This window comes from Triticum aestivum, chromosome 5D (assembly GCF_018294505.1).
Source record: "Triticum aestivum cultivar Chinese Spring chromosome 5D, IWGSC CS RefSeq v2.1, whole genome shotgun sequence".
NCBI classification, from domain to species: Eukaryota; Viridiplantae; Streptophyta; class Magnoliopsida; order Poales; family Poaceae; genus Triticum; species Triticum aestivum.
Genome location: NC_057808.1, coordinates 517,923,015 through 517,995,103, shown reverse-complemented (window position 1 = coordinate 517,995,103; position 72,089 = coordinate 517,923,015). Strand labels below are relative to the sequence as shown.

At 45.4% G+C, this 72,089-nt stretch overlaps 1 long non-coding RNA gene across 1 annotated transcript in view; it reads left to right on the top strand.

Annotated features, from left to right (window-relative positions):
• Positions 1 to 71,170: 71,170 nt before the first annotated feature.
• The window catches only part of LOC123125900 (uncharacterized), a 2,056-nt gene continuing 1,137 nt past the window's right edge, over positions 71,171 to 72,089 (top strand). Inside the window, exon 1 of the long non-coding RNA XR_006461514.1 lies at positions 71,171 to 71,659. This is a non-coding gene — a long non-coding RNA (uncharacterized lncRNA). The remainder of the gene's footprint in view (positions 71,660 to 72,089) is intronic.

The window sequence follows — 72,089 nt, the reverse complement described above, 5'->3', positions numbered from 1 at the left end:
AGGCACCTACGTGGCGACGAGCGACCTCTACACCGACCCAGCAAGAACCTGCGTGGTGGCATGCAGATCTTCATGAAGGCTCCACCACCGCGCCAGCCCAGCAGCCAGCCAACATGGCACTGATGACACACAAGTATAGGGGATCCATCGTAGTCCTTTCGATAAGTAAGAGTGTCGAACCCAACAAGGAGCATAAGGAAATGATAAGCGGTTTTCAGCAAGGTATTCTCTGCAAGCACTGAAATTATCGGTAACAGATAGATTTGTGATAAGGTAATTTGTAACGGGTAACGAATAACAAGTGTAAATAAAGTGCAGCAAGATGGCCCAATCCTTTTTGTAGCAAAGGACAAGCCTGGACAAATTCTTATATAGAGAAAAGCGCTCCCGAGGACACATGGGAATTATCGTCAAGCTAGTTTTCATCACGTTCATATGATTCGCGTTCGGTACTTTGATAATTTGATATGTGGGTGGACCGGTGCTTGGGTGCTGTCCTTACTTGGACAAGCATCCCACTTATGATTAACTCCTATTGCAAGCATCCGCAACTACAAAAGAAGTATTAAGGTAAACCTAGCCATAGCATGAAACATATGGATCCAAATCAGCCCCTTTCGAAGCAACGCATAAACTAGGGTTTAAGATTCTGTCATTCTAGCAACCCATCATCTACTTACTACTTCCCAATGCCTTCCTCTAGGCCCAAACAATGGTGAAGTGTCATGTAGTCGACGTTCACATGACACCACTAGAGAAGAGACAACATACATCTCATCAAAATATCGAACGAATACCAAATTCACATGACTACTAATAGCAAGACTTCTCCCATGTCCTCAGGAACAAACGTAACTACTCACAAATCATATTCATGTTCATAATCAGAGGGGTATTGATATGCATATAGGATCTGAACATATGATCTTCCACCAAATAAACCAACTAGCATCAACTACAAGGAGTAATCAACACTACTAGCAACCCGCAGGTACCAATCTGAGGCTTTGGGACAAAGATTGGATACAAGAGATGAACTAGGGTTTCAGAGGAGATGGTGCTGGTGAAGATGTTGATGGAGATTGGCCCCCTCCCGATGAGAGGAGCGTTGGCGATGACGATGGCGACAGTTTCCCCCTCCCGGAGGGAAGTTTCCCCGACAGAACAGCTCTGCCGGAGCCCTAGATTGGTTCCGCCAAGGTTCCGCCTCGTGGTGGCGGATTTTCTTCCCGAAAGCTTGCTTATGATTTTTTCTCGGACGAAAGACTTCATATAGCAGAAGATGGGCACCGGAGGGCCACCAGGGGGCCCACGAGGCAGGGGGCGCGCCCAGGGGGTAGGGCGCGCCTCCCACCCTCGTGGTCAGGGTGTGGCCCCCCTCTGGTATTTTCTTCGTCCAATATTTTTTATTAATTCCAAAAATGACTTCCGTGAAGTTTCAGGACATTTGGAGTTGTGCAGAATAGGTCTCTAATATTTGCTCCTTTTCCAGCCGAGAATTCCAGCTGCCGGCATTCTCCCTCTTCATGTAAACCTTGTAAAATAAGAGAGAATAGGCATAAGTATTGTGACATAAGGTGTAATAACAGCCCATAATGCAATAAATATCAATATAAAAGCATGATGCAAAATGGACGTATCAATTCCCCCAAGCTTATACCTCGCTTGTCCTCAAGCGGAAGCCGATAACGATAAATATGTCCACATGCTTAGAGGTAGAGGTGTCGATAAAATAAAATACAGACATGAGGGCATCATGATCATTTTTATAACAACAACATATATGGATGTTATCATATGATTTCTTATGCTTAAGTAATAATCTATTCACAATGTCAAGTATGAATCAGAAACTTCATTAAGAACCAACAAACTATAATCTCAGTCATTGAAGCAATTGCGATTTATCATAACATCGGAAAGAGTCTATGTAAGAGCTTTTCAGCAAGCTCACATACTCAACTGTCATTTAGTCTTTCACAATTGCTAACACTCACGCAATACTTATGGGTACGGAGTTTTAATTGGACAAAGAGAAAGATAGGGGCTTATAGTTTCGCCTGCCAACCTTTTACCTCAAGGGTAATGTCAACAATAATAGCTCATGCTAACTTACATCCAATTGGATATATGTATCAGGATCTTTCCAACACAATGTGCTTGCCAAAGGATAAAATGTAAAAGGAAAGGTGAAGATCACCGTGACTCTTGCATAAGGTAAAAGTAAAGGATAGGCCCTTCGCAGAGGGAAGCAGAGGTTGTCATGTGCTTTCATGGTTGGATGCACGAAATCTTAATGCAAAAGAACGTCACTTTACATTGCCACTTGTGATATGGACCTTTATTATGCAGTCCGTCGCTTTTATTTCTTCCATATCACAAGATCGTGTAAAGCTTATTTCCTCCACACTAATAAGTCATACATATTTAGAGAGCAATTTTTATTGCATGCACCGATGACAACTTACTTGAAGGATCTTACTCAATCCATAGGTAGATATGGTGGACTCTCATGGCAAAACTGGGTTTAAGGGTATTTGGAAGCACAAGTAGTATCTCTACTTGGTGCAAAGAATTTGGCTAGCATGAGGGTGAAAGGCAAGCTCAATATGTTGGATGATCCATGACAATATACTTTATTTCAGATATAAGAAAACATAACCCATTACGTTGTCTTCCTTGTCCAACATCAACTCTTTAGCATGTCATATTTTAATGAGTGCTCACAATCATAAAAGATGTCCAAGATAGTATATTTATATGTGAAACCTCTCTTTCTTTATTACTTCCTATTAATTGCAACGATGACCAAAGCTATGTTTGTCAACTCTCAACAACTTTTAATCATCATACTCTTTCTATGTGAAGTCATTACTCTCCATAAGATCAATATGATCTCTTTATTCTTTTTATTCTTTCTTTTTCTTTTATTTTATTCCCTCAAGATCATAGCAAAATAATCAAGCCCTTGACTCAACACTAATCTTTATTATATAGCTCACAGACTCGATTACATAGAGGGATCATAAGGCAAAACTCAAAACTAAAAGCTAAATCATACTAAAACTTTATTCTACTAGATCAAGATATTACTAAAAGGATCGAACTAAGAAAAAAAGGTAAAGATAGGAGTGTGATGGTGATACGATACCGGGGCACCTCCCCCAAGCTTGGCAGTTGCCAAGGGGAGTGCCCATACCCATGTGATTATATCTCCTTTTTCGGAGGTGATGATAATGGAGTTGTTGATGATGTAAATTGTGCTTTCAGCTTCTTCATGTAGTAATTGAGAAGAGCAATTTCCTCCTTTAAATCATCAACCTCCAACTCCAGCTTCAAGATCTTGTCACATAAATCTCCTTTGCTTTTCTGTCGAAAACGAGAAGGGATAGATCGATTGTTAGATAGTTTACCCCTCTTAGGAAGACTACACTTCTTGAACTTCACGTGCATATCCCCAGGTTGAGGTAGAGGGACATCCTCCTCCTCTGAGTTTGAATCATTGTTCCTCATCAAATGAGCATCCTCCTCCTCATCCGTAGTTCGACCACGAGGAGATAGATCCCCATAGGTCTTTGGGTCAGCAATGAGGTGTGAGACATAGCTCTCTCCGTCGGAATCCTGAGATGGCATCTTGCTCCCAATCTGTTACAGAAACTGCTCGAAACAAAAACATAGGATAATTGCGTGATACGGTGGTCAAAACCTTCGGGAGATTATATAATGAATTTTTACCGACCGAAAGAAGTAACGTGCAAGAAAACGGAGTCTCGAGCGCACACGAGGTGCCCACGAGTTAGGGGGGCACGCCCAGGGGGGTAGGGCGTGCCTCCCACCCTCGTGGAAGCCTCGGGTCCTTCCCGGACTACTTCTTATTTTCCTATTTTCTTAACTATTCCAAAACGAAGAAAAATTGACATTAGAACTGTTTTGGAGTCGGTTTACTTACCGTACCACATACCTATTCCTTTTCGGAGTCTGAAACATTCTGGAAAGTGTCTCTTATGTATTCCTCCGGTGTTACGGTTTCAATAACATTAGTTTCAACATTTATAGGATTACCTGAGATATAATGTTTGATTCTTTGACCATTCACCACCTTTGGATTTGTGCCTTCGAAGTTGTTGATTTTTATGGCACCGAAACGATAGACCTCCTCGATAACGTAAGGACCTTCCCATTTAGAGAGAAGTTTTCCTGCAAAAAATCTTAAACGAGAGTTGTATAGCAATACATAATCACCCACATTAAACTCACGCTTTTGTATCCTTTTGTCATGCCATCTTTTAACTTTTTCTTTAAACAGTTTGGCATTCTCATAGGCTTGGGTTCTCCATTCATCAAGTGAGGTTATGTCAAATAGCCTCTTCTCACCGGCAAGTTTGAAATCATAGTTGAGCTCTTCAATGGCCCAATATGCCTTATGTTCTAGTTCGAGAGGTAAGTGACATGCTTTTCCATAAACCATTTTATATGGAGACATACCCATAGGATTTTTATATGCAGTTCTATAAGCCCATAATGCATCATCAAGTTTCTTGGACCAATTCTTTCTAGATCTATTAACAGTCTTTTGCAAAATTAATTTGAGCTCTCTATTACTCAATTCTACTCTACCACTAGACTGTGGGTGATAAGGAGATGCAATTCTATGATTAACATCATACTTAGCTAGCATTTTACGGAAAGCACCATGAATAAAATGTGAACCACCATCAGTCATTAGATATATAGGGACTCCAAACCTCGGAAAAATAACTTCTTTAAGCATCTTAATAGAAGTGTTATGATCAGCACTACTAGTTGGTGGCCCACTTAGTAACGTAATCAACGGCAACTAAAATATGTGTTACCCATTAGAGGAAGGAAAAGGTCCCATATGATCAAAGCCCCAAGCATCGAATGGTTCGATAACGAGTGAATAATTCATAGGCATTTCTTGATGTCTACTAATATTACCAATTCTTTGACATTCATCACAATATAAGACAAACTTACGAGCATCCTTGAAGAGAGCAGGCCAATAAAAACCGGATTGCAATACCTTATGTGCAGTTCTATCTCCAGCGTGGTGTCCTCCATAAGCTTCGGAGTGACACTTGCCTAGGATATGTTCCTATTCATGCTCAGGTACACAACGTCTAATAACACCATCTACTCCTTCTTTATAAAGATGTGGGTCATCCCAAAAGTAATGTCTCAAATCGTAGAAAAACTTTTTCTTTTGCTGGTATGTGAAACTAGGTGGTATAAATTTAGCAACAATGTAATTAGCATAATCAGCATACCATGGAGCAGTACGAGAAGCATTTATGACATTTAGTTGTTCATCAGGAAAGCTATCATCAATAGATAGTGGGTCGTCAAGAACATTTTCTAACCTAGACAAGTTGTCTGCAACGGGGTTCTCAGCTCCCTTTCTATCAATAATATGCAAATCAAATTCTTGTAGTAGGAGAACCCATCTAATAAGTCTAGGTTTAGATCTTTCTTTTCCATAAGATATTTAATAGCAGCATGATCAGTGTGAATAGTTACTTTAGAATCAACAATATACGGTCTGAACTTAACACAAGCAAATACAACCGCTAAAAATTCTTTTTCAGTAGTAGCATAATTTCTCTGGGCACTGTCTAGAGTTTTACTAGCATATTGAATAACATTTAATTTCTTATCATCTCTTTGTCCTAGAACAGCACCTACGGCATAATCACTCGCATCGCACATAATTTCAAAGGTTAAATTCCAATAAGGAGGCTGAAGGTGCAGAAATCAATGCTTTCTTAAGTATTTCAAATGCTTCTACACAATCATCATCAAAAAAAAATGAATATCTTTTTGTAATAGATTGGTCAGAGGCCGAGAAATTTTTGAGAAGTCCTTAATGAACCTCCTATAAAAACCGGCATGACCAAGGAAACTTCTTATACCTTTGATGTCCTTGGGACACGGCATCTTTTCAATAGCATCAACTTTAGCTTTATCAACTTAAATACCTCTTTCAGAAATTTTATGCCCCAAGACAATTCCTTCATTAACCATAAAGTGGCACTTCTCCCAATTCAAGACAAGGTTAGTTTCTTCACATCTCTGCAAAACTTGATCAAGGTTGCTCAAGCAATCATCAAAAGAGGATCCATAAACGTTGAAATCGTCCATGAAAACCTCACAAATCTTTTCACAAAAATCATAGAATATATCCATCATGCATCTTTGAAAGGTAGCAGGTGCGTTACATAAACCAAAAGGCATACGTCTATAAGCAAAAGTACCGAAAGGGCAAGTAAAAGTGGTCTTTGCTTGATCATTAGCTGACACAGGTATTTGAGAGAAACCAGAGTAACCATCTAGAAAACAAAAATGTGTATGTTTGGATAATCTTTCTAGCATTTGATCAATGAAAGGCAAAGGGTATTGATCCATTTTAGTAGCTTTATTTAATTTGCGGAAATCAATTACCATCCTATAACCTGTAATAATTCTTTGCGGAATCAATTCATCTTTATCATTAGGAACGACGGTAATACCTCCCTTCTTAGGGACACAATGGACATGACTTACCCACTGACTATCAGAACGGGATAAATTATACCTGCCTCAAGGAGCTTTAATATTTCCTTTCTTACCACTTCTTTCATCTTAGGATTTAACCGTCGTAGATGATCAATAACTGGTTTGGCGTCTTTCTCCAAGTTTATTTTGTGTTGACATAGAGTGGGACTAATGCCCTTAAGATCATAAAGAGTATATCCAATAACAGCACGGTGCTTCTTCAGAGTTTTCAATAATTTCTCTTCTTCATGCTCTGAAAGGTTAGCACTAATAATAACAGGGTATATCTTCTTTTCATCAAGATAAGCATATTTAAGAGTATCAGGTAATGGTTTAAGCTCAAACACGGGATCACCCTTGGGTGGAGGAGGATCCCCTAGGATTTCAATAGGCAAATTGTGTTTCAGAATGGGTCCCTGTTTAAAGAATACTTCATCTATTTCCCTTCTTTCATTCATAAACATATCATTTTCATGGTTTAGCAAATATTGTTCTAAGGGATCACTAGGAGGTACGGCAATAGAAGCAAGACCAATGATTTCATCTTTACTAGGCAATTCCTCATCACGGGGTTGTCTACGAAATTTAGAAAATTTAAACTCATGAGACATATCATCCAAACCAATAGTAACAATATCCTTTTCGCAGTCTATCTTAGCATTGACAGTATTCAAGAAGGGTCTACCAAATATAATGGGACAAAAGCTATCTTGTGGGGAACCAAGAACAAGAAAATCAGCAGGATATTTAGCCTTCCCACACAAGACTTCAACATCTCTAACAATCCCAATCGGTGATATAGTGTCTCTATTGGCAAGCTTAATGGTAACATCAATATCTTCTAACTCAGCGGATGCAATATCATGCATAATTTCTTTGTATAAGGAAATAGGTATTGCACTAGCACTAGCACCCATATCACACAAGCCATGATAACAATGATCTCCTATTTTAACAGAAATAACAGGCATGCCTACCACAGGTCTATGTTTATCTTTAGCACCAAGTTTAGCAATTCTAGCAGTCTCATCACAAAAGTAAATAACATGCCCATCAATATTATCAGCCAAGAGATCTTTAACAATAGCAATATTAGGTTCAACTTTAACTTGCTCAGGAGGTGTATAAGTTCTAATATTGCTTTTACGAACCACAGTTGAAGCTTTAGCATGGTCCTTTATCCTAACAGGGAAAGGTGGTTTCTCAACATAAGCAGTAGGAACAATAGGATCATTATAAGTGATAGTCTTTTCTTCAACATTAATAGGTTCAACTACTTTTACTTCTATGGGAGGATGATATTTAAACCACTTCTCCTTAGGGAGATCAACATGAGCAGCGAAAGATTCACAAAAAGAAGCTACTATCTCAGAGTCAAGTCCATATTTAGTGCTAAATTTACGGAAAACATCGGTATCCATAAAAGATTTAACACAATCAAACTTAGGTGTTATACATGACTCCTTACCTTCATTGAGATCCCAATCTTCAGAGTTGCATTTAATTCTTTCCAATAAATCCCATCTGAATTCAATAGTCTTCATCATAAAAGAACTAGTACAAGAAGTATCGAGCATGGAGCGATTGTTGTCAGAAAGCCGAGCATAAAAATTTTGAATAATCATTTCTCTTGAGAGCTCATGATTGGGGCATGAATATAACATTGACTTAAGCCTCCCCCAAGCTTGAGCGATGCTTTCTCCTTCACGAGGCCAAAAATTATATATATAATTACGATCACGATGAACAAGATGCATAGGATAAAACTTCTGATGAAATTCTAGTTTCAATCGCTTGTAGTCCCATGATCCCATATCATCACATAGCTTGTACCATGTCAATGCATCTCCCTTCAAAGATAAAGGGAAGACCTTCTTCTTGATAACATCATCGGGCATACTTGCAAGCTTAAATAATCCACAAACTTCATCCACATATATTAAGTGTAAACCGGGATGCAATGTTCCGTCTCCTACAAAAGGATTAGCTAGCAGTTTCTCTATCATACCCGAAGGAATTTCAAAGTAAACATTTTCAATAGGTTCAGTAGGTTGAGGAGCAACTCTTTGCTCTACTGGTCGGGGTGAAGATACCCTGAACAAGCCCCTCAGAGGATTACTTTCCATAGTAACAAGTGACAGTAAATTTCAGCACACTATATAAATTTTTCCTTACCAAATTCCACCTACCAAAGGCGCTTCACTCCCCGGCGACGGCTCCAGAAAAGAGTCTTGATGACCCACAAGTATAGGGGATCTATCGTAGTCCTTTCAATAAGTAAGAGTGTCGAACCCAACGAGGAGCAGAAGGAAATGATAAGCGGTTTTCAGCAAGGTATTCTCTGCAAGCACTGAAATTATTGGTAACAGATAGTTTTGTGATAAGGTAATTTGTAACGGGTAACGAATAACAAGTGTAAATAAAGTGCAGAAAGATGGCCCAATCCTTTTTGTAGCAAAGGACAAGCCTGGACAAATTCTTATATAGAGAAAAGTGCTCTCGAGGACACATGGGAATTATCGTCAAGCTAGTTTTCATCACGTTCATATATGATTCGCGTTCGGTACTTTGATAATTTGATATGTGGGTGGACCGGTGGTTGGGTGCTGTCCTTACTTGGACAAGCATCCCACTTATGATTAACTCCTATTGCAAGCATCCGCAACTACAAAAGAAGTATTAAGGTAAACCTAACTAAAGCATGAAACATATGGATCCAAATCAGCCCCTTTCGAAGCAACGCATAAACTAGGGTTTAAGCTTCTGTCACTCTAGCAACCCATCATCTACTTAATACTTCCCAATGCCTTCCTCTAGGCCCAAACAATGGTGAAGTGTCATGTAGTCGACGTTCACATGACACCACTAGAGGAGAGACAACATACATCTCATCAAAATATCGAACGAATACCAAATTCACATGACTACTAATAGCAAGACTTCTCCCATGTCCTCAGGAACAAACGTAACTACTCACAAATCATATTCATGTTCATCATCAGAGGGGTATTGATATGCATATAGGATCTGAACATATGATCTTCCACCAAATAAACGAACTAGCATCAACTACAAGGAGTAATCAACACTACTAGCAACCCACAGGTACCAATCTGAGGCTTTGGGACAAAGATTGGATACAAGAGATGAACTAGGGTTTCAGAGGAAATGGTGCTGGTGAAGATGTTGATGGAGATTGGGCCCCTCCCGATGAGAGGAGCGTTGGTGATGACGATGGCGACGATTTCCCCCTCCCGAAGGGAAGTTTCCCCGGCAGAACAGCTCTGCCGGAGCCCTAGATTGGTTGCGCCAAGGTTCCGCCTCATGGCGGCGGAGCTTCTTCCCGTAATCTTGCTTATGATTTTTTCTCGGACTAAAGACTTCATATAGGAGAAGATGGGCACAGGAGGGCCACCAGGGAGCCCATGAGGCAGGGGGCGTGCCCAGGGGGGTAGGGCGCGCCTCCCACCCTTGTGGCCAGGGTGTGGCCCCCCTCTGGTATTTTCTTCATCCAGTATTTTTTATTAATTCCAAAAATGACTTCCGTGAAGTTTCAGGACTTTTGGAGTTGTGCAGAATAGGTCTCTAATATTTTCTCCTTTTCCAGCCCAGAATTCCAGCTGCCGGCATTCTCCCTCTTCATGTAAACCTTGTAAAATAAGAGAGAATAGGCATAAGTATTATGATATAACGTGTAATAACAGCCTATAATGCAATAAATATCGATATAAAAGCATGATGCAAAATGGACGTATCAGGCGCCACGACGCCTCGTCAGCTTGGACGCGTGTTGAAGCCAGGCAAAGCGGCGACAGCTGAGACGTGCTTCCTTGCCGTCCCCGATAAAGCAAGAGGGCACGTCGGCAGCGCATTAAATGCGTCTGTCCGACGGTGCCATAGGATAGACTCATCCACTGTTCACCTTTTCACCTCCTATGTGCCACTGTGTCAACCCCTTTTTGTCTATAAAAGGAGGCCCGAGGCGACCAGGAGAAGGATTCGGATCTTTTGGGCAAATTACACCCCGTAGCTAGCTCAAGAACACAAGAACACTCAAATACATCCACCAAAGCAGGACTAGGGTATTACGCATCTCCGCGGCCCGAACCTGGGTAAACGATCCGTGTCCTTCCTGTCAGACCCGCTCTTTGCACAACCCCGTGCCGCCAACCGTAGAAGGGATCCCAGTGATTCCATAGGTGTCGATTTCCCCCGACACTCAAATACCAACAACAATGATTTTATTGGCACTCCGATTTCTCCTCCCGCCACTAGTGCGGAGTCTTGTGATATTAATATTGCTTTGCTGAATCTTGTTATGAAAGATCAATTTTCCGGTACTCCTAATAAGGATGTCGCATCACATCTTAATACCTTCGTGGAATTATGCGATATGCAAAAGAAAAAAGATGTGGACAATGATGTTCTGAAGATGAAATTATTTCTGTTTTCTTTGCGTGATTCTGCAAAAATTTGGTTCTCTACTTTGCCTCGCAATAGTATCGATTCTTGGAATAAGTGCAAAGATGCTTTTATCACTAAGTATTTTCCGCCCGTAAAAATTATTTCCCTTAGAACCCAGATCATGAATTTCAAGCAACATGAACATGAGCATGTTGCACAATCTTGGGAAAGGATGAAAATGATGCTAAGGAATTGGCCAACTCACGGGTTAAATCTTTGGATGATCATACAAAAATTTTATGCGGGATTGAATTTTGTTTCTCGTAATCTTTTAGATTCCACCGCGGGTGGTACTTTTATGTAAATTACTTTGGGTGAAGCCACCAAATTGCTTGATAATATCATGGCAAATTATTCAGAATGGCATACCGAAAGAGCTCCTACTAGTAAAAAAGTTAATTCGATTGAAGATATTTCTTCTTTGAGTGAAAAAGTTGATGCTCTTATGAAATTGGTTGCTAGTAGAAGTGCTCCTATTGATTTCAATGATATGCCTTTGTCTACTTTGATTGAGCAAAATAGTGATGCCATAGATGTTAATTTTATCTCTCGAAATAATTTCAACAACAATGCTTATAGAGGTAATTTTAATCCTAGGCCTTTTCCTAGTAATTCCTGTAATAATTATGGTAATTCCTATGGAAATCAATCTTATAATAATAATAGGAACACCTCTAATCTTGAGAATATTATTAAAGAATTTATCAACACGCAAAAAGTTTTCAACACTACCATAGAAGAAAAGTTGAGTAAGATTGATGATTTGTCTAGAAGTGTTGATAGAATTTCTCATGATGTGGAAAATCTCAAGATGAAAATTTTTGTGCCTAAGGTTGATGAATCAATTAAAACTCTTTATGTTTCGATGGATGAAAGTAAGAAAAGAACCTCTATGCTTAGAGCTAAAAGAGAATTTTTATAAAAAGCGTTTTCTAGTGATTACTTTCGCAAAAGTGATGAAGATCTTAAAATGGTAGGTGTTTCTTCTATTGATTCCTTGTTTAGTAAAGTTAAGATTGATGAAAAATGGACTAGAGAAGAGTCAACTTTAGCTAGAAGGCGTCCCGATAATTCGGAGGGTGAAAATCTTATTGAGAAAATTGATCAAGTGGGTTTGAAGAGGTCAAAACTTTAGCTAGTGATGCACCCACTCTTTTGGATTACAAAGACTTTAATTATGATAGTTGCTCTTTTATTGATTGCATTTCTTTGTTGCAATCCATGATAAATTTACCCCATGCTTATGAACAAAATAAAGCTTTTGTAAACATATTGTTGATGCTATGATGAAAGCTTTTGAAGAAAAATTGGAATTAGAAGTATCAATTCCTAGAAAATTGCATGATGAATGGGAACCTACTATCAAAGTCAAGATTAAAAATTATGAGTGTTTTGCTTTCTGTGACTCTGGTGCTAGTGTTTCTACAATTCCGAAATCTTTATGTGATGTGCTTGGTCTTACCGATCTTGAAGAATGTTCTTGTAATTTGCACTTGGCGGATTCTACTATTAAAAACCTATGGGAAGAATTAATGATGTTCTTATTCTTGCAAATAGGAATTATGTGCCCATAGATTTTATTGTTCTTGATATTGATTGCAATCCGTCTTGTCCAATTATTCTTGGTAGACCGTTTTTACGCACTATCGGTGCCGTGATTGATATGAAAGAAGGCAATATTAAGTTCCAATTTCCCTTGAGGAAGGGTATGGAACACTTTCCTAGAACAAGAATTAGGCCACCATATGAATCAATCATGAGGGCATCTTATGGATCTCGAACCAAAGATGACAAAACTTAGATCCTTGCTCTATGCCTAGCTAAGGGCGTAAAACTATAGCGCTTGTTGGGAGGCAACCCAATGAATAAAATTTATTTTTGCTTTTTTCTGTTCTTGAGTGTTTGCAAAATTATTCTACTTTTATGATTTTTTTTTGTATTTTAGTTAGTGTTTGTGCCAAGTAGAACCGATAGGATCTTCTTGGGTGATAGTTGTTTGATCTTGCTGAAAAACAGAAACTTTTGCACTCACGAAAAAAATTCTTATTTTTACCAGAGCGTGATAAAATGCCAATTTTTTTGCAGAAGTTTAATATACAAATTACCCAGGTCGTCCTAGTTTTTCAAAAAAAATTGGAGTTCCATAAGTATTCGAACAAATCAGATTGCTACAGACTGTTCTGTTTTGACAGATTCTGTTTTCTTTGCGTTGTGTGCTTATTTTGATGGCTCTATGGTTTTCTTTGATGAGTTTTTGCCATAGAAAAGTTGGCATACAGTAGATATAATGCAAAAATAAAATATGAATTGGTTTGATATAGCACTTATAGTAGTGATTTATTTTTCTTACACTAACGGATCTCACGAAGGTTTTGTTGAGTTTTGTGTGATTGAAGTTTTCAAGTTTTGAGTTATTTTACGATGGATGATGGAATAAGGAGTAGAAGAGCCTAAGCTTGGGGATGCCCCGGCATCCCAAGCTATTATCCAAAAATGAGCAAACAACTAAGCTTGAGGATGCCCCCGAGTGGCATCCCCTCTTTCTTCTAACGACCATCGGTATTTTACTCGAAGCTATATTTTTACTCGTCACATAATATGTGTTTGGCTTGGAGCGTCTTGTATGATATGAGTCTTTGTTTGTCTTATTTTGTGTTTTATGTCTTGATTCCTTGCTGGACACACCTATTTGAGAGAGCCAAAACTATGTCATGACTTGTTAGAATCGCTCTCTATGCTTCACTTAAATCTTTTATGAGCTATGGACTTGCTCTAGTGCTTCACTTATATCTTTTTTAGCACGGTGTGCTTTAGTATTTTTGAAGAAATTCTCTCTTGCTTCACTTAGATTTATTTGAGAGTTAGTAAAATTTTCAAGAAATTCTCCCTTGCTTCACTTAAATTAATTTGAGAGAAAGAAATATTATGCTCATGATCTTCACTTATATTTGTTTGAGCTTGTCAAAAGCAACACATGAAAATTAATCCCAAAGTGATAGATATCCAAGAAGGATATAATAAAAAATTCATGAAGATCATTGGACAAAATAAACTTGATTCTTAGTAATAGTTTTGAGATATGATGATGTGATATGTGAGTTATGTTGATGAGTAATTATGCTTTAGTAAGAATATTGGTGTTAAGGTTTGTGATTCCCTATGCAAGCACGAAAGTCAATAGTCATGCAATGAAATTAGATCCTACTTGTGGTGCATTATTCGGTGTTAATTATTCTTAATGCTTGCTTATGAGATTATCCGTTTCTTGGTTGGTCTGTCGGGTGGTAGGTGCGACATATGCCAACGGGTGGCTTATCATTGTGGGAGCCAGTAAGACGTCGCCGGTGCCTGGAAAAGGGATGAGGCGAAGACATGCACGCCGGCGAATCTTACCCAGGTTCGGGGCTCTCCGTGGAGATAACACCCCTAGTCCTGCTCTGCGGGGTCTCCGCATGATCACTAGATCAAAACAAGTTGCTACAAACGCTCCTTGAGCTGTCAGGTTAGAGGGAGAAGAAGGGCAAGGCTAGCTCTCCTTTTCTCTCTATATGGTGTGTGTAACTCTATGAGTCCAACCCTTTGCATGGGTGCCCCAGGGGGTTTATATAGGCCTACCCCCCGGGGTACAATAGTAATCCGGCTGGGCGCGGGTCCCAGCCGTCAGTGTCTGTGTTCGCCGGCTTCTCCGCCGGCCATTGGGCCCGCCGACTGGTGGGTCCCGCTGGCTGCCGGCTTCTTGGTCGACATGCCGGCCCCACCGCTTGGGGGTCTTGTCGGCGGCTGGTTACTGTTGCTTCGCCCCTGATGACGAAGGCTTTGTCGAGGTAAGCGTGGTTACAGTGCAGCCGCCTTGCGGGCTCTCACTGTAGCCTTACCCCGTCTTGTCTCCTTAATGGGGCACATGTTTCGAGGGAGGGAGGTAGCCGGCTCCTGGGGGCCGGCTACGTCCCTGGCCGACTAGGGGAGGCCGGGCCGTCTTCGAGCGTCTCTCTGGCTAAAGGGGCCCGCCGCCCGCGGGCCGTACTGGCGTCTGTCGTGGATGACGTCGAGGCCAACATGGCTACAGTGCCATGCCGGACGGGAGATGGCTGACCCGTACGGCGTCCTGTGGCCATGCCTGCTTTGGGATTCGGGGGTAGTGGGATGTACTGCGGCCACGCCCCGTCTCGTCGCCGTTATGTGGATGCAATATTGGTGGGTGTAGTCTTGGCCGGCTTCTGGGAGTCGGCTCTCTCCATGGCCGGCTTCTAGGAGTCGGTCCTCTTGAGGCCGGCTTCTTGGAGTCGGCCATCTCGTAGCTTTCGTGGGGAAGGTTTCTGAGGCCGGGTCGCCCTCTGGTAGTCGGCCCTGGGGATAGCCGGCTAGCCGAAGGCGGCCCTATGCTTTGTATGCTTGAAGGCTTAAATGGCCCGGTAATTTTTGAAGAGCCAGGGGAGTCGGTTAGGCTACCCGTGGCTATTTAGTCCGATAGTAGTCCCCGAAGCTGATTTGTCTTCGAGGTTGGGTGGAAGTCGAGAAGCTCGGTCAGCTTCCTATCTTGACGAGCTGGCACCTGGGAGCCGGCTTCGGTTGGGCGCGCCGCTTTGGCGAAATTTTTTGAAGTCGGAGGGTGGGAGTCGGCCGGCTCGCGCACTGGGCTGCGGGCCGGTCACTCGCCGCCTGCGAACCACGTGGCATCCCTTGGCTAAAAAGCCTGCCAGCCCACGCGCGCGACGAGACATCGCCGCAGGTCGGGGGCCCACCACTCCTATGCCTAGGCCCAGGCGCGGATTCTCTGCGGCCCAAAGCCGCCCGCACGTCTTCCTGCGGCGGTTTTGGCACGTCTTATGGCGCAGTAATCGCGGGGCGTGGGGGGAGTGGGTGCAGTTAATCCCACGTCCCACCCCACGTCTCGCCTCCTCGGCTTCGCCGCACGAGGCTATAAGTAGGGGGAGGAGGGGAAGCGGCAGGCGCTCGCACGCTCCCCTCCTCTCCGCCATCTTCTTCCTCCTGCTCTCCCTCACAGCAGCGCCTCGCCGCCGCGCCATCCCATCATCCTTTTCTCCGCCGCCGCGCTCATTCTCGCCGGCCTCACGCTGCCATGCAGTACGGCGGGGACTGGGACGGCTCAAACGTTCATGAGGACCACGTCGAGTTCCTCCGCAAGACGCAGCGGCTGCCCGGCGCGGACAAGGTGCGGGTCCGTCTCGCGCCGGAGAAGGAGATCACGCCAGAGCCGGAGGAGGGCGAGCGGGTGGTCTTCCGCTCGCATTTCTTGCGCGGCATCGGCTTGCCCGCGAGCGCCTTCTTCCGCTCCTTTCTAGAATTCTACCAACTCCAGCCGCACCACCTTACCCCGAACACGGTGGTGTTGCTGTCTGCCTTCGTCACCTTGTGCGAAGGCTACCTCGGCGTCCTCCCCACCCTCGAGCTCTGGGGGAAGTTCTTCCAGTCCAAGCTGGGCACGCGTATGCAGGGCGTGCCCGCTCAGAGTGGCGCATTCATCGCGATGCGGAGGGTGACAGCCGACAACCCCTTCCCCGTCATCACGCTGATCCAGTCGGTGAAGCTCTGGCAGAAGTCGTATTTCTATGTGAAGAACGTTGCCCCGCAAGGCGACTACGTCAATTTGCCGGCTTACGAAGCCGGCCCGCCGGCGGGTAGGCGGCCCCAGTGGTCCTATCGGGCCGTGACGCTGACGCCGGCTGGAGCCGCGGCCGTCGCCCGACTGCGGGTGATGATCCAGTCGGAGGGCCTATCTGGGCCCGACCTGCTGGCCGCCTTCGTTACGTGCTGGGTGCTTCCGCTCCAAAGCCGCCCTCATCTGATCTGTCAGATGAGCGGCCAGCTCGATCCGAGTCAGATGTGCACCAAAGACATGCCGCACGGCGAAGTGGCTCATATGGTGAACTACCTTGCAAACTGCAAGCTCTCCGCAGAGTGGCAGTTTGGCAAGGAGCCATATTGTCAAGCTCACCCGCCGCCCACGGTATGTTTTCTTTTTCCCTTTCTTCTCTCAGCTTTGTCGCCGAGTTCCTTTTGGCCGACTCTGACTAGTCGGCTTGTCTCGACAGAGCCCTCTTCTTCGGCCTGCAGGCGGGTCAGACGCGGAGCGCCGATTCGTCCCCGACCGGACGGAACACGATCTGGAGGACCCCGACTTGGGGGCGGCCGCCATGGAAGACAACACCGAGGCGGGCGGCGGCCAAGCCGGCGGCGAGGCAGGCGGCTCCGGGCTTGGAGTCAGCTTCAACGACTGGCCGGACGACGACGAAGCCGAAGTCGTCCCACGCCGCCAGCCAGCGTCTGGCCGCGCCGCGGGTTCCTCCGCCGCGCCCGCTCGAGGCGGCGGGCAAAAGCGTCGTGCCGCGCCGGGCTTGTTCGGCAGTCGGCCAAAGAAGCCCAGAGGCGGGGCAGCGGCGACCAGGCGGGAAGAGGCGGCCGCGAAGGCGGCCCGCTTCCGCAAGGCGGTGAAGCAGCCGCAGACGGTGTCGGCATAAGTATATACTCCTTCATGTATTTTTTCTTCTTTTCTCTGGTAGTTCCTGAATCCTTGTCCTTTCTCAAAAAACCAGGGCTGCATTGTCGCTCGAGCGGGTTGCTGCCGCCTCCGTCGTTGGGTCGCCGGGAGGATCCGGGAGCACCACTCGCCGCGTGGACCCCCGTGCCGATCTTCAAGGGGCGACGGAGCGGAACGCGCGGGAGGCGCGGGAGGAGCGGAAGGCGCGGGAGGCGGAGGCATTGAGGGCGGCCGCCGCCAAGGCGGCGCAGGAGGAGGAGACGGCGAAGGCGCGCGCCAACGCAGCTGCCAAGGCCCAAGCAGAGGCTGCGGCTGCGGCGATGGCGGAGGAGGCCTTGCTGGTCACCCCACTGCGCGTCGCGGCGCCTGGGGTCCCAGAGCCCTCGCCAGAAGAAGCTGGCGGTGACCAGCCGGGGCTGGAGCGGGAGGACGACGTCGTCGTCCCGGAGAGGGAGGCGGCACCGGCCCTGCCGACTGGGGCGACTCAAGGCGGCCGGCCTAACCTGCCGCCTGTGCAATCGGCCGGGGGCGAGCCGGCTGCGAGGACTGATCTGGTGGTCCGGATGCCGCCGCGCCAGCGCGCGGGGAAGGCCGCATCAGAGCCGCAGAAGGCTACATCGGAGCCACAGCCGGCCGCGGGCTCCAGCTCGTCGGCCCAGGACATGGAGGCGGCCAGCGCCAGCTCGGGGTGGACGTCGGGCGGAGGGACGGCCGTGATGAACGTGGCCGCGTAGGACGTCCGGACCCGGCTTCAAGCCTAGGCGGCGCCGCTGAGGAAGTACAACGACGAGTTCCTTGCGACACGGGTGGCCATCCGGGTTAGTCTTCTTGTCTTTGCTTTTTTGACCTTGGTTTCTTCCGTGGGGGCGCGTCAGCGCACCCACTGGGTGTAGTCCCCGAGTTCCGAGTCGGCTGCTGAGCAGGCGGCTTGGAACTTCCTAGCGGACCTTGCTTTGCTATCTTGCTCTCATTTGCTCTTCTGCCTGTCTTGCAGGACTACCACAACCTTCGCGCGGCTGCCTTCAACTCCCAGGCTCGGGAGCTGACCCAGAAGACTGCTGACCTAACTGAGAGCTGGGGTGAGTGCTTCATCTTTTATCTCACGTGGGGGCGCGTCAGCGCACCCACTGGGTGTAGTCCCCGAGATTCAGGCCGACTGCTGAGCAGTCGGGTCGGATCTTCCTTGACGACTTCTTCTTATTGCTTCTTTTTTCTCTGCCATCCCTACAACGGCCAATGCCGGTCTAAGGGAGCAGCTGGGAGGGACTCAGGCCGCCCTCCGTGCTAAGGAGACCGAGTTTGCCGCCTTGGCACAGGAGCATGACCGTCTGGCCAAGAGGTTGGCTGACCAGGAGGAGAGCCACAAGGCTGCCCTGAAGGCGATGCGGGACAGCGAGGCCGCCCTCCAAGCCGAGTATGAGACAGAGGCGGCTAGCTGGGCCGAAGCGAAGGAGACGCTGATCAACCGCTATGGCCAGATCGAAGATTTGGTTGACGGTAAGCCGCCTTCTTCTTCGCCCTTGCTTGCCGCTTTGGCTCGTTTTCTGACTTGGTGTTTTTCTCTTCTTTCTCTTTCTTTCTTGCGTAGAGTACTTTCCTGGCTACTCTACTGCCGCCAACCAGATCATCGAGGCCCGCCGCGAGGCACAGAGGCAGGCTGGCGCCGAGATCGTGCCAAACGCTCGCCGGACGCTGGAGGAGCATCTCTTGGCGATTCAGGCCCGTCTTCAGCCGGCGCACCGCATGCTCCGCCGGCTTCAGCATGTCGGAGCGCAGGTGCTGGCCGCCCTTTGGACTGGCGAGGTGATTCCCCGTACCCCCAGGCGGACCGCCGACTGGCTGGAGGTGCTGGTTGGCCGCTTCGAGGCCTGGAAGGCGTCGGCGGCTCGGTCTGGCGCCAGGCGGGCGCTGGAGTTCGCCAAGGCCTGGTATCCCGGGCTGAGTCTGGACCAGCTGGCCACCTGGCGGCAGGAGGCCGACACGGAGCCGGAGCCGGCGCGGCCGGCTATCATCCGGCGGGCTTCGGTGATCGCCGACTACACCGACACCAGTGCCTTCGCTCCTGAGGTGGACGACAACGGTGTTGCCCAGCCGGAGGAGTGGTTCGGGCTGAACCCGGCAGATGGCGAGGACTCGGCGGAGGAGATCGACTCCAGCGACGAGGGCGAGGAGGAGGAGGACGAGGAGGAGGAGGGTGAAGACGCCAGGCCAGATGGTGGAGCGGCCGGTCAGGTTCAGCTCGACCGTGCCTCCAGCAACAAGGCACGCGCGGATGCACCGCCTGCAGCCGGCGATGATCAAGCCGAGACCCGCCAGCCGGCCACTCCTCCAGCTGGTGGCGCCGCCTCCACCGACCAACCCAGCTCCCACACCGCGCCCTTAGTCTAGTCTGCTATCTTTATTTTCCTGTCTTATCACTTTTGGAACAATATTTTGTTAAGTTTGCACAATTCCACCCACTGGGGGTGTATTCCAACTATGTTGATTGTCGGCCTGTTGGGGGCCTTATATGTAAATATGATTATGCATGCGTTTGGCTTTCCCTTGTTCTTTGCTTTTCATCCTTCTGCTGTTTCCTTTGCCGCCCTCCCATGGTTGCCGCCTCCCCAGTCGGACAGTTGCTCTGCATCTGTGGCTGGAGAAGTGCTTGGCTAGTTGGGAGGGCAAGTACTCTAGCTTTGTTGGATTATAGTGAAGTGTTTGGGAAGCCGGCCAGCCGGCTGTTCTGACAGTCGGCAAGCATGGTTGGAGGCCATCTTTTCGTTATACAAGTTCGTTAGTCCTTAGCCGTTTTTCGTGTGGGCATCCTTTCTGCCTTTGGCTCTTGCTAGTCGGACAGTCGGTTCTTCGAACTGCGACTTTCAACAAGAGAGGACTCGGGAGCCGGCACACTACTTGTCTGACTTCAGGTGGAACTTTAATATAACTTAAGGCGGCCAGTCCCCGGGCCGATTAGTCGAACCCGGTGCCAGACAGAAAATCAAATGTAATAATACATTCATGAATATGACACTCGTCATTCATAGATAAAGGAAGGCAGTCCCCGAGTGCTCCTCGGGGGGCCTGTTGTTTCGTACTTAATACAAAAGGGGAGCATGATACATACTGCTTTTAACTGTAAAATCTTCTCAGGAGGTTCGTGTTCCATGGTCGCTCCGACTCCTTGCCAGAATCATCCCTCTTGCGTGCTCTTGGCTTTTGCGCGTCGATCAGGTAGTAGGAGTCGTTGCCTAGTGCCTTGGTGATGACGAAAGGGCCTTCCCAAGGGGTCGAGAGCTTGTGCTGGCCGGCTGTTCGCTGGATCAGCCGGAGCACAAGGTCGCCCTCTTGGAAAGATCTTGGCTTGACCTTGCGGTTGTGGTAACGGCGCAACCCCTGCTGGTAGATGGCGGATCGGCTGAGTGCCAACAGCCGGCCTTCTTCCAGCAGGTCGATGCCGTCTTCTCGCGCTTCCTTGGCCTCCGCCTCCGTGTACATGGTGACCCGAGGCGAGTCGAACTCGATGTCGGTTGGGATGATAGCCTCGGCACCATATACAAGGAAGAACGGAGTGAAGCCGGTTGAATTGTTAGGAGTAGTACGCAGACTCCAGAGGACAGCCGGCAGCTCATCGAGCCAGCAGCCGGCCGATCGCTCCAGTGGCACGACCAGTCGGGGCTTGATGCCGGAGAGGATGAGTCCATTTGCTCGCTCGACCTGGCCGTTTGACTGTGGGTGGGCAACGGACGCTAAGTCCAGTCGGATGCCCTGCGTCGCGCAAAAACGTGCCAGTGCTCCTTTGGCAAAGTTTGTGCCGTTGTCGGTGATGATGCTGTGCGGCACGCCGTACCGAGTAGTGATGTCGGCGACGAATGTCACGGCAGTCGGCCTGTTCAGCTTCTTGATCGGCTTTGCTTCGATGCACTTGGTAAATTTGTCCACGGCGACAAGCAGATGCGTCATGCCGCCGCGGGCTGTCTTGAATGGGCCCACCATGTCCAGCCCCCAAACGGCAAAGGGCCAGGTGAGGGGGATGGTCTTGAGTGCAGAAGCCGGCAAGTGTTGTTTGGAACTGAAGACTTGGCATCCTTTGCAGCTCTTGACTATCTCTTTGGAATATTCCAAAGCATTCGGCCAAAAGAAACCGTGGCGGAAAGCTTTGGCCACAAGTGACCTTGAGGCTGCGTGATGGCCGCATTCGCCTTGATGGATATCCTTGAGGATTGCCACCCCTTTCTCTGTCTCGACGCAGCGCTGGAAGACTCCAGTGACACTGCGCTTGACAAGTTCTTTGTTTATTATTGCATATGCTCCGGCTCGACGTTGCACTAGTCTTGCCGAGATCTCATCAGCTGGCAGTTCTCTATTGACTAGGAAGTTGAGGATGGGCTGGGCCCATGATGGAGCTGTGACTTCTTCTACTGTCAGTACGGCCACCATGACTCGGGTGGGTGGGTCGGGTGTCGTGGAATTGGAGTCAGCCACCGCTTCTTGTGTTGCTGCAGTCCCCGGGCCGACTGCTGCAGTCCCCGGGCCGGGTTCTGAAGTCCCTGAGCCGGGTGTGACTACGGCAGTCCCCGGGCCGGTTGTCGGAGTCCCCGTGCCGCCTGCTGGGTTCCCCCAGTGGGATCCGGCTGCATCGGGGTAGGCGGTACGAAGATAGAGTCCGACTCTGGAGACGGCTTGATGGACGGCTTGAGGAGGCGCTGGAGAGAGACACCGGTTGGTATAGCCTGTCGGGTGGAGCCGATCCGCGCCAGGGCATCTGCTTAGTCGTTGTCGGCCCGTGGTACGTGAAGGAACTCGCACCCTTCGAAGTGCCCACTGATCTGCTGGACGAGGAATCGATAGCTCGCCATGGTTGCATCCTTGGCGTCCCAGTCGCCAGATGACTGCTGGACCACCAAGTCTGAGTCGCCATAACACAGGATCCGGCGTATGCCGAGCTCTTTGGCTAGCCGGAGCCCATGTATGACCGCCTTGTACTCGGCCACATTGCTGGAGGCGGCGAAGTGGATTTGCAGCGTGTATCTGAGCTTGTCGCCTTTGGGAGAGGTGAGGACGATGCCGGCTCCCAAGCCGGTGCGCATCTTGGACCCGTCGAAGTGCATCCGCCAATGGGTAGAGTCGGGAGCCGGCGGTAGGTACTGGGTCTCGGCCCCGTCGACGAGGAAGTCGGCCAATGCTTGGGACTTGATGGCGGTGCGGGGCTGGTAAAAGATTGTGTAAGGCGCCAGCGCAATGGCCCATTTAGCCACCCGGCCGGATGCATCCCGGCTGCCTATGATCTCGGCAAGTGGGGCGGTGCACACGACCGTGATGGGATGCTCTTGGAAGTAGGGCTTCAGCTTCTTGGCGGCGAAGTACACTCCATAGCACATCTTCTGGTAGTGCGGGTAGTTTTGCTTTGAGCTGGATAGTACTTTGCTTAGATAATACACTGGCCTCTGCACTAGCTGGGCTCGGCCTTCTTCTGGGCGCTAGACCACGACGACTGTGCTGACCACTCGGCTAGTCGCGACAATGTAGAGGAGCATGGGCTCTGTGACACCCCAAAAATTTTGACCTTGTTTTATTTATTAAAATTTTGCCAGGAAATTAAACTTTCCATTTTGTCTAGATTTACCTTTTGATATTTTGGGTTTTTACCTCAAGTGGGAGTTTTCCAAAAGGATTATTGGACTTGTATGCCCTCTTTATAAAAACAATTCTTTATCGGTGGATTTATTTGCAAAAATAAATTTTCATGAGCTTTATTCTTTTAAAATGATCTTTCATAATATTTGGGGCCTGTTTTGCACTGCAACCATTTGACAAATGCATTTAAAATTTCCACCAAAATTTGGGGATGTCATGTGATGTTTCCACATCACTATTATGCAAAAATATCTGTTGGCTATTGAAGATTTTGAGCTCTACATCAACTTTTCAAATTTGGTCCAGTAGGCACCTTTGCACTACAACCTATTTAAATATTTCTTTAAAAATTCTTCCAAGAGTTTGGAGAGGTCAGTAGATGCATATAATTCATCTTCATGCAAAAACCCAGTGGTGTTGTTTGAAAAATTTGAGTGTATCAACCTCCTTTTCATTCTGGTCCAGTTTGGTGATTTGTACTGCAACCCTATTTTATTTTACTCTAGTGACCCTGAGCTTTTTCCTACTTGTAGCCCTCCCTACAGAACCCTTAAGTCCAGGAGAATGGACCCATTGGAGGATTTTAAGTGCATGCAATGAGACCTCTTTCTTTCTGTTCAAAACTGTAGTTTTGCAAAACTTGCACTAGCAAGTTTCTGGTTTTGCCCAAATGATCTTACCATCATCACCTACTACTAGAGAGACCCTGATCTGGAGATTTTGGCCACTCCAAGAGTTGCCTAACTGCACTTGGCATTCTGTCGAACACTTGGTGTGCACAGTCAGTTTTGGGCATGTTTCCTAGTTTGCACTATGATCTTGTTCCACTGACCCAGCAACCTTGTCCACTGAGATCCTAGCCATCCCTACCCTAGTCCTGTTAATTGCCAGCCTCCCCCTCGCACTCTAGGCTGCCCTGGCATTTCGTCGAGCATGTCCCGTGCATGCTCTGGGCGCGCCCAGAGCGCATGTTTTGCACGCGCGCGCACTGAGCCGCCGCGCCGCACTGCCACCCTCGTCGCGTCCCGTCCCTGGCCCCTGCTCGCCTGCTGAACCACGCACTACGCTCGCCCACTCTCCACGCCACCCCTGGCGCCCCACAGCGCCGCTGGTAGAGCTTTGGCGGCACGCCGGCGTCGGCAGCGAGCCTCTGCCATGGTCGGCGCCGCCCAAGCCACCCGCGCGCGCCAGCTGCCCCTGTGAACAGCTCAAGCTTATCCTGAAGCTCGTCGGCCCGCGCTCGTCGCCGCCACGTCGCCCTGCAGCTACAGCACCACGGTCGCCGGCGTTCTTATCCACAGCCGCCGCGGTCCAGCCTCGAACGCCTATAAAAGGAGACCCCGAGCCCCTCCGAGCGCTCAGGCGACCTCAAGCCTTCCCCCTAGAGCTCCCCAAGCAGTGGATTGGCCAGGAGAGGCCATCTCCCCCAACTCCGGCCGGTTCGGCCGTCGCCACCTTCCGGTGCCATTCATCGCAGCCAGCCACTCCCCCGCCCATCCAGCGCCACCACTCGCTTCCTCTTGTCCTTGCGGAGCTGCCCAACGCCTCAGCCTCGTTCAGAGACGACCGGAGCCCAAAACTCACTTCACTCCCGTAGCCCCCTCCGCCGCGGAGCTCGCCGCCGGCGACTCCTCCCACCACCGTCGACCCAGCGACCACCGAGAGGACCGCCCCGGTCTGGCGGGTCCATCCCTGCCCTCAGATGCCCTCGAGGAGCCGCCGTTCGTCGACGGCGATCGCCGGAGCCCCGCCCCGTTCGGGCAGAGGAAGAGGAGGGAGAGGGAAGAATGGTCAAACCTGACCAGTGGGCCCTCTGGACCCACTATCAGTGACCCCCGCGCCACCCGCGCTGGCTTAAGTGGAAGCGTATTTCCGGGAGTGCGTATCCCCTACCCCGAAAGCGTATTCTGTATCGAAGCGTTTTCCATTTTCTGCTTTTATTTAAAACAGAACTTTGACTGGCTATATCTTTTAAAATAAAACTCCAAATGGATTGATTCTTTTTCCTACCTCTCTCAAATTTCATCTAGTTTATTTTAAGATTTTTTTAAAAATATTTGAGACAACTTTTTGTACTGCGTTTGAAATATTTGTTATTTGAATATTTTTCAAAATAGGAAATGGAGAGTGAAGAAAGCTTTCAAAAAAAGTGCACCCTTGCATACTCTTGAAGGCAAGCATTTCTGAACTCTGGCATAGTATTTTTGTGTGGTGTTTTGATACGGTTACAACACCACTTGACTTGGAGCATACGTTATTTTTATGTAACGATAAAGTCACACGCATGAGTGCATACTGGAGATACCTTGCTGTTATTAATGGATATGTTGGTGATAGTGATCATCCTCGTGAGCCCCTCATGCATACCGGAAGGAAACCGGGAAAGTCGTGGTCTTGGGTAGACACGAGCTTGTCCCTAGTTCCTCGTCGGGACGAGTGTGTCCAGTATGGCATGATGGGATTTTATGAGCGGTGGTTCTGTCTGTTAATGGAAATATTTTGGTTGTGTTAATCATTTGGTGAACTCTTGGACCACCTGAGTCGGTCGTAGGTCGAGTCTTGATCAGTAACTTCCCTATTTGGTTTGTACTACCACTTGTCCCTGTCGCAGACAAGGTACGGTTCAGTAAGTTGCCAACCCCTTACCAAAGCACACACCGTACAGAGAGGCCATGGTGGAAGATACCGGAGGCCTCCGGTAGGCATGCCACCTGGTCCGGGGGCATGGGTGTTTCCGGTTGGGACCGAGAGGGGGGCACCCCTTAGAGCGCGCGTATATAAATTTGATCCCATGCTACATCGAGGTTGTAGCCTCCCCACTTAGAGTTTGGCTTGACAGGTGTTGTGGGTGATTCCAGACACCGGTAAGTTAAGCTGGTGTGTGCAGGTCAGGCGTGTTTTCAATTAAAAGGCCGTAGGCGGAATTAGTCCCGATGGACTAAATAAATCCGTTACTCGTGGGAAAAGAGTACACCCTCTGCAGAGGTCATATCTTTTTGGATAGCCATGTTCATGGATAAGGATTTCAGTCTAAGATGGGTCTAGCAACGGTATTCGGATGGAGATACGGCTTGACTAGATCATAGTAACGGTATTCGGATGGAGAACGGTTAAATTTGAACACAGTGACGGCCTTCGGATGGAGAAACGGTTGAACTAGAGATCGTTTATGACTGTGGCACATATGGATTATGATCATTATTATTGTGGACTAACCTTTTACTTTATTTGAATTATTGAGTATCCCTGGGACGGTTCTACCTCCTGGATATTCACTGTGATTATTCTTATATAAGCCCTTTATGTGGTGTCGCTCAGACGCCTGACTGCGGCATGTTTGTTATTTATTTATCCTTTACAAGCCCTTTATGTGGTGTCGCTCAGACGCCCGACTGCGGCATGCTTGTTATTTACTTATTCTTATAAGCCCTTTATGTGGTGTCGCTCAGACGCCCGACTGCGGCATGCTTGTTATTTTTATTTTTTATTATTATAAGCCCTTTATGTGGTGTCGCTCAGACGCCCGACTGCGGCATTGTTAAATTTATTTACACCCTTTCGAGGAGTCATTTCAGACACTCGATCAGTCCATCCTATTCCTAGTCCCATATTGCATGTTCATATATTTTCCTGCATGTGTGCATCACAGAGTTCCGTTTAATTCGTGACAGACGTTACGGTCATGAAATATTTCAGAGCATGATTATCTCTTATTATATTATACCCGTGTTCTTGATGTTTGGGAGTACATTCAAACGTACTCACTGGCTTGTCCCTGGCTATTGTCTTGGCCAGATTTCGCGCATGGAGATAGCGTTGCGATGACAGCCCCGGAACCTATGCTATGATGATAGCAGCCTCGCGAAGATAGGAGTTATCCTGGTCAGCTGTTCTTGTGGGAAATGGAGTCCCATTGACGCAGATGAACCACAAACCGCTTCCGCCATCAACCACTAGAAACCTAGTGTTGTACTCCTAGGCCACAATGGTCTTGTACTACATATTTTTGTACTTTGCTTGGAATTCTTGTATCAAGTTGGTGCCTCATCAGCTAACAGTAATCCTGGGGCTGGTGAGCACAGAGGCCGTTTTCTGGGAAATTAATATCCCGAAAACCCGGTCGTGACAGGCTCCTTCTCAGTCGGCGCCGCCAGGACAGGTGGAGTAGTCAGCATTTTCTTCAACTCATGGAAGGCTTGGTCGGCTTGGTCATTCCACTCGAAATGAGTGGATTTCTTCATGAGTCGGTACAGGGGGAGGGCCTTCTCTCCTAGCCGGCTGATACAGCGGTTTAAGGAAGCCAGGCACCCGGTGAACTTCTGCACATCTCGCAACTTGGTGGGAATCTCCATCCTCTCAATGGCCTTGATCTTCACAGGGTTGCACTCAATGCCGCGTTCGGAGACCAGAAAGCCTAGCAGTTGGCCAGCTGGTACTCCGAACATGCATTTCTCGGGGTTGAGCTTGATCTGGAATCGGCGCAAGTTAGCAAATGTTTCTTTGAGGTCTTCCAGCAGGGTGCCGCGCTTCTCCGTCTTCACTACAATATCGTCTACGTAGACGTGGGCATTTCTGCCGAGTTGCTTCAGGAGGCATTTCTGCATGCAACGCTGAAAAGTGGCACCGGCATTCCTCAAGCCGAATGTCATAGTCAGGTAATAGAAAGCTCCGAATGGTGTGATGAAGGCGGTCTTCAGGCGGTCTGCTGGGTCCAACTTAATCTGATGGTACCCTGAGTAGGCATCCAAAAAGCTCAACAGCTCGCATCCGGCCGTGGAGTCTATCACTTGGTCAATCCGTGGCAAAGCAAACGGATCTTTGGGGCAGGCCTTGTTGAGGCTGGTGTAGTCTATACACATACGCCACTTGTTGTTCTTCTTCAATACCAAGACTGGGTTGGCAAGCCACTCTGGAAAAAATACTTCCATAATAAAGCCGGCGGCAAGGAGTCGGGCTATCTCTTCTCCTACGATTCTTCTCTTCTCTTCTGACAGTCGGCGGAGAGGCTGCTTGACCAGCTTCGCGTCCTCTCGGACGTGTAACTTGTGCTCGGCGAAATCCTTCGGAACACCCGGCATGTCCTTTGGGGACCATGCAAAGATGTCCCGATTCTCACGGAGGAAATCGACGAGCTCGCCTTCCTATTTACTGTCCAGATTTGCACCAATGACTGCAAACCTCTCCGGGTCCAGAGGTATCTTCTTCGTCTCCTTGGCCGGCTGGAAGGAGCCCTGCGCATCATAATCCTTGGGGTTGGGGACAAGGCCGGCTGCTTGCCGGCCATGGCCACAACCCGTTCCAGTATCTTCTTCTCTTCTGCCACTACGAGGGAGTCGGCCAGTCGACTGCTGGCTGCTGCGCACTCGATGGACTTCTTGTAGTCGCCGGCTATAGTAATGATCCCCTTTGAGCTCGGCATCTTCATCTTCAGGTAGGCGTAGTGGGGTGCAGCCATGAACTTGGCTAGAGCAGGCCGGCCAAGCAAGGCGTGGTAAGGGCTCTCCAGATCCACTACCTCGAACCAGATCGCTTCTCGGCGAAAGTGATCCTTGTCTCCGAAGAGAACATCCATCTTGATCTTGCCGATCGGGGAACAGGACAGGCCGGGTACGATGCCATGGAACACGGTCCGGCTTGGCATGAGCTGCTTTGCTTTGATGTTCAGCTTCTCCATGGTATCGCGGTACAGTATGTTGATACTGCTTCCGCCATCAATCAGAACGCGGGAGAATCTGGCAGCTCGCCTCTCCGTTGCGAGGGTGACATCCAATACTAATGTGTATGAGCCAGGGGACGGCATCACCTCCGGGTGGTCGGCCCGGCTCCAGTTGATAGGCTTCTCGGACCAGTGCATGAACTCGGGGTTGCTGGAGGCGACTGCGTTGACTTCTTGGGGCTGTCGGCTCCGGCTACGCTTGTCTTCAACTTGGCTTGTGAAGACGACATAGGCGGCGTGCTCTTCAGGGAACTCATCTTGAATGGCCCCGACTGCTGGTCGAGCAGCCGGCTGCTGGGGGGCTGGAGGCGGCGGGCCGGGAGGCGGGAGGCGGAGGCGGCACCAGCCCCTTGCCCTTGGAGATCTGTGTGAGCCAGTGGCACTTTCGGGTCGTGTGGTTGGACGGCTTCGCGCTGCTGTGGAACTTGCAGGGGGCATTGAGAGTCTGCTCGTAGGAGAAAGCCGGCTGCCAAGCCGGCCTGCCACCCTTCTTCTTAGGAGCGGGCCGCTCTTCGGGCTGCTCATCTTCAACTGTGGCCACTTGCCGACTGGTGGAAGGCGGCATGGGGGCCTTGTGCTTGTGGTCGTTCTGGTAGGGGCGCCGATTGGAGTCGCTAGCCGGCGTCTTGGGAGCCGGAGCGATCACCTTCCCAGAGGCGTCCACTCGAAGCTCGGTCTTCATCGAGGAGTCGGCCGTGGCGTACTTGTCCATGATGATCAGCAGTTCATCGAGGGTAGCCGGCTCGTCGCAGAGGAGTCGGTGCTTGAGGAGGGTGCCCTCTCGGCACCCGGCGGTGAAGTACTCGATAGCCTGAACCTCGTGCACCCCTTCGCAGGAGTTGCGGAGCTCGGCCCACCACGTGAGGTAGTCGCGGGTCGACTCGTTGGGCCCTTGGACGCATAGGGAGAGTTGGCGAGGCTTGGGAGGCCGCTTGTACGTGCTGGTGAAGTTGCGGACAAAGACTTCTGTGAAGTCCAGCCAGCTGTTGATGCTGTAGGGCTTGAGGCTGTTGAGCCAGGTGCGCGCCGTGCCTTGCAGCATGAGGGGGACGTACTTCACGGCTACGCGTCAGTTGCCGTTGGCTATGCTGACAGCAGTAGAGTAGTCGATGAGCCAATCTTCCGGCTTCACAGAGCCGTTGTACTTGGGCGTGTCTCTGGGAAGCGAGAACCCTTTGGGGAAGGGCTCATCGCGGATGCGGGGGCCAAAGCATGGCGGGCCGACATCGTCTTCTTCTTCTAGCACCAGGGATCGAGCTAGGAGGTCGATCTGGTGGCGGGCGTCGTTCTCGCCGACTCCTTCGCGGTGGCCTAGTCGGCCACCAAGAGTCGGATGCGTGACAGGCGACGGGGTGGGATATCTGTCCCCTCGAGGCGGGGGAGGAGGCGGAATTCCTTGGCGCTCCACTGCTCGAGGGCGGCCTTCCGCGTCGCGCTCGATGGTGATCCGAGTCCGGCTGCGGCTAGCAGCCGGCTCCTTGTCTTTCCTTGCGCGGGCACCGCTCGTAGTTGGCGACCGGGATGTCGCGGCGTGCTCTCGGCGCGGGGGAGGACTCTCAGTGCGGGCGCCGGCTTCGTGCCGTTCTGCGGCCGCGTCATTCAGCTGCTGGATTCGTCTTGTCATGTAGGGGAGCTCATCGGCTCCCAGCCCATTTAACTCTTCAGCGGCCGCCTGAGCGGCTCGCAGATTCTCGAGCGGGGTGGCGTAGACAGGGCGGTCTGCCCCCAGCATGCTGGCGATGGCCGCGCCGCGCTTCTGGACGAGGCCGGCTCGGCTCGGCCCGCCAGGAGGCGGCGTGCCAAAGGCGGCGCGGTCGACTTCGCGTTGGTGAGCCTCAGTGAGGCGTCTCATGGAGGCTATCTTCTGGCCTTCTGTGATGAGGGCGAGGCGGCGTGCCTCCAGGGTCTCAGCGTCGGCGTCGGCCGGGATGGGGACGGATAAGTCGTGCATCGCCGCTTGCAGGGCGTCGTGGGCGTTCTCGCCCGAGTTGGCGACGTGGCTGATGACCAATACTTCGGTGATAGCACTGCTGCCGCTGTCAGCTCGAGGGAGAGGGTCGTCGAAGACTACCACGTCGGAGGGGTAGGCATCGAGCGATGCCGTGTCGGAATCGACAAGCATCGGGTCGGTGGAGCCGACCGACTCCAAGTCTACAGCAGGCTCGCTGGAGACGTGAAGTTGGCCGAGGAGGCTGACGAGGCGGCTCTCGGGGTAATCCGTGCCCGCATCGGACGCGGGCTCGTCGGAGATGCGAGTCTCGCCGAGCAGATCAGCGAGGCAGCTCGCTGCGCAGGCATCGTCGACGCCTTGCAGCGCGTCGGGGCAAACGCCATCGGGCGCAGCAGGCTGGCTGCGCTCGCGGGGGAGGAAAAGGGTTCCCGTCCAGAATAGGTCTCCGGACGACGGTGCACCTGGCCCCGTGGTGGGCGCCAAATGTCGGGTGGTAGGTGCGACATATGCCAACGGGTGGCTTATCATTGTGGGATCCAGTAACACGTCGCCGGTGCCTGGAAACGGGATGAGGCGAAGTCATGCACGCCGGCGAATCTTACCCAGGTTCGGGGCTCTCCGTGGAGATAACACCCCTAGTCCTGCTCTGCGGGGTCTCCGCATGATCACTAGATCAAAACAAGTGGCTACAAACGCTCCTTGAGCTGTCAGGTTAGAGGGAGAAGAAGGGCAAGGCTAGCTCTCCTTTTCTCTCTATATGGTGTGTGTAACTCTATGAGTCCAACCCTTTGCATGGGTGCCCCGGGGGGTTTATATAGGCCTACCCCCCAGGGGTACAATAGTAATCCGGCTGGGCGCGGGTCCCAGCCGTCAGTGTCTGTGTTCGCCGGCTTCTCCGCCGGCCATTGGGGCCCGCCGACTGGTGGGTCCCGCCGGCTGCCGGCTTCATGGTCGACAGGCCGGCCCCACCGCTTGGGGGTCTTGTCGGCGGCTGGTTACTGTTGCTTCGCCCCTGATGACGAAGGCTTTGTCGAGGTAAGCGTGGCTACAGTGCAGCCGCCTTGCGGGCTCTCACTATAGCCTTACCCCATCTTGTCTCCTTAATGGGGTACATGTTTCGAGGGAGGGAGGTAACCGGCTCCTGGGGGCCGGCTACGTCCCTGGCCGACTAGGGGAGGTCGGGCCGTCTTCGAGCGTCTCTCTGGCTAAAGGGGCCTGCCGCCCGCGGGCCGTACTAGCGCCTGTCGTGGATGACGTCGAGGCCAACATGGCTACAGTGCCGTGCCGGACGGGAGATGGCTGACCCGTACGGCGTCCTGTGGCCATGCCTGCTTCGGGATTCAGGGGTAGTGGGCTGTACTACGGCCACGCCCCGTCTCGTCGCCGTTATGTGGATGCAATCTTGGTGGGTGTAGTCTTGGCCGGCTTCTGGGAGTCGGCTCTCTCCATGGCCGGCTTCTGGGAGTCGGTCCTCTTGAGGCCGGCTTCTTGGAGTTGGCCATCTCGTAGCTTTTGTGGGGAAGGTTTCTGAGGCCGGGTCGCCCTCTGGTAGTCGGCCCTGGGGATAGCCGGCTGGGCGAAGGCGGCCCTATGCTTTGTATGCTTGAAGGCTTAAATGGCCCGATAATTTTTGAAGAGCCAGGGGGAGTCGGTTAGGCTACCCGTGGCTATTTACTCCGACATGGTCGCTTCTCAATCTTTTTCTAGCCTTCATTTTGCACTAAGTATGATCTTTACTTGTGCATCCAAAAACCTTTAAACCAGTTTTGCCACATGAGTCCACTATATCTTCCTATATGCGGTATTCTTTTGCCGTTCTAAGAAAATTTGTATGTGCCATCTCTAATTTTCAAAATAAACTTCTCTTTTGTGTGTTCCTTCCGCTTGCGGAGCGGTGAGGGGTGGCTAATATTTTCCATGCTAGATGTGTTATTCTCACGATGAGTGTTTATTCACTTGTCATTGCACGAGAGTAAGGCAAATGTTTTGTCTATGCCCAGTCCCGAAATGAAAAATGAATTTACTTTATGTTGTCAAATAATAAATTCCTTGGAAAGTGTTGGTATGGAGGGCAACCGTGGATACGGCTAGCCATGGAAAGTGAAAGTATGGTTGAAAAAGGAATAAACTTTATTTTCTGTTTGGGAGCCGCTTATGATATATCTAGCATGGAAAGTATTGGGAACTCTAAGTCGTTTTCATTGGTGGGAAGGATACACCTCCCAAAATGATTTTATCTCTAAGTTTTTCGCTTTGAGCTCTAGCACCTCTACAAATCCCTACTTACCTCTGGAAGGGCCTTTCTTTTACTTTATGCAAATTTTATTTTTGAATTTGAGTCTCCATCTTCTCTTATAAAAGCACCAGCTAAGAGGCAATATGATCCAACTTGAGTATTGGGTGTAGCTAATATGCGAGTGTGTTTCATGAATGGATCAATGGTTGAGCATGATGGGCTAGGGATAACTTATTTTAGCGTTGATATTTTGAAAGACATAGTTGCTTGTTGATATGCTTGAGTATTTAAATTATCATGTCAAAACTAGACTACTGCTTTGAATCACATAAAACTCCAAATGTCCATGCTATAAAGAAAAGAATATGATATGACATGTTAGGCAGCATTCCACATCAAAAATTCTATTTTTTTATCACTAACCTACTCGAGGACGAGTAGGAGTTAAGCTTGGGGATGCTGATACATCTCCAACGTATCTATAATTTTTTATTGTTCCATGCTATTATATTATCGATCTTGGATGTTTTATAATCATTTTATAGTCATTTTATATCATTTTTTGGTACTAACCTATTGACATAGTGCCAAGTGCCAGTTGATGTTTTCTGCATATTTTTTACATCGCAGGAAATCAATATCAGACGGAGTCCAAATGCAACGAAACTCCACGGAGATTTTTTATGGACCAGAAGACACATAATGGGCCCTGGCTGTGCCTGGGGGTGCTCCAAGGAGAGCACAACCCACCAGGGTGCGCCAGGAGGCCCAGGCGCGCCCTGGTGGGTTGTGCCCACCTCGGGTGCCCCCCAGACCGCCACTTTGCTCTATAAATACCCCAATATTCCCAAAACCCTAGGGGAGTCGACGAAATATTGATTCAGCCGCCGCAGAGTCCAGAACCACCAGATCCAATCTAGACACCATCTCGGATGGGGTTCACCACCTCCATTGGTGCCTCTCCGATGATGCGTGAGTAGTTCTTTGTAGACCCTCAGGTCCGTAGTTACTAGCTAGATGGCTTCCTCTCTCTTGCTGAATTGTCAATACAATGGTCTCTTGGAGATCCATATGAGGTAACTCTTTTGCGGTGTGTTTGTTGGGATCCGATGAACTTTAAGTTTATGATCAGTTATATCTTTTTATATCCATGAAAGTATTTAAGTTTATTTGATCTCTTTTATGCATGATCTCTTATAGCCTCATATTTCTTCTCGGAAATTTGGGTTTTGTTTGGCCAACTCGATCTATTTATCATGCAATGGAAAGAGGTGCTTTGTAGTGGGTTCGATCTTATGGTGCTTGATCCCAGTGATAGAAGGGGAACCGACATGTATGTATCATTGCTACTAAGGATAAAAAGATGGGGTCTATATCTACATAGATAGATCTTGTCTACATCATGTCATCGTTCTTATTGCATTACTCCGTTTTTTCATGAACTTAATACACTAGATGCATGCTGGATAGCGGTCGATGTGTGGAGTAATAGCAGTAGATGCAGGCAGGAGTCGGTCTACTAATCTTGGACGTGATGCCTATATAATGATCATTGCCTGGATATCGTCATGATTATTTGAAGTTCTATCAATTGGCCAACAGTAATTTGTTCATCCACCGTTTGCTATTTTTCTCGAGAGAAGCCACTAGTGAAACCTACGTCCCCGGGTCTCTTTCTACAATATTTGCCTTTGCGATCTACTTTTCCTTTGCATTTATTTTGAGATCTATTAAACCAAAAATACAAAAATACTTTGCTGCGTTTTATTATTATTTATTTTATTTGGCGTTCGATCTATCAATCTACTACAATTTACCTCACGTCTGTTTGCCTATCTTGAGGCGCCGTACCCCGCAAGGGATTAACAACCCCTTTAACACGTCGGGTTGCGAGAAGTTGTTATTTGTGTGCAGGTGTTGTTTACATTGTGTTGCTTGGTTCTCCTACTGGTTCGATAACCTTGGTTTCACATATGATGGAAATACCTACCGCCGATGTGCTGCATCGTCCCTTCCTCTTAGGGGAAATACCGACGTAGCTTCAAGCGACATCAGGGCGCGCGCCTCCCTCTTGTGGGCTGCCTTGCCTCCCTCCTATGGCCCATATCTTTCCCCCGGGGTTCCGGTAACCCCCCCCCCCCCAGGTACTCCGATATGTACCCGATACATTCCGAAACAATTCCGGTGTCGGAATACTGTCGTCCAATATATCAATCTTTACCTCTCGACCATTTTGAGACTCCTCGTCATGTCCGCGATCTCATGCGGGGTTCCGAACAATCTTTGGTCACCAAAACACATAACTCATAATACAAATCGTTATCGAACGTTAAGCGTGCGGACCCTATGGGTTCAAGAACAATGTAGACATGACCGAGACACATCTTCGGTCAATAACCAACAGCGGAACCTGGATGCTCATATTGGTTCCTACATATTCTACGAAGATCTTTATCGGTCAAACCGCATAACAACATACGTCATTCCCTTTGTCATCGGTATGTTACTTGCCCGAGATTCGATCGTCGCTATCCTCATACCTAGTTAAATCTTGTTACCGGCAAGTCTCTTTACTCGTTTCATAATGCATCATCCCGCAACTAACTCATTAGTCATATTGCTTGCAAGGCTTATAGTGATATGCATTACCGAGAGGGCCCAGAGATACCTCTCCGATACACGGAGTGACAAATCCTAATCGTGATCTATTCCAACCCAACAAACACCTTCGGAGACATGTAGCGACCCGACCTCAAACGGTCAAGCCTCTGTGTATCTGTGCCATCCCTGGATCGGTATGCTGGCACACACAGTACATCAATGTATATATCAAAGTGCAATCACATGTATAAATAACGTAAAACTGATATATACCTCATAAGTCTCAGCGGAAACAAACAATCGGGTGCGGAGTCCCATCAACACCATCGGCAGGTTGAGTGTAGACCATAACCCTGTACCGTACTCTTACTCGTCGGAAGAAACATATCTGCAACATGAGACGTTGCAGCCATGTAGGTGAGTACATTGAATGTACCGGCAAGATCACTGTAAGAAAAACAGATGATAAACTATACTATATACAATACGGCTTTGTGGCACTGTATCTGAGTTTTGTTTGCGTAAAAGCTGGTTTTATTTTCCCTACATCAAAGGAATTAACCGGAGTCTGTACTACGGAGTTTTCTATCATGACATGGTTCCGCCAACCGATGTCTCATAGCCCAAATCATCATAAGTTGCCCACAATTATGTTATCAGTCCGGTGTTGAGAGTTCCGAGATAGATCCAAGTCCAGAGGCTCAAATTGTCCGTAACCGGGGACACGGCTAATCGATTTGGTTTTAACCCTCTGCAGAGGTTTGTACACTTTACCCACAAGATTCGACCCCTCTTTTTACGTTCTCGCACTTCAGGGTGTTTGAGAACAAGATGACCGAAACATGGTCTTCCGAAGAGTTCCTCTGACCACTGTCCGGTGCTCATCCAATCCTATCGTAGTTCTACATCTGCTAGCACCGTCCCAGCCAGAGTCACCACTAGGGTCAACCAAGCCAGAGCCCATAGTGACTTGCGGTTGCACAGGTAAGCTTCTGGGCATGAAGTATTCTTCCGTCTCTTTGAGTCTGGGTGAAGCTTTCCGCAACATGTCATGGCGCTTCTCCATGCATCCCGGCCATCCACTGGTTCCTCCAGAGTGCCCGTCAACCGTCCTTCACCCAGTAGTGTGTATTGAATTCTTGTCTCAAGTCTCGAAATCTTGAAGTCTTGAAAGTCCTGAAGATGCAGTCCTTGCCGATGCCATCATGAATTTGTCATTATTGACGTAGAGTCCTCCATTCTCACACCACTTCCGAAAACTCATACCAACCCCGTCTACTATAGCGTAAAATTGAAACTAAACAACGTCCCGGGCGGTAACAGGGAGATGGGTTCCTACCTCATGCATTCTACTCAACTACAAGATTCAATAACACTACTGGAGGGATTGTTAAAAGGGTGCTACTACATGCAAATAAAACATAGGTATGAAAAACATGGTCAAAGTGAACTTACCTGGTAAGTTGATGAAGATAATAACGCTCTCGAAAATAGCTTGGTAGAACTATTCGTCACTCCGTTGAAAATCTATATAGTCCAACATAGCATTCATATAAGCAAACATACTAGCAAGCAATTCTAAAACTCATCAACAAATAAAATGCAAACCAACAAGGGATACCAAATAAAAACCAAGGAAAACTACATGACGAAGACATAACACAAAATAGTTTTGTCCTAAGTAAAAACTTAACAACAATTAAAACACTAAACTAAATATCAGAAAAGAAATATAGTGTTTATTAAAATAATAGAAGGTATTTATCATAAACTTTTAGTATAAAAAAGATACAAATAAAAAAAACTTTTATAAAACTCTAACTATGACCTATACAAGTTTTCTTACAAAACTAAAGAAGACAAATTTTTAAGTAAGAATAAAATTGTCTACTATTCAATAACAGAAACAAAACTAAATTTGTCAAAAGTGACAAAAAGTTTTAATTAAAAATAATATAAATACTAAGGAAAAAGAAAATAACACTAAACTATGTAAAACAGTACTGTTTTGCCTAAAATCTAAATTTAAAATAAACAAAAACTAATTTTCACAAGCCTACTGTTTACACAAAGATCAAGTGATCACTAGCAAAAAGAATTAATCGAAAAGCTATTTTTAAATAAAAGTTATTAGCAATCTAGTGGTTGTAACAAATCTGTTTGAAATGGAAATTTAAAAATTTTCAAAAGTATTTTTCGTTGGTTTCTCTGGATAGACGGGATTTTTATGAATCCGTAGAAAAAAATCATCAAAATCGGTGTTGTAGATCTAAAGATATAAAAAACAGAACTAAATCTAAAACTAAAAACAAAAACGAAAAAGAAACAGATCGTGCGTTAGCTACCGAGTGGGCTGTAACTGGGCCTACACGGCGTGATCTGTAGCTATCAAACACTTGGGCGATAACTAACAAAACATACACATGGGCTTTATAGAATAAAACCGATCGGGCCGGTCTAAACTAAACCGTAACTTAGCAGAAGTAAAAACCATTCTAATGACAAAATCTACAAAACCGATCTATAATCTAACAAAACGATTAGATCTAAAAAAAGTGAACAGACGAGGAGCGCTCCTGTGCTTACAGAGAGGAGCTCGTTTAGGCAGAGAAGTGGATGTCGTCGGGGGCGACGGCTCCGGTGACCGGCGGCGGAGACGGTGATGTCCAGTGGATGGAGAACTCCGAGAGGGTCCGATTTTGTGTTGAAGGTGGAGGTCGGGGACGTCCAGCCGAGCGGGGCGTCTCAAGAAGCTCCTGTGAACCCGGAGCTCTGGCGACGGCGGACGAGGTTGAGGACGAGGTTCCGGTGTTCCCTGGGCGGCGTGGTTATGTCAAATAGATGCACAGTCCCGAGGGGAAGTAGAGTATGGAAGGAGGGGTCTCGAAAAGCTCACCGGCGGTCGGAGTCGAGCGATGAACTCTGCTTGGCCGACCTAGATTGGAACGACGAGGGCATCATCTAGAGGTCGTCTTGGGCGTGGGATTTCAAAGGGAAACGAGAGAGGACAGCCTCGCGTATTTATAGAACATGAGGCTTGGGGAAGGGGTGGACTCGAGGTAGGGTTCCCATGAAGATCGGGCGCGGCGGCGGCGTCATGTACGCGTACGCGTATGTCTCTGTTCTGAGTCGTGGGGAAGAAGAAAGAAAGGTGGGGCCTGCTTGGCAGCGACCGTGGGGAAGGGAGAGAGGGACGCACGTGAGAGAGAGGTGGCGGCGGCGCTCCTGGGAGTTCCTCCCGAGCGTACGTGCGCGCGTGCGCTAGCGCTGGGCTGGGCCGGCTCGCTGGCCTGCAGGACGATTTTTTTTCGAAAAATCGATTTTTCTGTTTTTATTTCTAAAACAGCGAGGAAAAAACAATAACAGAAAAAAGAAATATAGGCATAATTTATACCAAAATTTTCATAATTAAAATTCCTAAAATATGAACATATTTAAAGATACAAATAAAATCCACAAAATTTTACATAAAGCAAACAGTGTTACTGTTGCAATAAAACCCAATAAATATCATTTTTAAAATACCAAAATAATTTCAAATTTATTCTCTCCAAATTTTCCATTGTAGGGAATCCTTTTACACTATTTTCCATATATTTTGTTTTTGGAGAAAAATAATTTCAATAAAAACTAAATAACTCCAATTTGAAAGTGGGTTTCAAAATAACTTCAACCGGACTTTCAATTTGATTCTTTTAAACTTCCAACTCATATTTCATATAATTTGAAGAAGTCATTTTATCTTCTCTCATGAAAATCATTGAGTTGCATAAAGTTTCTGAATTTGAAATATTTCCAAATGGAATTCAAATCTTTTCAAAACCCTTCTCATTTATTTAAATGAAAGAAGTCATATCATCTTCACTCTAGGATTTTCTAATGAAACGAATTTGAATTCATGGAGATCATAAATGTAAGGTGAAAGTTTGGGAAAGTCATTTCATTCCCTCTCGTTCAACTTTCAAAAAGTTTCAAATTTCACTCAATTTCACACAAGCAACCACACCACAATCAAAGAAACAATCAAAACTATTTATTTAATATAAGAATCCAAAATTTAGAATTTTGGGATGTTACAAACCTACCACACTTAAAATGAATCTCGTCCTCGAGATTCGAAGAGGCTAGCAAGAAAAGGTTAAGGTTTTGGGGTCTTCCAGCAATTCCATTGACGGAATGGTCTAGTGTGCTACCACACTTAAAAGCAGGGTTATGGTTTCCGACTAAAACTCATGTACTCCATCCTTTGGGTTGACGGTGTCGGTCTTCTCATATTCTCCGGAATAACTCCTTCATTGAGGCTCTTCCGACAGGGTCACAAACTTTTCCTCAAACACGTGTCCTTTCCTCCTGGTGAGGTTCTTCCGAGACTGGGTCTTCATATCTGACAGGTCTGTCGCCAATTCTAATTAATTAGCGAAATCTCATGGTGGTCAACAATTAATGGTTTCTCCTGCAGAAAAGGGTCTGGGTTGAATCTCACCGTATATCCTACGATTGGCAACGGTTGCCTATACAGGGGTCCATCGTTCTAGCATTCTATGGTTTAAACAAGGTTTGTATCGTCGTCTCTCTACTATGGGTAAGTCACTCAGATTTACCATTCCAAATAGCAAGAGCGAATGACCAGAGTAAGTCGGTATGGTGATCAATCCATTTCGCACCCAAATCATTACTCTGTATAAGGTTTAGCAAATCTCGCATTTCTAACACTCGGGAATTCTCACAAGCATTGCAGAATTTCTCTTGTCGACGAACTTAGTTCGGATAATTCCATTGATTCTGCAAGCTGAATGAAACATCTATCGTTACTTCACAACTCTCGGGGTTTCGTAGCCTCCTAAGGAACATCTGCTCATCAAATCACATCTTCTTCCAAAATTTCTTCTTGCAAGGAGTACTTGATCTTTATTAATTCCTGGGCCTGTGGGTTGTGGGCCCACTTCAATACTTGCATAGCTTTAACTCATCCTATTGGGTTATATGGTTCCATATTCCAACATTACACCTCCTTAAATTCCAATATTGCTTCCTTCCTTCATATTCTTGGGGTAACCAACATATCGAAACAAAACTCATACCTATTTTGTCCAAACTTCACTCCCTGAAATATCATTATCCTTTCCATGGGTCAAGTGTTCTTCACAGGGTACTACCACCCTTAAATGAAATTCACAAATCCATCCATAGACCATATTTCTCATATCCTCGAAACTGGTCCAAAATCTTCGTTCATAGAGTAAAAACTCACATAATACAACATATGAAATCATAACACATTAACTTTATTGATTTCATGAATTCATTACAATCCCTGAGCACCCATTACATAACTCAACTCATCGAACTTATGAAAATAAGATTGCTTTCTACCACTCTTATTATCCATATCAAAATCTCAACTACTCAGCTCCAACTTTCTTCTGATCTGAACATTCCCTAGAAAAATGTCCTGCTTCCTTGCAGCGAAAACAAATGTCTCGGGGCTTCTTTGTGATTATGTAGGCTCCTTGGATTCTAGGCTTCTTTTCTGGACATTTACTAGCGTAATGACCTAAATCCTTGCACCTGTAACAAGTGATATGACTCAGGTCCTTCTCTGCAGAAATTGAGTTGTTCTGGGGATGCCTTCGTTTTCTCTTCCTGGATTTCTCCGTAATGATCAGAGCTTCTATTTCCTGAGGGTCAAATTTCACTTCTGCTGTCGGGAAGTCTCTGAGATACTCTTGGCTTTCCTTCGTGCAATACTCTGAAAAATGTCCTTCTTCCACATGAGTAGCAGGCTTGGGCGAAAAATCTGTTTAGGCCTTCACCATCAGGATCTTCAATAACTTCCTCCATCACGGGTTCTTCTAAACTTTCCCTGAGGGCTTCTTTCATGGCCTCCTTACGCTGCTTGGTAATTTCTTGTACCTTGGGGTAAATCTGACATTGAGCAGGGTAGTGCGTAGTTCCTTCACACAGGAAACAAGTAACCTGCCCAGTTAGGCATTCTTCAGCTGGGTGATTTCCGTCACAATGAGGGCATCCATCCTTGTGTTCTTCATTGGTGTGTCCTATTTCTCCGCAAGTCTTGCAGGCACAAGGTTTCTTCATCGGGTTAGCCCAGTGCTTCCGGATGAGACGGGATCTTAACAGAGTCTTCTTGAATTCCTCCCAAGTTCTTGCTCCGTTGCATCCTTGTATGGCTTGATGCATTTTCCACCAGGTTGCAGCACTTTTTGTAAAGTACCGAAGAGCGTATTGAACCTCATACTTCCTTCAAATCATTTTTCCCCGAAGTGATCCTCCATGTTTTTAATCCATAGCTCTGCCTTCGGCTGAGTCATTGGTCCAGGGAACACCAGTCCTTCTTCATTCATCATCTATTGGGTCCAAGGGTTTGGGATAAGATACGGGAGAAGACTGGAGGGATACACACAATACAAACAATAGTTTTGTAAACTGGTTTTATTTGTGGCTGTCGAAAAAACATCAAACAAATGACAGCTCACAAATCGTCGCATCTAACGTAAGTATATAACAGGGGTTTGGTCTTCTAAAGGTCAAATAATTGTTCAGAGTCTTCAAATTCTTCGGGTCTTCGGAGTCTTCAACTCTTGTAGCTTCAACTCTTCTAATGCATGGTGAAATCCTCTATTCTGTGAAGAGATCATCAGTTGTCCGATATCTTGTGGAGCGGCTTCAGTTGATCCTCCGTGTGGTCAAAAGCGAAAGGGGTATATTCTAACTATTTGAGGTCAAAGGGACTACTTGATAAAATTAGAAAAGACGAGGAGTAAAGGGTCCTTTTGAAAATAAAGTTTTAGAGACATCCTGTCCTAGGGGCTTTCTAGTTTCTAGGATCACGTCCTACAGTCAACATGTGCTCTGATACCATATCTGTAGCGACCCGACCCCAGACGGTCAAGCCTCTATGTATCTGTGCCATCCCTGGATCGGTATGCTGGCACACACAGTACATCAATGTATATATCAAAGTGCAATCACATGTATAAATAACGTAAAACTGATATATACCTCATAAGTCTCAGCGGAAACAAACAATCGGGTGCGGAGTCCCATCAACGCCATCGGCAAGTTGAGTGTAGACCGTAACCCTGTATCGTACTCTTACTCGTCGGAAGAAACATATCTGCAACATGAGACGTTGCAGCCATGTAGGTGAGTACATTGAATGTACCGGCAAGATCACTGTAAGAAAAACAGATGATAAACTATACTATATACAATACGGCTTTGTGGCACTGTATCTGAGTTTTGTTTGCGTAAAAGCTGGTTTTATTTTCCCTACATCAAAGGAATTAACCGGAGTCTGTACTACGGAGTTTTCTATCATGACATGGTTCCGCCAACCGATGTCTCATAGCCCAAATCATCATAAGTTGCCCACAATTATGTTATCAGTCCGGTGTTGAGAGTTCCGAGATAGATCCAAGTCCAGAGGCTCAAATTGTCCGTAACCGGGGACACGGCTAATCGATTTGGTTTTAACCCTCTGCAGAGGTTTGTACACTTTACCCACAAGATTCGACCCCTCTTTTTACGTTCTCGCACTTCAGGGTGTTTGAGAACAAGATGACCGAAACATGGTCTTCCGAAGAGTTCCTCTGACCACTGTCCGGTGCTCATCCAATCCTATCGTAGTTCTACATCTGCTAGCACTGTCCCAGCCAGACTCACCACTAGGGTCAACCAAGCCAGAGCCCATAGTGACTTGCGGTTGCACAGGTAAGCTTCCGGGCATGAAGTATTCTTCCGTCTCTTTGAGTCTGGGTGAAGCTTTCCGCAACATGTCATGGCGCTTCTCCATGCATCCCGGCCATCCACTGGTTCCTCCAGGGTGCCCGTCAACCGTCCTTCACCTAGTAGTGTGTATTGAATTCTTGTCTCAAGTCTCGAAATCTTGAAGTCTTGAAAGTCCTGAAGATGCAGTCCTTGCCGATGCCATCATGAATTTGTCATCATTGACGTAGAGTCCTCCATTCTCACACCACTTCCGAAAACTCATACCAACCCTGTCTACTATAGCGTAGCATTGAAACTAAACAACGTCCTGGGCGGTAACAGGGAGATGGGTTCCTACCTCATGCATTCTAATCAACTACAAGATTCAATAACACTACTGGAGGGATTGTTAAAAGGGTGCTACTACATGCAAATAAAACATAGGTATGAAAAACATGGTCAAAGTGAACTTGCCTGGTAAGTTGATGAAGATAATAACGCTCTCGAAAATAGCTTGGTAGAACTATTCGTCACTCCGTTGAAAATCTATATAGTCCAACATAGCATTCATATAAGCAAACCTACTAGCAAGCAATTCTAACACTCATCAACAAATAAAATGCAAACCAACAAGGGATACCAAATAAAAACCAAGGAAAACTACACGACGAAGACATAACACAAAATAGTTTTGTCCTAAGTAAAAACTTAACAACAATTAAAAAACTAAACTAAATATTAGAAAAGAAATATAGTGTTTATTAAAATAACAGAAGGTATTTATCATAAACTTTTAGTATAAAAAAGAAACAAATAAAAAAACTTTTATAAAACTCTAACTATGACCTATACAAGTTTTCTTACAAAACTAAAGAAGACAAATTTTTAAGTAAGAATAAAATTGTCTACTATTCAATAACAGAAACAAAACTAAATTTGTCAAAAGTGACAAAAAGTTTTAATTAAAAATAATATAAATACTAAGGAAAAAGAAAATAACACTAAACTATGTAAAACAGTACTGTTTTGCCTAAAATCTAAATTTAAAATAAACAAAAACTAATTTTCAAAAGCCTACTGTTTAGACAAAAGATCAAGTGATCACTAGCAAAAAGAATTAATCAAAAAGCTATTTTTAAATAAAAGTTATTAGCAATCTAGTGGTTGTAACAAATCTGTTTGAAATTGAAATTTAAAAAATTCAAAAGTATTTTTCGTTGGTTTCTCTGGATAGACGGGATTTTTCTGAATCCGTAGAAAAAAATCATCAAAATCGGAGTTGTAGATCTAAAGATATAAAAAAACAAAACTGAATCTAAAACTAAAAACAGAAACGAAAAAGAAACAGATCGTGCGTTAGCTTGCTAGTGGGCTGTAACTGGGCCTACACGGCGTGATCTGTAGCTATCAAACGCTTGGGCGATAACTAACAAAACGTACACATGGGCTTTATAGAATAAAACCGATCGCGCCGGTCTAAACTAAACCGTAACTTAGCAGAAGTAAAAACCGTTCTAATGAAAAAATCTACAAAACCGATCTATAATCTAACAAAACGATTGGATCTAAAAAAAGCGAACAGAGGAGGAGCGCTCGTGTGCTTACGGAGAGGAGCTCGTGTAGGCAGAGAAGTGGATGTCGTCGGGGGCGACGGCACCGGTGACCGACGGCGGAGACGGCGATGTCCAGTGGATGGAGAACTCCGAGAGGGTCCGATTTTGTGTTGAAGTTGGAGGTCGGGGATGTCCAGGCGAGCGGGGCGACTCAAGAAGCTCCTGTGAACCCGGAGCTCTGGCGACGGCGGACGAGGTTGAGGACGAGGTTCCGGTGTTCCCTGGGCTGCGTGGTTATGTCAAATAGATGCACAGTCCCGAGGGGAAGTAGAGTATGGAAGGAGGGGTCCCGAAAAGCTCACCGGCGGTCGGAGTCGAGCGATGAACTCTGCTTGGCCGACCTAGATTGGAACGACGAGGGCGTGGGTTTTCAAAGGAAAACGGGAGAGGACGGCCTCGCGTATTTATAGGACATGAGGCTTGGGGAAGGGGTGGACTCGGGGTAGGGTTCCCATGAAGATCGGGCGCGGCGACGGCGTCGTGTACGCGTACGCGTATGTCTCTGTTCTGAGTCGTGGGGAAGAAGAAAGAAAGGTGGGGCCTGCCTGGCAGCGACCGTGGGGAAGGGAGAGAGGGACGCACGTGAGAGAGAGGTGGCGGCGGCGCTCCTGGGAGTTCCTCCCGAGCAAACGTGCGCACGTGCGCTAGCCCTAGCGCTAGCGCTGGGCTGGGCTGGCTCGCTGGCCTGCAGGGCGTTTTTTTTGTTTTTTTTTACGAAAAATCGATTTTTCTATTTTTATTTCTAAAATAGCAAGGAAACAAAACAATAACAGAAAAAATAAATATAGGCATAATTTATACCAAAATTTTCAGAATTAAAATTCCTAAAATATGAACATATTTAAAGATACAAATAAAATCCACAAAATTTTACATAAAGCAAACAGTGTTACTGTTGCAATAAAACCCAATAAAAATCATTTTTTAAATACCAAAATAATTTCAAATTTATTCTCTCCAAATTTTCCATTGTAGGGAATCCTTTTACACTATTTTCCATATATTTTATTTTTGGAGAAAAATAATTTCAATAAAAACTAAATAACTCCAATTTGAAAGTGGGTTTCAAAATAACTTCAACCGGACTTTCAATTTGATTCTTTTAAACTTCCAACTCATATTTCATATAATTTGAAGAAGTCATTTTATCTTCTCTCATGAAAATCATTGAGTTGCATAAAGTTTCTGAATTTGAAATATTTCCAAATGGAATTCAAATCTTTTCAAAACCCTTCTCATTTATTTAAATGAAAGAAGTCATATCATCTTCACTCTTGGATTTTCTAATGAAACGAATTTGAATTCATGGAGATCATAAATGTAAGGTGAAAGTTTGGGAAAGTCATTTCATTCCCTCTCGTTCAACTTTCAAAAAGTTTCAAATTTCACTCAATTTCACACAAGCAACCACACCACAATCAAAGAAACAATCAAAACTATTTATTTAATATAACAATCCAAAATTTAGAATTTTGGGATGTTACAAGACACCTGTAGAGCATCTATATAATCACCCAGTTACGTTGTGATGTTGCACACAAGGTGTTCCTCCGGTATTCGGGAGTTGCATAATCTCATAGTCAAAGGAACATGTATAAGTCATGAAGAAAGCAATAGCAATAAAACTAAACGATCATTATGCTAAGCTAACGGATGGGTCTTGTCCATCACATCATTCTCTAATGATGTGATCCCATTCATCAAATGATAACTCATGTCTATGATCAGGAAACTTAACCATCTTTGATTAACGAGCTAGTCAAGTAGAGGCATACTAGGGACACTCTGTTTGTCTATGTATTCACACATGTACTAAGTTTCTTGTTAATAAAATTCTAGCATGAATAATAAACACTTATCATGATATAAGGAAATATAAATAACAAATTTATTATTGGCTCTATGGCATATTTCCTTCATAACCCTAGATCAGAAGTTCCGCCGCCGCAAGCCTCTGTAGCCACCAAAAACCAATCGGGAGCCTATTCCGGCACCCTGCCGGATGGGAAAATCATCACCGGTGGCCATCTTCATCATCCTGGCGGCCACCATGATGAGGAGGGAGTAGTCCACCCTCGGGGCGGAGGGATTGTACCAGTAGCTATGTGTTTAATCTCTCTCTCTCTCTTGTGTTCTTGAGATGTCACGATCTTGATGTATCACGGGCCTTGTTAATATAGTCAGATCATATGGTGTTTCCCCTCTCTATCTTGTGATGAATTGAGTTTTCCCTTTTGGATTTCATTTTATCGAATTGAATACTTTTATGGATTTGAGAACACTTGATGTATGTCTTGCTATGGATACCCGTGGTGACAATGGGGTATCATATTGATTCACTTGATATGTGTTTTGGCACTCAACTCGCGGATTCCCGAGGTGACATTGGGATAATCTATGCATAGGGGTTGATGCACGTTCTCGTCTTTGTTTCTCCGGTAGAAATCTTGGGGAACTCTTTGAGGTTCTTTGTGTTGGATTGAGTATTATGAATCTGAAATTGTTTGATGCATATCGTATATTCAACTCACGGATACTCGCGGTGACATTGGAGTATCTAGGTGACATTAGAGTTGGTTCATGTGTATCATATCGTGTTATTTTAGTACGAACTCTTGGTTAGGTTGATCGGAAAGAATAGCTTGGTGTTATTTTAGTACGAACTCTAGGATAGATTGACCGGAAAGAATAGCTTTGAGGTGGTTTCGTACCCTACAAACAATTTCTTCTCATGTTCTCCGCTAGATAGGAACTTTGGAGTGATTCTTCATCGCACGTTGAGGGATGGTTATATGATCCAATTATATTAGCATTGTTGAGAGATTGCACTAGCGAAAGTACGGACCCTAGGCCTCATTTTCAAGCATTGCAATACCGTTTGTGCTCACTTTTGTTACTTGCTACCTTGCTTTTTATTGTTACTAGTACAAAAACCAATATCTACTATCATTACTACACTTTTATCACCATCTCTTCGCCGAACTAGTGCACCTATACAATTTGCCATTGTATTTGGTGTGTTGGGGACACAAGAGACTCTTTGTTATTTGGTTGCAGGGTTGTTTGAGAGAGACCATCTTCATCATAGGCCTCCCATGGATTGATAAACCTTAGGTCATCCACTTGAGGGAAAATTTCTACTGTCCTACAAAACTCTGCGCTTGGAGGCCCAACACGAGTCTACAAGAATAAATTTGCGTAGTAGACATCACCCCGGGAGGTTAATGGGCCTTATGGGCCAAGAGGGGGGAACACACCAGCCCACAAGGGGTTGGCGCGCCCCTTCCCTTGGCCGCCGGTCCTAGGGATGGAAAGGGGGAGGTCTAGCCCCTCTTTCCTTCCCTTCTCCTAGGAGGAAGGAAAGGGGGGCGCCACCTCCTCCTGCCTTCCCCCCGCAGGCATACAAGGAAGGGGAGAGGGCGCTAGAGGGCAGGAGCCCAAGGGGGGCGGCCGGCCACCCTTGGGGCGCCTTCTGGCTGCCTCCCCTCACCCACCTATATATATGAGGGAGGGGGCACCACACAAAGACCACAACAATCTCTTAGCAGTGCGTGGTGCCCCTCTCCACACTTTAGTCCTCCGTCCAGTTTTTTCGTAGTGCATGGCGAAGCCCTGCGGGAACGAGTTCACCATCATCGTCACCACGCTGTCGTGCTATCGGAACTCATACACTACTTTGCCCGTCTTGCTGGATCAAGAAGGCGAGGACATCATCGAGCTAAACGTGTGCTGAACACAGAGGTGACGTACGTTCGGTACTTGATCGGTTGGATCCCGAAGGTGGTCGACTACATCAACTACGTTGTTAAACGCTTCCGCTAAACGGTCTACGAGGGTACGTAGACATACTCTCCCCTCTCGTTGCTATGCATATTCATGGATAGATCTTGCGTGTGCATAGAATTTTTTTTGTTTTCCATGCAACGTTCCCCAACGGTGGTATCCAAGCTAGGTCTATGCGTAGATGATATGCAAGCGTAGAGCACAAATGAGTTGCAGGCGGTGATGGTCATATTGCTTCCCACCAACGTCTTATTTTTATTCGGCGGCATTGTGGGATGAAGCGGCCTGGACCAACCTTACATGTCCACGCACATGAGACCGGTTCCACCGATTGACATGCAACTTGTTTTCCATAAAGGTGGTTGGCGGGTGTTTGTTTCTCCTACTTTAGTTGAATCAAATTTGACAACGGCCGGTCCTTGAAGAAGGTTAAAACAGCAAACTTGATAATCACCGTTGTTGTTTTTGCGTAGTTAAGAACGGTTCTTGCTAGAAGCCCATAGCAGCCACGTAAAACTTGCAACAACAAAGTAGAGGAAGTCTAACTTGTTTTTGCAGGGCATGTTGTGATGTGATATGGTCAAGACGTGATGTGATATTGAAAGGATCAAGAAGAGGTGTCTAGAGGGGGGTGATTAGTGCTACCTCTTGAGCACTGCGTTGGTTTTCCCTTGAAGAGGAAAGGGTGATGCAGTAAAGTAGCGTAAGTATTTCCCTCAGTTTTTGAGAACCAAGGTATCAATCCAGTAGGAGGCCACGCTCGAGTCCCACGCACCTACACAAAAAAATAAGAACCTCGCAACCAACGCGATAAAGGGGTTGTCAATCCCTTCACGGTCACTTACGAGAGTGAGATCTGATAGATATGATAAGATGATATTTTTGGTATTTTTATGATAAAGAGAAATAAAGATGCAAAGTAAAAATAAACGGCAATAAAAGTAGCTAAGTGTTGGAAGATTATTATGATGGAGAATAGACCCGGGGGCCATAGGTTTCACTAGTGGCTTCTCTCAAGAGCATAAGTATTACGGTGGGTGAACAAATTACTGTCGAGCAATTGATAGAATTGAGCATAGTTATGAGAATATCTAGGTATGATCATGTATATAGGCATCATGTCCGCGACAAGTAGACCGAAACGATTCTGCATCTACTACTATTACTCCACACATCGACCGCTATCCAGCATGCATCTAGAGTATTAAGTTCAAAAGAACAGAGTAATGCTTTAAGCAAGATGACATGATGTAGAGGGATAAACTCATGCAATATGATATAAACCCCATCTTTTTATCCTCGATGGCAACAATGCAATACGTGCCTTGCTGCCCCTGCTGTCACTGGGAAAGGACAACACAAGATTGAACCCAAAGCTAAGCACTTCTCCCATTGCAAGAAAGATCAATCTAGTAGGCCAAACCAAACTGATAATTCGAAGAGAATTGCAAAGATAACCAATCATACATAAAAGAATTCAGAGGAGATTCAAATATTGTTCACAGATAAACTTGATCATAAACCCACAATTCATCGGTCTCGACAAACACACCGCAAAAGAAGAATTACATCAAATAGATCTCCAAGAGAATCGAGGAGAACTTTGTATTGAGATCCAAAGAGAGAGAAGAAGCCATCTAGCTAATAACTATGGACCCGAAGGTCTGACGTAAACTACTCACACATCCTCGGAGAGTTTATGGTGTTGATGTAGAAGCCCTCTGTGATCAATGCCCCCTCCGGCGGAGCGCCGAAAAAGGCCCCAAGATGGGATCTCACGGGTACAGAAGGTTGCGGCGGTGGAATTAGGGTTTTGGCTCCGTATATGATGTTTCCAGGGTGTATGGGTATATATAGGAGGAAGAAGTACGTCGGTGGAGCAACGTGGGCCCCACGAGGGTGGAGGGCGCGCCTGGGGGAGGTGGGCGCGCCCCCCTACCTCGTGCTCTCCTCGTTGATTGCTTTACGTAGACTCCAAGTCCTCTGGATCACGTTTGTTCCGAAAATCATGTTCCCGAAGGTTTCATTCCGTTTGGACTCCGTTTGATATCCTTTTCCTTCAAAACACTGAAATAGGCAAAAAAAAAGCAATTTGGGTTGGGCCTCCGGTTAATAGGTTAGTGCCAAAAATAATATAAAAGTGTATGATAAAGCCCATTAATCATCCAAAACAGAATATAATATAGCATGGAACAATAAAAAATTATAGATACGTTGGAGACGTATCAAGCATCCCCAAGCTTAATTCCTGCTCGTCCTCGAGTAGGTAAATGATTAAAACAGAATTTTTGATGTGGAGTGCTACTTAGCATAATTTTGAATGTAACCCTCTTAATTGTGGTATGAATATTCAGATCCGAAAGATTCAAGATAAAAGTTTAATATTGACATAAAAGTAATAATACTTCAAGCATACTAACTAAGCAATTATGTCTTCTCAAAATAACATGGCCAAAGAAAGTTCATCCCTACAAAATCATATAGTTTGTTCATGCTCCATTTTTGTCACACAAGAATGCTCTCATCATGCACAACCCCGATGACAAGCCAAGCAATTGTTTCATACTTTAGTGATCTCAAACTTTTTTCAACTTTCACGCAATACATGAGCGTGAGCCATGGATATAGCACTATGGGTGGAATAGAATATAATGATGGGGGTTATGTGGAGAAGACAAAAAAGGAGAAAGTCTCACATCAATGCGGCTAATCAACGGGCTATGGAGATGCCCATCAATTGATGTTAATGTGAGGAGTAGGGATTGCCATGCAACGGATGCACTAGAGCTATAAATGTATGAAAGCTCAACAAAAGAAACTAAGTGGGTGTGCATCCAACTTGCTTGCTCACGAAGACCTAGTGCATTTGAGGAAGCCCATTGTTGGAATATACAAGCCAAGTTCTATAACGAAAAATTCACACTAGTATATGAAAGTGACAAAACAAGAGACTATCTATCATAAGGATCATGGTGCTACTTTGAAGCACAAGTATGGAAAAAGATAGTAGCATTGCCCCTTTTTTTCTTTTTTTTTTCTTTTGGCCTTTCTCTTTTTTTGGGATAATGCTCTATGAATGATGATCATCACACTTCTATTTATTTACAACTCAATGATTACAACTCGATACTAGAACAAAGTATGACTCTACATGAATGCCTCCGGCGGTGTACCGGGATGGGCAATGAATCAAGAGTGACATGTATGATAATATGCATGGTGGCTTTGCCACAAATACGATGTCAACTACATGATCATGCAAGGCAATATGACAATGATGAACGTGTCATGATAAACGGAACAGTGGAAAGTTGCATGGCAATATATCTCGGAATGGCTATGGAAATGCCATAATAGATAGGTATGGTGGCTGTTTTGAGGAAGATATAAGGAGGTTTATGTGTGATAGAGCGTATCGTATCACGGGGTCTGGATGCACCGGCGAAGTTTGCACCAACTCTCAAGGTGAGAAAGGGCAATGCACGGTACTAAAGAGGCTAGCAATGATGGAAGGGTAAGAGTGCGTATAATCCATGGACTCAACATTAGTCATAAAGAACTCACATACTTATTGCAAAAATCTACAAGTCATCAAACACCAAGCACTACGCGCATGCTCCTAGGGGGATAGATTGGTAGGAAAAGACCATCGCTTGTCCCCGACCACCACTCATAAGGAGGACAATCAAAGAACACCTCATGTTTCAAATTTGTTACACAACGTTTACCATACGTGCATGCTACGGGACTTGCAAACTTCAACTCAAGTATTTCTCAAATTCACCACTACTCAACTAGCACAACTTTAATATCACTACCTCCGTATCTCAAAACAATCATCAAGCATCAAACTTTTCTTAGTATTCAACACACTCATAAGAAAGTTTTTACTAATTTTGAATACCTAGCATATTAGGACTAATTTCCCTATTTAAGCAAATTACCATGCTGTTTTGTAGGACTCTCAAAATAATGTAAGTGAAGCATGAGAGAACAATAGTTTCTATAAAACAAATTCACCACCGTGCTCTAAAAGATATAAGTGAAGCATTATAGCAAAACTATATAGCTCAAAAGATATAAGTGAAGCACATAGAGTACTCTAATAAATTCCGAATCATGTGTGTCTCTCTCAAAAGATGTGTACAGCAAAGATGATTGTGGTAAACTAAAAAGCAAGTACTCAAATTATACAAGACGCTCCAAGCAAAACACATATCATGTGGTGAATAAAAATATAGCTCCAAGTAAAGTTACCGATGGACGAATTTCGGATAAGCAGGCCACCTTAGTTAATAAGATGGCCGCTAAACCGGAAATTTTTTATGAGAATAAATATGAAGATCTAAAAGTTATTGATGTGTCCCCTATTAAATCTTTGTTTTGCAATATGAATCTTGATAATGATGGGACTGGAGATGAGCCACCTTTACCTAGAAGGCGTTCCAAAAATTCAGAGTTTTTAGATCTTGATGCTAAAATTGGTAAAAGTGGGATTGAAGAGGCCATAACTTTAGATATCAATGAACCCACTATTTTGGATTTCAAGGAATTTAATTATGATAATTGCTCTTTGATAGATTGTATTTCCTTGTTGCAATCCGTGCTAAATTCTCCTCATGCTTATAGCCAAAATAAAGCTTTTACTAAACATATTGTTGATGCTTTGATGCAATCTTATGAGGAAAAACTTGAGTGGGAAGTCTCTATCCCTAGAAAACTTTATGATGAGTGGGAACCTACTATTAAAATTAAAATTAAAGATCATGAATGCTATGCTTTGTGTGATTTGGGTGCTAGTGTTTCCACGATTCCAAAAACCTTGTGTGATTTGTTAGGTTTCCGTGAATTTGATGATTGTTCTTTAAACTTGCACCTTGTGGATTCCACCATTAAGAAACCTATGGGACGAATTAATGATGTTCTTATTGTTGCAAATAGGAACTATGTGCCCGTAGATTTTATTGTTCTTGGTATAGATTGCAATCCTTCATGTCCTATTATTCTTGGTAGACCTTTCCTTAGAACGATTGGTGCAATTATTGATATGAAGGAAGGGAATATTAGATTCCAATTTCCATTAAGTAAAGGCATGGAACACTTCCCTAGAAAGAAAATTAAATTTCCATATGAATCTATTATGAGAGCCACTTATGGATTGCCTACCAAAGATGGCAACACCTAAATCTATCCTTGTTTTTATGCCTAGCTAGGGGCGTTAAACGATAGCGCTTGTTGGGAGGCAACCCAATTTTTTTGTAGTTTTTTTTGCTTTTTGCTTATGTTTAGTAATAGATCTTTGATCTAGCCTCTGGTTAGATTTGTTTTTATGTTTTAATTAGTGTTTGTGCCAAGTTAAACCTATAGGATCTTCTTGGATGATAGTTATTTGATCTTGCTGAAAATTCCAGAAACTTTCTGTTACCAAAACAATTGTTAAAAATTACCAGAACGTCATAAAATACTGATTCCAATTGCAGAAGATCACTAAACAAATTATTTAGGTCGTCGTATTTTGGTATAATTTTTTGAGTTCCAGAAGTTTGCGTTAGTTACAGATTACTACAGACTATTCTGTTTTTGACAGATTCTGTTTTTCGTGTGTTGTTTGCTTATTTTGATGAATCTATGGCTAGTAAAAGAGCTTATAAACCATATAAAAGTTGGAATACAGTAAGTTTAACACCAATACAAATAAAGAATGAGTTAAATACAGTACCTTGAAGTGGTGTTTTGTTTTCTTTCGCTAACGGAGCTCACGAGATTTTCTGTTGAGTTTTGTGTTGTGAAGTTTTCAAGTTTTGGGTAAAGATTTGATGGATTATGGAACAAGGAGTGGCAAGAGCCTAAGCTTGGGGATTCCCATGGCACCCCAAGATAATCTAAGTACACCAAAAAGCCAAGGCTTGGGGATGCCCCGGAAGGAGGCATCCCCTCTTTCGTCATTTCAGCAATTAATTTTTCGAGATGAGCAATCTGAGAATTCAAACCATAAAATTCCTTAGACATATCGTCGAGCTCCTTATTCATGTAACCCATAAAGACTTTTTGTTCTTTAAGCTCGTTTCTAAAGAAATTGTTATGCTCAAATTGTAAAGTCATGAAACTTCTGACGTTGCTTTCGATCTCTTCTGACCTTTTAAGGTGAAGGTCAACAGATCTAGGTAGAGCCATTGTGGCAAGCAAGCAATCCAACACACGAGCAAACAAGAAGCGAGCGAAAAATAGACGAACGGAAAAGAGAGGGCGAATAAAACGGCAAGGGTGAAGTGGGGGAGAGGAAAACGAGAGGCAAATGGCAAATAATGTAATGCGAGGGATAAGAGTTTGTGATGGGTACTTGGTATGTCTTGACTTGTGCGTAGACTCCCCGGCAATGGCGCCAGAAATGGCTCGTTGATGGGAGATCAAATCTTGACTTGACTTTGCATAAGCCTCCCCGGCAACGGCGCCAGAAATCCTTCTTGCTACCTCTTGAGTACTGCGTTGGTTTTCCCTTGAAGAGGAAAGGGTGATGCAGTAAAGTAGCGTAAGTATTTCCCTCAGTTTTTGAGAACCAAGGTATCAATCCAGTAGGAGGCCACGCTCGAGTCCCACGCACCTACACAAACAAATAAGAACCTCGCAACCAACGCGATAAAGGGGTTGTAAATCCCTTCACGGTCACTTACGAGAGTGAGATCTGATAGATATGATAAGATGATATTTTTGGTATTTTTATGATAAAGATAAATAAAGATGCAAAGTAAAAATAAATGGCAATAAAAATAGCTAAGTGTTGGAAGATTATTATGATGGAGAATAGACCCGGGGGCCATAGGTTTCACTAGTGGCTTCTCTCAAGAGCATAAGTATTACAGTGGGTGAACAAATTACTGTCGAGCAATTGATAGAATTGAGCATAGTTGTGAGAATATCTAGGTATGATCATGTATATAGGCATCACGTCCGCGACAAGTAGACCGAAACGATTCTGCATCTACTACTATTACTCCACACATCGATCGCTATCCAGCATGCATCTAGAGTATTAAGTTCAAAAGAACAGAGAGATGCTTTAAGCAAGATGACATGATGTAGAGGGATAATTAACTCATGCAATATGATATAAACCCCATCTTTTTATCCTCGATGGCAACAATACAATATGTGCCTTGCTGCCCCTTCTGTCACTGGGAAAGGACACCGCAAGATTGAACCCAAAGCTAAGCACTTCTCCCATTGCAAGAAAGATCAATCTAGTAGGCCAAACCAAACTGATAATTCGAAGATACTTGCAAAGATAACCAATCATACATAAAAGAATTCAGAGGAGATTCAAATATTGTTCATAGATAAACTTGAGCATAAACCCACAATTCATCGGTCTCGACAAACACACCGCAAAAGAAGAATTACATCAAATAGATCTCCAAGAGAATCGAGGAGAACTTTGTATTGAGATCCAAAGAGAGAGAAGAAGCCATCTAGCTAATAACTATGGACCCGAAGGTCTGAGGTAAACTACTCACACATCATCGGAGAGGCTATGGTGTTGATGTAGAAGCCCTCCGTGATCAATGCCCCCTCCGGCGGAGCGCCGGAAAAGGCCCCAAGATGGGATCTCACGGGTACAGAAGGTTGCGGGGGTGGAATTAGGGTTTTGGCTCCGTATATGATGTTTCCAGGGTGTATGGGTATATATATAGGAGGAAGAAGTACGTCGGTGGAGCAATGTGGGCCCCACGAGGGTGGAGGGCGCGCCTGGGGGAGGTGGGCGCCCCCCTACCTCGTGCTCTCCTTGTTGATTGCTTTACGTAGACTCCAAGTCCTCTGGATCACGTTTGTTCCGAAAATCACGTTCCCGAAGGTTTCATTCCGTTTGGACTCCGTTTGATATCCTTTTCCTTCGAAACACTGAAATAGTAAAAAACATCAATTTGGGCTGGCCTTCGGTTAATAGGTTAGTCCCAAAAATAATATAAAAGTGAATAGTAAAGCCCATTAATCATCCAAAATAGAATATCATATAGCATGGAACAATCAAAAATTATAGATATGTTGGAGACGTATCAATTAGACCCTCAACAAAGAAAATTAGCAGTTTTTAAGTTCTATAAGTTAAGGTGGAGTTTTTGCACAAGTTTAACCATTCACAATACATTTCAAGCAAGCATGGCAAGAGTATATGAGCAGCGGAAAGTAAAGCATGCAAGTTGCAAGAAAGTAAAGGGATGGGATTGGAGTGTGCAAACGCAATTGGAGACATGGAGATTTTTGGCGTGGTTCCGATAGGTGGTGCTATCGTACATCCACGTTGATGGAGACTTCAACCCACGAAGGGTAACGGTTGCGCTAGTCCACGGAAGGATCCACCCACGAAGGGTCCACGAAGAAGCAACCTTGTCTATCCCACCATGGCCGTCACCCACGAAGGACTTGCCTCACTTGGGTAGATCTTCACAAAGTAGGCGACCTCCTTGCCCTTACAAACTCCTTGGTTCAACTCCACAATCTTGACGGAGGCTACCAAGTGACACCTAACCAATCTAGGAGACACCACTCTCCAAAAGGTAATAGATGGTGTGTTTATGATGAACTCCTTGCTCTTGTGCTTCAAATGATAGTCTCCCCAACACTCAACTCTCTCTCTCACAGATTTGGATATGGTGGAAAGATGATTTGAGTGGAAAGCAACTTGGGGAAGGCTAGAGATCAAGATTCTTGTGGTAGGATTGGAATATCTTGGTCTCAACACTTGAGTAGGTGGTTCTCTCTCAGAAATATGAATGGTGGAAGTGTAGGCACGTTCTGATGGCTCTCTCTCAAATGGAGAAGGGGGTGGAGGGGTATTTATAGCCTCCACGCAAAATATAACCGTTACACACAATTTACCAAACTCGGTGGGACCGAATAGTGAAACTCGGTGAGACCGACCTTGTTCAAAATATGAACGTTAGGATTTTCGGTGGGACCGATATGATCAACTCGGTGAGACCGATGTGCTAGGGTTATGGTAAAACCTAAACTCGGTTTGACCGATTACACAAACTCGGTGAGACCAATTTTGGTATCAAATAGAGAGTTGGTCTGCAAACTCGGTGGGACCGAATGCATATCTCGGTGGGACCGAAATAATTGCAATAGGCAACAGAGAGTTTGCAAGGCCAACTCGGTGAGACCGAACTGATTAGGGTTTCTGGCAGTGGCTATGTCAAGTGACCTCGGTGGCGCCGAATAGATCAAATCGGTGGGGCCGAGTTTGACTTTGGGTTTAGGACATATGTGGAAATGAGAAAGTGGTTGAGGGCTTTGGACCATATCACTAAGCACTTTGAGCAAGTAGATCATTAATCAACACCTCATCCCCTTTTTATAGTATTGGCTTTTCCTATGGACCCAATGTGATCTTGGATCACTAAAAGTAGAAATGAAGAGTCTTGAGCTTTTGCCAATCTTCTGTCCTTAGCATCTTGAAGGGGTTCCACATCCTCTTGTCCATGCCACGCCTTTGTTTAACTTTCTGAAATATACTAGATAAAAATACTAGTCCAACAAGAGATATTTTGACATTAATTATCAAAATCACCCAGGGAGCACTTGTGCTTTCAATCTCCCCCTTTTTTGTAATTGATGACAACATACATCAAAGCTTTAGATAAAGATATGAAGAATAACAAGTAAAGCTTTGGAAAAACATGTAACATGCATATGCTCCCCCTACATGTATGCAATCATGTGAAGGCAGATTATAAGAGTATGTGAATGCATAAGCATGTCAGAGCAAGCAATGAGTTACATGTATCTTGGCTATATGCATCAGAGCAAATGATGTTAGATATAGGAAATGTACCTCCATGTTCATGAGTCCTTGCAAACAACATGTACAACAGAAAGAAATCATCATGCACATGGATGTGATGCATATACTTACCTTGTGGTCTTGAGCTGGCTTTGGAGGAGGTGAACTTGAGAAAACAGGGTTAGATAACACAAGAACACCTACTAAACAAAGCACAATGAGTAACCACAAAAGTACCAGATTGGGATGACATGTAGTGAGTGAGTACTTAGTACTCTATTTGGATATTGACATGTCCCCAAGGAATAAAGATATGCAAAGAATTCCAAAGATTTTCTTCCTTTAAGTGTGTTTCTCCCCCTGAATCTGATATTTGATAATGGGAGAAGATAGGGAATATAAAATCAGAGCAAAACAATCATAACAATCATAACACATACTAACATGTCTTTCTCCTCTTGAAGACATGTGACTTCTCTCCTCTATGGGTAATAGGCATCTGGAGAAGCTTAAGGCATGCTTTCTCTTTTATGTGATAAGCTTTGATGTGCTCTCTCTCCCCCTTTGACATCAATTTCCAAGAAGGGATCTTCTGGAGCATGAGTCAAGTAGGTTTGGTCCTTGAGTCACATTACAAAGCAACATGTAATTTAAGATGCTGGTAGAGGATAAGAATCATCGAGTGGAGCTGGAACAGATATGCAGGATGCAAATGGCAAAATGTTTTCTCGGTATTGAAATTGGTTAGGCCGATTTATTTTCGTCGGTGACACCGAGTTGGCAGTGTCAGAGATGATGCATATCGTTCATACCGGGTTTGTCCTTGTCGGTTGACCCGGTGAACAATCTGCAATGAAGCATTGTAGTTCGGTCTAGCTGGGATGTATAAATCGGTGAGACTGGGTTCAATACTGAAGAAACGATTTTGTCATCTCGGCTCACTAGGCAAATAAGATCTCATAAAGATTTGTAGGGAAATAACTAAAGGATTTGCAATGAATTAAATGCAGGGAATGCAGAAAATAACAGAGAAAAGAAAAGAAATCTAGATGAAGTTCTGTTTTTGAAAGGGGAACATGCATGCAAGAGATAAATGTAAGAACACAGAAAAACACTAGAGAACTTCATCTAGAGAGGGTCGGTGACAAAGTCACCTATGTTAGAGTATATTGACTGAGGAGTCAAGTGAGAACACTTGATCGTAGGTCATACTCATCGTTTAAGCTCAAAATGGGGTTGCCATTTTTCTTTTAAGCATTTTGATGTATTCACATCCTGTTGAGCTTCTTTGACCCATGTCTTGGGGTAAAGCTTCTCTAAGATGGAATAACATACCTTGGGTGGTGGTTTTGATCTTGATCATGTAGTTGAACTTGTGTGGGATACTCAAGGTTGATGTAGCCCATCATTGGTTGGGAGCACCACTTGTAATTTGAGTACATCTACCTACATGGGTTAGTCTTGCAAGGAAGAGCACTTGTGTACCCAAAGTGACAATCATGAAATTTGATACCAAATGAAATTTGATATAAAGAAATTGTCAAAGGATGTTGAAAGGTTTCATGCTTCCTTGTCTTCAACCACCATATTGTAGAGACTTGGTGATGTAGAGATTGCTCAAGATGTAATTGAGTTGCAATCTCATAGATTTGAATTCATCCAAGTACCTACAAGGGTTAGATAGCATGCAAGGGTACAAGTATAGATCCAAGACATATGATCATCATTATAAGGGAAATATTAAGGATTAGTCAGAGGCTCATGCCTTGCACGCATCCAAATGGAGTTTCTACTCCAAGTTTGAGGCATCAATGATGTTTAATTCACCTCTCAAACGGCAAAATACTTTCTCATCAAGCGGTTTGGTAAATATATCCGCCAATTTCTTATCGGTACGAACATGCTTAAGATCGATGTCTCCTTTAGCAACATGATCTCGAATGAAATGATGACGAACTTCAATATGCTTAGTTCGAGAATGTTGCACGGGATTGTGAGCAATCTTAATAGCACTTTCACTATCACAAGGCAATGGAACATGTTTCACATATATCCCATAATCTTTAAGAGTTTGGGTCACCCAAAGCAATTGAGCACAAGATGAACTGGCGGCAATGTATTCCGCTTCGGCGGTGGATAAGGATACCAAGTTTTGTTTCTTGGAGGACTAAGACACAAGAGATCTACCAAGAAATTGACAAGTACCTGAAGTGGACCTCCTATCAACCTTGTCACCGGCATAGTCTGAATCGGAGTGGCCAACAAGATCAAAAGAGGACCTCTTAGGATACCAAATGCCAAAATTTGGTGTATGAATTAAGTATCTCACTATCCTTTTCACAGCCTTAAGATGACATTCTTTAGGGGCCGCTTGATATCGTGCACACATGCACACACTTAGCATGATATCGGGACGGGAGGCACATAGATATAACAATGAACCAATCATGCATAGAGCGGTAAACCTTTTGGTCAACTGGTTCGCCATCCTTAGTCAAGTCAAGATGTCCACTAGTAGGCATGGGTGTATTCATACCTTTGCATTCTTGCATGTTGAAATTCTTGAGTAAGTCCTTGGTATACTTTGTTTGGGAAACAAAGGTACCCTCCTTAGTTTGCTTGATTTGCAAACCAAGAAAGAACTTGAGTTCACTCATCATAGACATCTCAAACTTCTCCGACATTAGCCTTCCAAACTTTTCACTAAAATGGGGGTTAGTCGAACCAAATATGGTATCATCAACATAAATTTGGCACACGAATAATTCTCCATTAACCCTTTTAGTAAAAATAGTAGAATCAATCTTTCCAATCTGAAAGCCTTTTTCAATAAGGAACTTGGTCAAGCATTTATACCACGCTCTAGGAGCTTGTTTAAGACCATAAAGAGCTTTGTGAAGTTTGTAAACATGGTCGGGTTTCTTAGGATTAACAAAGCCGGGAGGTTGTTTAAGATAAACTTCCTCAATTTCACCATTTAGAAAAGCACTTTTAATGTCCATTTGATACAAAGTAATGTCATGGTGATTGGCATAAGCAAGTAAGACGCGTATGGACTCAAGTCTAGCAACGGGGGCATATGTCTCAACATTGTCCATACCTTCGACTTGAGTGTAGCCTTGAGCGACGAGACGAGCCTTGTTGCGTACAACTTGTCCATCTTCATCTTGCTTATACCGAAACACCCATTTGGTACCAATGACATTTTGGCTGTTGTCGGGCTTCTCAACCAAGGTCCACACTTGGTTTCTCTCGAAGTTGTGTAGCTCTTCATGCATGGCGTTCACCCAATCTGGATCATCAAGTACTTCTTCAACCTTCATAGGTTCAATACTAGAGATGAATGAGCAATGTTCACAAAAATTAGCCAAACGAGTTTTAGAGAGAGTAATTCTCCCGGTTTGGATATCGTCAAAGATTTGTTCGACGGGATGGTCTCTTGAGACTCTTGCTCTAACTCGTGAGAGCTTTTGTTTGGGTTGGGGTGGAACATCTTCTTCATCATCTTGTTCTTCCTCTTGGCCTTCTTTGTTGTTGGTGTTGTTGTTCTCTTGTGGAGGTGGAGAAGGAGGTTGATGAGATTCATCTTGGTGTACTTCCTTGTTTTCTTCATCTTGGCGTGTCCCACTTGTGGATGCCTCCGTTTCAATTCATGGTTCACCTTGTTGTGAGGTCGAAGCTTCCACTTGGACAGACGAGGTACTCTCCTTCACCTCCGTTGGACGGATCTTGTCAATAGACAAGTCTTGGATTGCTTCCGAGGGGTCTTTGTCTCCTACATCAATCGGCAATTGCTCTACTTGCGAGCCATTAGATTCATCAAACTTCACATCTACTGTCCCTTCAACCTTTCGAGCGAAATTGTTGTAGACACGGTATGTGTGAGAGTTTGAGCCATAACCGAGTAGGAAACCTTCATGAGATTTAGGAGCAAATTTTGAGCGACGATGCTTATCAAGAATATAGCACTTTGAGTCGAATACTCGAAAGTATCCAACTTGGGGTTTGTTACCGGTGAGAAGCTCGTATGCCGTCATGCCGAGTAGCTTGTGAAGATATAGACGATTTGTTGCATGACAAGCTGTCTCAACCGCTTCCGCCCAAAAGTGTTTTGGCGTCTTGTACTCATCAAGCATCGTTCTCGCCATCTCAATAAGAGTCTGGTTCTTCCTCTCAACAACTCCATTTTGTTGATGCGTGTACGTAGCCGAGAGCTCATGTGAAATACCTTCTTCATCAAGAAAGGTGTCCACATTTGTGTTCTTGAACTCCGTTCCATTGTCGCTGCGAACCTTCTTGATCTTCACTTCAAATTGATTTTGGGCCTTCCTAGCAAAGTTCTTGAAGATCTTTTGGACCTGCGATTTGTCGTCAAGAAAGAACACCCACGTAAATCTTGAAAAATCAGCAACTATGACTAAACCAAATGAATTTCTACCGAGACTTTTGTAGGCGTTTGGACCAAAAAGATCCATATGAAGCAGCTCGAGCGGTCTTCTCGTGGTCATGATGTTTTTCACGGGGTGGCTTCCTCCAACCTATTTTCCTGCTTGACACGCACTGCACAATATATCCTTGTCAAATATAACATCTTTCACTCCAAGGATATGATCACCTTTAATAAGCTTATCAAGATTTCGCATGCCCACATGACCTAACCTTCTATGCCACAACCAACCTTTAGAAGATTTAGCAATTAAGCAAGCTCTAGGTTGAGCCTTTTTAGTGAAATTAACAATGTATAGATCACCTCTACATGTACCGGTAAAGACCATTTTATGATTATCTCTCCAAAACACTTGGCCATCTACTTCAGTAAATAGGACACTGAATCCAAAGTCAGCTAGTCTAGATACGGAAAGTAAATTATAACCAAGAGATTCAACAAGCATAACATTTTGGATGGAGCTGTCATGTGAGATGGCCACCTTACCAAGGCCAACCACCTTACCCTTTGAGTTATCACCAAAAGTGACATACTTTCGAGGGTCGTTGTTTTCAGCAAGCTCACGAAACATATCCTTGTCTCCGGTCATGTGATCGGTACATCCACTATCAAGAACCCATTCCTTTCCTCCAGCCATGTAGACACAAAGATTTGCCATAAGACCAAAGTGTCTCATAGACTCATCGAGATCAAAATCACTATCATCATCCTCATCATAGTATCCATGTTCAACATCGTCTTGTGATTGATCATTACCTAAGAGGGTGATTCATTAGAAGTATGATCATAACAATATTCGTCTCTATGGATTCTAATGACTTCCGAGATGATATTACTAATGATTCCAACATCTCCTTTAGCACGCATGAGGTCACAAAGCTCAAATAGGCAATCATCAAACTTAGGATCACAAGTATTCATCTTATTCAAGGCAATTGACTTATGGAGAATCTCATCTAGATTTTTCAAGAAATAATTTGGAAATCTTTCCTCAAGATATCTCCATATGGTGTAAGCACAATCAAGAGTAGGCAAGCAAGCAACCAAGTTTCTAGGTTATCCTCACACGATGAGATTGATAGTTCTAAGATGCAATGCCATGTCAAGATTCTCATCGGGGGTAGGATGCAAAGGATCACTAAGGGGCATATGTAACACCCCGCTTGTAACTTGCCATAGTTGTAACTCCGACTCTTGCCATTTCCGGCTATGTGTTATGATTTTCCCTCCGTGGTCGGGTTTTGTTTTTCGTTTTGCATTTTGTCATGTCATGCATTTTCATATCATGTGCATTGCATTTGCATACGTGTTCGTCTCGTGCATCCGAGCATTTTCCCCGTTGTCCGTTTTGCAATCCGGCGCTCCTATCTCCTCCGGTGCATCCCTCTTGTTTTCTTTCGTGTGCGGGTGTCAAACTTTCTCGGAATGGACCGAGGCTTGTCAAGTGGCCTTAATATACCACCCGGAGACTACCGGTCAAGTTTCGTTCCATTCGGAGGTCGTTTGGTACTCCAACGGTTAACCGGGCATCCGCCAAGTCCATTTGAGTGTCCAGCAAAAACCCCCTCTAAAACCAGCCCAAAACCCACCAAACTCTCTTCCATGCTCTAGGTCGTTCGATCACGATCGTGTGGGCAAAAATCGCACCTCATTTGGAGCCTCCTAGCTCCCTCTACCTATAAATATGTGGGCATCCCGAAATACATCTGCAGTCCAAACCCTAAAATTCTCCACCGCGCGCCGCCGGACAAAATTGCCACCGACGGACACGTCCGACTTCACCGCCGCCGCCACGTGTCGCCGCCGCCATCTCCACCGCGCCGGCCCGCCCGGCCCGCCGCGGGCCCGCCGGCCCGAACCGCCGTTGCCCGACGCGCCGGCCCCGCCGCCTGCCCGCACCGCCGCCGTGCCCGCGCGCCGCCGCCCTACCCGCACCGCCGGCGTGCGCGCCGCCGCCCTCCTCCGCTGCCGCCGGCCGCCGGCCTTCTCCTCCCGCAGCTCCGGCCGCCGCCCTGCCTCCTCCTTCCTCTCCCGTCGCCGGCGAGGCCAAGCCCGAGCCCGAGCTCTTCCCTCGATCGGATCTGGTACTGGCGTTGACCTCTCCCCGTCCCCTTTTTTTCTAAATCTTGGATTTTCGACGACATGTGTCCATGTTCATCAGGGTATAACTCCTTGCACATAGCTTCGATTCGCGCGTGTAATATGTTAAATTGTTCGTCTCGCGATGCTCTTCATTTTGTTCAATTGCACCATGTTCTTTAGAGGTCATCTTGATGCCCAAATCTCTGTTGGAAGAGGGCTAGTTGCTGTTATTCTCTGGTTCTTATCAGAACTTGGAGATTTGTCATTGTATCATTTATTCTGTGCATCTTTCGGGTATGAGCTCTACATGTGTTTTGAAGTATGCCATGCCATATTTCCAGTGGTGTAGTCCATGTATTTTTGTGATCTCTGTGGTGACTAGCAAAAGCATGCAAAGTAGGCCCCGTAATATTTCTGATTTCAGTGACAGTGATTTCTCCAAGTCCTTGTCTGCTGTAATTTTGTTGCCATGTAAACTTGATGCTACAGAGAGATCCATGCATATTTTGGAGATGTTCAGTAAGGATGTTTTGTAGCTATAGCTGTAATTGATCCATTCCTGCAATTGTTTGCAATTATGGAGTGCCATAGCATGACTCAATCTTGCTCTACGTTTGCTATAAAATATTTCTGGCAGTTTCTTAACATGATATTCATTTTTGCCAAGCTTATTGTAGTTGATCCATACATGCTATGCTATTGTTCTTGCCATGGTTAGCTTCATAAACATGCCATCTTGCTGTAGGTATACTTGGTTTTTCATGCGTTGCTCTGTAGTGAGTGCATCAAGCTCACAAAGAGGCCTATATATTATTATTTCTGTCATGCTCTGTTTTCTGCTAAGTCTGAAACCTGATAACGAAACTTGCTATGTTTACATGCTTGCCATCATGTCTTATGGTCCTTTTTGGCTTATGGTCAGTAAGGGACTTTTGTCATGTTCTTTTAGTAGAACACTGCCATGCCTTATTTTGCTATGTTAAGTTCCTGCAGCATGTTGATTTCTTGCTCTGAACATTGCTACCTGATGCTGTTTACTGCCATGTCCAGTTTTTCACCAAGTCTGTGAACCTGTAATCTTTTGCACTTTTCCATGCTTGTTTGAGCTTGATATGTTGTGAACTAGCCGTAGCTCAGTGTTCATCTTTTGTCAAGCATCTCCTTTAGATTACGGCCATGTACTTTGTTGCTATGTTGGGGTACTGTAGCATTGTTACTTGTTGCATTTTAAGTGCTATCATGCTGTTAATCGCAGATTCGTGTCATTCTTGTTTTGCTTGCCATTTGCAAACCGTGCATCCGATTCCGGTGATCCTTATATCGATTTCGACCGAAATCATCTCATCTTTCCAGTGGAATGCTTGGTTTGCCAAGTTACTTCCATGTTCATCATTTTCCTTCCGGAGCACGCATATGCATCGCATATCATATCTTGCATATCATACATGTTTTGCATCATGTTGCTTGTGCATTTCTCGTTGTTGATTGTGGTTCCGTTTGTTTGTGTTCTTGTCTTGGGTAGAGCCGGGAGACGAGTTCGTGAACGAGGAACCTATCGAGTACGCTTACGAGGATCAAGCTTTCGACAACTCCGAGAATCTTGCAGGCAAGATGACCACCCCTCGAAATCATTTCTATCTTTGCTTTGCTAGTTGTTCGCTCTATTGCCATGCTCCGCTACCTATCACATGCTATATCATGTCTCCCATTTTGCCATGTCAGCCTCTAACCATCCTTTCCTAGCAAACCGTTGTTTGGCTAAGTTACCGCTTTTGCTCAGCCCCTCTTATAGCGTTGCTAGTTGCAGGTGAAGTTGAAGTTTGTTCCATGTCGGAACATGGATATGTTGGGATATCACAATATATCTTATTTAATTAATGCATCTATATATATTTGGTAAAGGGTGGAAGGCTCGGCCTTATGCCTGGTGTTTTGTTCCACTCTTGCCGCCCTAGTTACTGTTATACCGGGATTATGTTCCTTGAGTTTGTGTTCCTTACACGGTCGGGTGATTTATGGGACCCCCTTGACAGTTCGCCTTGAATAAAACTCCTCCAGCAAGGCCCAACTTTGGTTTTACCATTTGCCGCCTAAGCCTTTTCCCCCCGGTTTTCGCGAGCCCGAGGGTCGTCTTTATTTTAAACCCCCGGACCAGTGCTCCTTCGAGTGCTGGCCCAAACCGAGCGATGTCCGGCGCCCCCTGGGCAACCAGGGTCTATGCCAACCCGACGTCTGGCTCATCCGTTGTGCCCTGAGAACGAGATATGTGCAGCTCCTATCGGGATTTGTCGGCACATTCGGGGGCTTTGCTGGTCTTGTTTTACCATTGTCGAGATGTCTTGTAAACCGGGATTCCGAGACTGATCGGGTCTTTCCGGGAGAAGGTTTATCCTTCGTTGACCGTGAGAGCTTATGATGGGCTAAGTTGGGACACCCCTGCAGGGTATTATCTTTCGAAATCCGTGCCCGCGGTTATGAGGCAGATGGGAATTTGTTAATGTCCGGTTGTAGATAACTTGTCACTTGACCCAAGTAAAATACATTAACTGCGTGTGTAGCCGTGATGGTCTCTTCTCGGCGGAGTCCGGGAAGTGAACACGGTCTGAGTTATGTATGACGTAAGTAGGTGTTCAGGATCACTTCTTGGTCATTGTTAGATGACGTCCGTTCCGTTGCTTCTCTTCTCGCACTCATTTGCGCAAGTTAGCCACCATATATGCTTTTGCCGCTGCAGCTCCTCCTCATTCCACCATTCTCCCCTACAAGCTTAAATAGTCTTGATCTCGCAGGTGTGAGATTGCTGAGTCCCCTTGACTCACAGATTCTACCAAAACAGTTGCAGGTGTCGACGATGCCAGTGCAGATGATGGCGTCGATCTCAAGTGGGAGTTCGACGAGGAACGTGGTTGTTACTATGTGTCTTTTCCTGATGATCAGTAGTGGAGCCCAGTTGGGACGATCGGGGATCTAGCATTTGGGGTTGTCTTATTTTCATCTGGATTTTGACCGTAGTCGGTCTATATGCTTGTATTTTGGATGGTGCATGAATAATATTTATGTATTGTGTGAAGTGGCGATTGTAAGCCAACTCTTTATCCCATTCTTGTTCATTACATGGGATTGTGTGAAGATGACCCTTCTTGCGACAAAACCACTATGCGGTTATGCCTCTAAGTCGTGCCTCGACACGTGGGAGATATAGCCGCATCGTGGGCGTTACAGCATACAAGGGCTAGTAATGTACTTGTTCAAGTGATATTCATTGAAAATCTCAAGCATCTCATTTTTCCACTCATTAAAGAACTCTCCATCAAGTATAGGCACTCTACGTCTAAAACTCCCCATCATAGACTCATCTGTCTTCCTCCAATGGTGATTAAACCAAAGCAATGGAGACCAATGCTCTGATACCAATTGAAAGGATCGAGAAAAGGTGTCTAGAGGGGGGTGATTAGACCCTAATAAAAAAGTAGCGGTTTTTAAGTTCTTTAAGTTAAGGTGGAGTTTTAGCACAAGTTTAACCATTCACAATACATGACGTTTTCCCAAAAGTCTTCGTAGACCTCTTTCCGATGAAAAATCTTTTTTGTGTAATTCCAAATGTGAAGCAAGTCTCCGTATCTTATTGGTCAAGCAAGCATGGCAAGAGTATATAAGCAGCGGAAAGTAAAGCATGCAAGTTGCAAGAAAGTAAAGGGATGGGGTTGGAGTGTGCAAACGCAATTGGAGACATGGAGATTTTTGGCGTGGTTCTGATAGGTGGTGCTATCGTACATCCACGTTGATGGAGACTTCAACCCATGAAGGGTAATGGTTGCGCGACTCCATGGAGGGCTCCACCCACGAAGGGTCCACGAAGAAGCAACCTTGTCTATCCCACCATGGCCGTTGCGCACGAAGGACTTGCCTCACTTGGGTAGATCTTCACGAAGTAGGCGATCTCCTTGCCCTTACAAACTCCTTGGTTCAACTCCACAATCTTGACGGAGGCTCCCAAGTGACACCTAAACAATCTAGGAGACACCACTCTCCAAAAGGTAATAGATGGTGTGTTGATGACGAACTCCTTGCTCTTGTGCTTCAAATGATAGTCTCCCCAACACTCAACTCTCTCTCACAGATTTGGATATGGTGGAAAGATGATTTGAGTGGAAAGCAACTTGGGGAAGGCTCGAGATCAAGATTCTTGTGGTAGGATTGGAATATCTTGGTCTCAACACATGAGTAGGTGGTTCTCTCTCAGAAAATGAATGGTGGAAGTGTAGGCACGTTCTGATGGCTCTCTCTCAAATGGAGAAGGGGGTGGAGGGGTATTTATAGCCTCCACACAAAATCTAACCATTACACACAATTTACCAAACTCGGTGGGACCGAATAGTGAAACTCGGTGAGACCGACCTGGTTCAAAATATGAACGTTAGGATTTTCGGTGGGACCGATATGATCAACTCGGTGAGACCGATGTGCTAGGGTTAGGGTAAAACCTAAACTCGGTTTGATCGATTACACAAACTTGGTGAGACCGATTTTGGTAATAAGCAAACACAGAGTTGGTCAAGCAAACTCGATGGGACCAACTACATATCTCGATGGGACCGAAATAATTGCAATAGGCAATAGAGAGTTTGCAAGCCCATCTCGTTGAGACCGTGATCCCATCGGTGAGACCGAACTGATTAGGGTTTCTGGCAGTGGCTATGTCAAGTGAACTCGGTGGCGCCAGATAGATCAAATCGGTGGGGCCGAGTTTGACTTTGGGTTTAGGACATATGTGAAAATGAGAAAGTGGTTGAGGGCTTTGGAGCATATGACTAAGCACTTTGAGCAAGTAGATCATTAAGCAACACCTCATCCCCTTTCAATAGTATTGGCTTTTCCTATGGACTCAATGTGATCTTGGATCACTAAAAGTAGAAATGAAGAGTCTTGAGCTTTTGCCAATCTTCTGTCCTTAGCATCTTGAAGGGGTTCCACATCCTCTTGTCCATGCCACGCCTTTGTTTAACTTTCTGAAATATACTAGATAAAAATCACCCAGGGAGCTCTTGTGCTTTTAGATATACGTTGTTGTATGAGATGATTATGTTTTGTAATATCGACAACCGGCAGGAGCCTTAGGTTTGTCTGTTAATTATTGTATGAAATACAAGCGCCATGTAATTGCTTTACTTTATCGCTATGCATTAGCAATAGTTGTAGAAGCAATAGTTGGCGAGACGACCCCGACGCAACGATGGAGATCAAGGTGTCGAGCCGGTGATGATGGAGATCATGACGATGCTTTAGAGATGGAGATTAAAGGCACAAGATGATGATGGCTGTATCATGTCACATATTTTGATTGAATGTGATGGTTATCCTTTATGCGTCTTATTTTGCTTAGAACGGCAGTAGCACTATAAGATGATCCCTCCACTAAATTTCAAGATACAAGTGTTCTCCCCGAGGATGCACCGTTGCCAAAGTTCATCGTTTCGAAGCACCTCGTGATGATCTGGTGTGATAGAATCTACGTTCACATACAACAGGTGTGAGACATGCACATGCATAATACTTGGGTTAAACTTGATGAGCCTAGCATGTACAGACATGGTCTCGGAACACTGGAGAGCGGAAGGTCGAACGTGAGTCATATAGTAGATATGATCAACATAGAGATGTTCACCATTGATGACTACCCCATCTCACACGATGATCGGACATGGGTTAGTTGATTTGGATCATGTATCACTTAGATAACTTAAGGGATGTTTATTTAAGTGGGATTTCAATAGTAATCTATCTATCTATATATATATATATATGTACCTATACTAATCCTAGACTCCCTAGAAATTATCACGTTAATTAGATTTTATGAGCCGTTCGTCCATGCTAATCTATCTAACCAATCTATTATAACCGTTGGATTTATGTTACAATTATACTGGAAAAGGACTCAACCCGGTACAACCTAGGACCCAACGAGTACAACCTACACGTAACTATACCATCAGAAAAAACGATTAATGCAAAAGTTCCAACTAACCACGTTATAGTCCAAATCATATATGTATTAAGGCCGACGCCAAGTCCAAATTACCACCCAACTCTACCGATTATACATGTGTTTCTCACGGACTCCTAGGCTCTCACGTCCCTTGGGACATCCCTTCCACACGTTCAACTTCAAAGCTCCCTCAATACTCTTACCACTACAATTAATAATCTGTACAAGTCACGACTAATCTATCCTCTCGATTCTCGATCATCACCTTCCCCTCCAAGCTCCAGCCATGGGTTCTCCTCAAAGAGTTAATTACCCAAGCGCCCGAGCCCTGTTATTAGAGAAATCGCTCGAGCTTACCCTCTCCTTCCTCTCCCCATCGCATCTTCTTGACCTGCCAAGGTATCCATGCCCCACCCCCTTGATTTCATAGCAGGACGGCCTACCTAACGGGAGATTTTAAAGCACCAAGGCCTACTTGATGGAGACTATTTGCTGCCGACGTCGGACTCTCTGCGGATCATGATCCCAACTATGCATCCTCCCAACCATGTCATCTCGGGCTTCTCTGTAGCATCCGTCCGAGACAACAGGACCAAGAGAGGTAATTGACAAAAAATTCTCAATCTGATGAAGGTGTTCTATTTTGTGTAATTTAGCTGTGTGGATTTCCTGGATGATTGTCTTGAGCTCTAGACAAAATTTGGTTGGAGCAGAGAAGATATGTTTGTTCTTGGACATTTTATTTCAGTTGTTTGTGCAGCATAGTCATGGTCACGCACATGGCCGTTTTCAGTCAGAGCTAGCACTATATATATTTTCCCAGCTGTAGGAGAGACCACAGTTGAGTTAAGTTTAGGATTAATGCCCTTGGTGCTTCAGGCAAGTGCCGGGAATTTATCAGGATTAGTTGAAAACTTGAAATATCACAATAGGAAGATGCCATCCCGGGCGCGCACAGGCAAATTCACTTGCACTGGAGCACAACATTGGCGGATGATTTGGTGTGCTTTTCTGCAGTTCGGCTGTGCTTT